Consider the following 57,550-nt stretch of genomic DNA (forward strand, 5'->3'; position numbering starts at 1 on the left):
AGGCATGGTAGATCAGCCAGCTTGGAAAACTCTCCTGCAAACAAACAAAATGTAATCATGATCGGTGGGGAAAATACTGTTCCGCTTCAGCTGTTTGCATTTCAGTTCTGTATTGAGTGACGTAATGTGTGCAGCTCACCCCAATCTTTGACAAGGTTGTTAGACATATAGAGAATCCTTAGTTTTTTCAGCAAATGAACACCCTTCATTTTCTCTATCAGGTTATAAGAGATCCACAACTCTTCTAATGTGTCACCAACTGCATCCTGCAGAATCCATACACACAAGACCATTTATCCAACATGAATGGTTTGCCTAATAACCAAGTAGAAAATATATATGAATCAAACATAAAAAAAACTACTTATGAAATGTAATTTAACGTGTATGCACTCACCAGTCCAGTAAAGGCCTTGATATTATTTCTACCCAATGACAAAATTTTCAAATTTTCTGGAAAACCAGAAAGGAAAGCAACAATTTTAATAATGTGTTTTGCGCGTCACTGCACATGTGTTTGTAATGAAGTCCTTACTGAGTTCTCCTAGATTGGTTATTTTGTCAATGCAATTTGTGGACATACTCAGCTTTCTGTGAATGATAAAGCACGCAGGGAATGAAAAAGAGACCAACAGACCGACCAACAAAACAACAGACATGCTAATAGACATATAGGCCTACTGTAGTTAGACACATCATTTGCACTTTGAGTATCGGTCTAAAAAAAATGGTTCATGTAAATTACTCACTCGCAATTGGGGATTTTGTTTAGTGTGTTATCCAACTTTTCAATTGGGGGAATCTGACCATAGAGCCTTACAACTGTTGCCTCGCCGCTCTTCTCCCCGGTCTTCTCCTCCTGAACACACAGAAAAACAAAATGCAGGTAGGCCTATAGGACAAATAAATCTGTTTTTAGTCCACATTTTACTAACTACAGTAGGTGGCCTATATTAAAACTCAGGTTAAAGTTTATAGCAAATTGTATAGTATTTCAAAAATCCTTGTCTCCATATGTCACTTACCCATTTGGTCAGGGCTTCTTTTATCGTTGTTCCTTTCCCCTGGAAACATGAAGAAAAAAAAGGAAAACAAATAGGCAAACAAATAAGCAAATAAATAAACAAAACGGTCATTCCTAGGATTTGGTTGAGTTTCTTACATTTGTTCCGTTTCCATTATAGGAATGAACAGAAACACTTTAAAGTTATTTATCCAAACACACAGTAACTATTAATATAGCGTGTGGATCTGATGTTTACATAGTTATTTGACCTCCACCAAGCAATTACATTTAGAAACGTTAATATATGATAAATAGAATATCAAAAACTCAGCGACAAACTACTCACCACCATTTTGATAGGCTGCTCAGGTTGCTATGATACTAGCAGCAAACAAATAATCTGCGCTTGCGCAGTGTCGCCTATCCCTGAGAAAATGAAGAACGCCTTCCAGTGTTCCAAAGCTTTATTATGTCACCCATGCAATATGTTCCGATGCAATAATGCTCGTGAAAGAGGCTCTTCGTGAAAAAAGACAAGAAAACTGCTCGAAAAGCACACGTTTTACACACGTCCAAATTTGAATGTGGAAAAATGTAGCACGTTTGTACCTTAACAGTCCGAATGTATTTTTCTGACACTGCAGGTGTCGTAGCGATGATGTTGGTGGATAACTTCGCACAAGAAAGAGGGGTTCAAATCCAGGTCACAGCGACAATCCCATCCAGTTGCGGCGTCAGGAAGGACATTCGGCGTAAAAAAAGAAAAAAGTGCGAGTTGATCGCTGTGGATCCTGATTGACTGGGACTAAGCAGGAAGTCAAATATGGAGGTAAATATGGTGCAAAACTAACTTATAAAAAAAAAAAATTACCTGTCGATAAAAGTCTAAATTTGTATCTGTAAAAGTCGTGATTTGTACCTGTAAAAAAAAATGTGTACCTGTAAAAAAAAATGTGTATCTGTAAAAAAATGTGTACCTGTAAAAAAAAATTGGATCTGTAAAAACAAATTTGTACCTGTACAATATTTTTTTTGTATCTGTACAAAAAGTGTAAATTTGTATCTGTAAAAGTTGTGATTTGTACCTGTAGAAATGACAACTTGTAATCAAAGAAGTCGCCACTAGGAGTCACAAGTGGTTTTTCTGCTGCTGTCCAGTCACGTGAGTTTTGCACCATATATCTCGCTACAAAAGGTGCAAAACTGATTCGTACTTGTAGAGCGCTGTGATTTGTACTCGTAGAAGAAGAGGGCGGGCTCTGAAGGATTTGGGCGGGCTAAAGCTCAACCTCATTGGTTGAGCGAACGACAGTGGGTTGAACTCAAATGATGCCCATGCACAAGTCCGCAATTCCGAACAGAGTAGCCACACTAGTTTACGCGTCATTTTGGAAGAAGAGGACGTCCCAGGCGTGAACATTTCAACATGGTTCAATATACAAACACCGTGTGGAACAGCGTAAACGTTGGTTGACATGCAGAGCACTCTAAGTGGGCAGAAAGAAAGAAGTTTTAGTATGAAGGTAAGATTTATTGTACGAACATAGCTCATAATCCGGTGCTAGCTAGCTAGCTCATCTCATGTTGTTGTCACGAAAACTGAACACATTGAAGTCACGATTTTTATTTTAAGATTTGAAGCCTACCAGTGTAAACATACGATCAATAGCTTGTACCTGTAAAAAAAAAAAAAATCTAAAAAAAAAAAACCTCATAAACTGCTGCTTAGTGCTTAGATGTGAAAATTACTATAAAGCTACAGAACCCTATTGAATGTTTTACAAGATAACCTAAACCTATAACCAAAAGTGGACAGTACTCAGCTACTTGTATTTGATTAACATTATATTTAAGCATCTGTACTCTTACTATCATAATAAAATGAAAACAAAACGTTTTTACTGCGAGTGGATCTTTAAGACGCTACAGGTATTTTAACCTCAAATCTTTATCCTCTGTATTTAATCATTTTATTTTAAACATTACAATTTATTGATAAATGTCAGTATTTTGCAATGTATGCTTTGCAAACAGTTAAAATAAAATAAAAATCTTTTACAGATACAATTTTTTTTTCTTTACAGGCACACATTTTTTTTACGGGTACAAATCACGACTTTTACAGATACAAATTTTGATTTTTTTCTACAGGTACACATTTTTCAAGTTAGTTTTGCACCATATTTACCTCCATACATTACCACCCGGTATAACTACATTCGTGAAGTTGTCCTTTGGGCATCTGTAGTGGCAAGATGCTTTTTTTCTTTTTAACATTTTTTGGGGGGAAATTTAAAAAAACAAAATGGTAATTTTTCAGTAGCTGGGGCGCCAGAAAAATACTGTACAATAACAGAAATTGTTGTTTACTGTTATTTCACAGTATTTTCCTGGCGCCCCAGCTGCAGGAAAATTACCGGATTTTTTTGTGGGTTTTTTTTAATTAAAAAAAGCTAAACTAATTTCAGAAATAACAGAAATGTTTTTTTTATTTTATTTTATTTTTTTTTTAACTTTATTTCAATTTACAAAACAAACATGGCAAGTTATTTGAACAGCAACATAGGGAGATTGCCAGAAAGAACATTGTGTTGGATCCATCAATACAAATATGATTTAACATCACAAAAGTGAAAGGATCGATCAATAATAGAATTACAAAAGCATCAATAATAAGGAATTACAGCAGTATGCAAACAACCCCCCCCAAAATATTATACAGTATTACACAATTCAGTAGGGAATTCTTTTAAATACCCATATTTTTTTTTTGTGGTTTTGTATCTTTTACTAATTTCAGAGATGAGCTTTTGTACATTACTGCTTCCTCTTCTGTTTGATAAAGCGTATATATATATATATATATATATATATATATATATATATATATATATATATATATATATATATATATATATATATATATATATACACATATATATATATCACATTATATTATATATTATATTTTCGAGAAACCAAAAACGTCCATAAGTGCCTGAGGTGAGGATGCATGTCCAGCTCGGCCCTGCTAAGTCACCACAGCATAGTGTTCGGAAACCACAAGTGGACAGAGTTTGATGAAGGCTTAATTCCTAATTTCCTGCACACTCACGTGGAATGTGTGGGTACAGTTGATCAGGAAGAGATGCCAACACAGGTAGTTTGTTTGAGCTTGATGGTTATTAATGTTTATCTTTTGTCATTTATTGTTGCTTCTCCATGTTCACCCCATTAATTTGACAAGTTGCACGGTTTCGTTCCACGTCTTCTTCACTCTGAATGAGGATGGACCTAGTACACTCAGTTTGGAGGGGGATGAGGGGCTTCCACCAGATGAGATGACTGATAATCCCTGTTTTTGGACCAAGTACAAGTATACTGATGCTTAAAAATTTCATTACTTGTTGCAACTGTGGAAAAAAAAAAAGAGAAAAGATTTTACTCATATTGTTCAATAAAAAATTTTTTTTGAACATAGCATGTTTTACACAAGTATAACACTTTTTAGAATAACCGCTTGTCATTACAAAATACTGTACATGTTCAATATTGCCTGTGCACAAAGCCATTTTAGTTATGTGATGTCTCAATTTGAACACCAGGAGGCGCCATATAAAAGGCGTTTGTTATGAGAAGAAGTTGAGTGTCAGACTTCAGACTCCTGGCATTTCGGAATCCCCTTCGGAAAGAATATTGCTTGGATGACTCTGCCATCCGTTTCATGTCAGTCCATCCATCCATTATCCGAACCGCTTATCTTCGTATTTATATAAAACAGCTTTTACAGTAAAAGGGCCTGCCCTAGCCTTCCTCGATTCTCTACTTCATTTTAGGGGATCGATAATCGGCAGATCCCTTAAAAATAAACTGATCTTTTCCATCAATCTCATCTCCCTCCTCAGAGGTCTGGAAAAAGGCAGCCATTGTCCTCTTCTGCTGAGATGACTAATATACTTTTCATTTTTATTTGAGAGAACTACTTCATGTGCAGTTAAAACAACCTGTTTGTATTATCTCACATATTGTTCAAGGTTTTCCAATAAAAGAAGATTGGAATTCTGAAGGCGTATGCTGCTTGTTATGAAAAAATCAGGATCGGCAAGTTTTTAAAAGATCGGGGATCGGTAATCAGACGGCTGGAAAATTGGGATCGGTGCACCCCTACAAAATGCTTTTTGAAGGTTCCTAAGTGTTGCTTTACAGTCATGTGATACACAAGGTCAACTAAACAAAAGGTCAAAGTTGACTAAAATACACCCTGATCTTGTAAATGATTGCAGATTTGGAATACTACTTTATTTTGCAACAATACCTATTTTGTGCAGATTGACCCAGTAATTCCTGAGATATAAGCCTTCAAAGAAAAGTGCCCATGCTCCTTTTTGTCGAAAATTTTACAATTTAGCGGGCCACAGCTCCCTCCCAATCCCCTGCTCCCATTGACCTAAAATTTGAGATGTAGTGTTGTGCCGTCAATATCACCAATTATACCAAGTTTCAATAATATGAAAGCCTGTTTGGTTAAAATGTTAAGATTATTTTTGGGTGATTTGGTATGGAACGACCCACAAAAAAACAGCTCTCATCAAACAGCCGAGGATCAGTTCCACAGACAAAACTAGTACAGTGGAACCTCTGTTCATAAACATTTTGGGTCGCAAACCGAGTCTAAGAAGTAAGAAAAATGTTTTCTCTTAAAAATTTATGGAAATAGAATCCATCCATTCTAACCCCAGATGAACCCTTTATCGCCTCTTTGTTGGTCAGATTAATACAGAGCCAACGCACCTATGCAAGCATGCACTCAGCAGGAGCTCCCAGTCAACCCACCGGATGACCCGCCTACAACGCAGCTCTAGTGGCAAGGCTTCTGCTGTGCCCCCAACAGATAGTCGATACCGCCAAATCAAACTACGTAACATCAGAAAGATGAATAGGCTATAAACCATAGCCAATATCACTATCACTTGTAACTGTCACTTTCTTGGACTAATTTGGAGCAAAGGACAAAACGATCGAGTACCTTAGCGTGACTCACAGAGCGAACAATGTTTTTTGCTATGCTCGAGAAAGCAGCAATGAGTGTTTTGCGGGATGCTGTGACATTCTTGTATGACATTCTTGCTGATAAATTGAATCATACTTTAAGGTCGTTTTTAAGGATTTGCACAGCTGTTTTCTGTAGTTGAGCCGTGATTGGTCATTCTCTGAGCTCTGGGCAAGTGTGATGTCATTTTCAGTCAAGTGACAAAATGGCCGCAACCTGAAATGGATAAAAATGGGTGGATTTCGCTGCTTAACTCATATTCCACTAACTCAGTATTAATTACAATGTCAATTTTAGACTAGTAGGGGCACATAGAACGTATTATTGTAAAGAAACTTTTTGGCTTGACTTCCCCTTTACCTATCAGGGTTTTTCTTGGGTCAAATTGAATCAGAGGTGGTATCAACCTATTATGGGTGAATACCGTTATCTGTACCGTTAGTCACCCATCATAGTCACCAGGTATCGGTATCGGTTCCAATACCAGTCTTATTTTAAAGTATTGGTACTCGCGGTGGTGACCGATGCCATTATGGCCGTCCCTCCTGCAGCCATTTTATGATCAAGGACTAGAAATGAGAAATTATATGAATACAAAGTTGCCATTCATTTTTGCCATTGTTTAACTACAATCATTAAAAATTCATCCACTAGTACATATTAAATTGTAAATATAGTTCAGCGTTGTTGTAAAACACAATTATGTTTATTGTATATACAGTGTTTTTATGACTGGCGATGGCTGGAACCAGGAAATGGGTGTGTGCAGCGGTTCCTTCATGATCGGTTTCTTCTTCGGTACATAAAAAAAAGAAAAGAAAGAAAGCTGTTTCTTCTTCGGTTGTTGCTTCAGGTCTTTCCGGTACAGTGCTGTTGATATAGCCTCCATAATGGCGCAACACTGGAACTGCAGTTAAAATGCGTTCCTGCCAAGCTCAATCAACACAGCTGGAGCGCTGTGTTGAGCGATATCAGTGGCTCAGGCTGGAGGTGGCGAGCAAATTAGGGGGAGGTGGCTACCTCAGAATTTTGTACACAGGAAAAACCCTGACTATCCTTCAATATACTTGTCTTGGTATATCGCTGATGTCAGGCTGGAACCTCCTATGTCACAATTTGGTAAATTTCATATTTTTTCCAACAAATCTATACTATTGCTCAATCCACTTGTGGGCAGGGGTCCAGACTAACTTTTTTATTTTTTATTTGACTAGGAACACAGTGGCCCTTAACCTGAAATTTTAGGGACGCGAATGGAAAATTTAGGGCCGCATGCTGTAAGACTACTTGAAAACTAACTACACACATTTTCACTACATTACTGATAAATTTGGAATTTGTCAATAGCAAAAAAAATAATTCAAAATGTTAATTTTTAAACTACAATTTTATTATTATTTTTTTTAAATCTGCCGTTATTGGTTGCAGATATGCGAGTTGGTGAAAAATGTACTTGCACTGTCTCAAATTTTAGAAGCAAATTGCCACCATTTAGAGCCCTGTGTGTCGTGTGGGTGTTATTTTTGACCAATCTTAAGCGTTGAAAATTGATTGCTTACTTTGACTATGATATACCGGTTGGTTGAACAAACATGCCATTTTGGGCGTCTCAGGAAAAGGGATGATTTTGGAGGTATGAGGATTCTGCCTGATACCAGCTATTGTCCTTTTGCACGTGACGTCACCGCCCTAATAGGAACGCCCCTCTCCGGTAAGCTGGATAGAAAAGAACCACTTGCCTGTATTGTAACCATTGAATCTCGTACGGCGTAAAGTCCTTCATCTAATCAATTATCTCATAAAATGTCATCTTGCTGTGTGGTCGGTTGTACAGATAGACAAGGGAGTAAACCAAATATTGTTTTTTTTAATCGCATTCCCCCTAATGAAGACAAAATACGTTGATGGAAAGCAGGAGCCTATCCCAGCTGGCTTCGGGCAGTAGGCGAGGTACCCTGAACTGGTTGCCAGCCAATCACAGGGCATACAAAGACGAACAACCATCCACACTCATAATCACACCTATGGAGAACTTGGAGAGTTCAATTAACCTGACATGCATGTCTTTGGAATGTGGGAGGAAACCGAAGTACCCGGAGAAAACCCACGCAAGCACGGGGAGAACATGCAAACTCCACCCAGTAAAGGCGAAACCCGGACTCGATCTCACGTCCTCCGTGACTGCATAGCTTGCCACTACGATAGTCTTTTCGGTCAGACACTGGCATTGACTACATAATGATATAGGTCGTGCGCTGTGAATTTCGGCAAAGTCGGTGATTTGATTAACTCGGTAAAAACAGCAGGCGACAGAAGGTAAGGGGCTGTTTTCAAACTACCGATCTCCAACTTAATCAAATATCACGCTCTATGAGTCCCGACTAAATGTGCAACTTCTACTGACAGGCAAACAAACTTTGGTTAAAGTAGTAGACTCCATGGCTCTATGGGCAATAATAACTTTTAATTTGTAAAATCACAGTCACGAAGTGGCTCCGGGTCACGTCCACTTCCATTCAACAATCATTTCCTTCCGCCGTCCGTCATAGGGCAGTCACGTGCTCACGTGACGTCGGTGCAAACGGTCAATATTAGCATAGTTACAGTCTGACTCTGATTAAAGAAATTTGCATACTTGTGAAAGAGTACCCTATTAATTTTAAAGGGCACATGCAGTATTCTAGAAAACTGACTTTTTCTTTGCTTGTGCTGTATACAAATATTTGGGTTTCTGATGTACCTGCCCACTCATCATTTGTGAAAATAAACAGCATGTGAATCTGCCTCCACAAGTGAAAATGCTATTATTGCCTGTGCTCAACCCTCCCTAAACTGGGTTCAAACAGGCTAATTTGAGCAAGATATTTGTTGCGTGTGACCTGTGCTGTAAAACTTGCTCCTTCATTTGGGATATTAGAAGAAAGTATGTCACATAGGCATAATATGAACACACCTGAACTTGGTACTACTTTAACTGCAAACTGGAAATTTCTATTTACTATTATTTGCTTGATAAAATAAATTACAGTACTTATTTTGAATATCTGTTGTACAACGTCTCCAATTTAATTAATATGCACTTGTTGATTTTGTAGGAGAAGAAAAAATAGGAATGCATGATAATGCTATTTTCAACCGATACAGATAAACCAATCATTTAAAAAGTGCAGATGTCGATAACCGATAAGTCAGCCGATAATTGTTTGCAAAATTAACTTGAATACAAATATACTTTTGAGTCTTACTATAACACTAACATGGACAAATACATGTAAACATTGTGTAAAGCACCATGAAGCTAAATTTTATTGATATGTCTGCTTCAAAGAAAACTAGTAACTCATTTTGAGTTTGGCAAAACAAAACAGCCATGTTTAAAAAATGCTAACATTTCTTTATTATCTGGTTTATCTGTAGGATGTCAAAGTGGTTGATAATTGCCGACAATTATTGGCGGATTATCTGGTTTATCTGTTTGACGTCAAATTAGTCGATAATTGACGATAATTATCAGCCACCGATATTATTGTGCATCCCTAGAAAAAAAGTTAGGATCTGGAACTCAAATGAGGTTTTGTTCCTGGGCAAAACGCCTGCAAATTTATACATTATGTGTATGGAGGTCAATTTGGTGCAAAACTAACTTGTGCAAAAAATGTGTACCTGTAGAAAAAAGTCTAAATTTGTATCTGTAAAAGTCGTGATTTGTATCTGTAAAAAAAATGTGTGCCTGTAAAAAAAATTTTTGTGTCTGTAAAAGAAATGTGTACCTGTAAAAAAAAAAATTGGGTCTGTAAAATAAATTTGTACCTGTAAAAAAAAAATTTGTGTCTGTAAAATAAATTTGTACCTGTAAAAAAAAAATGTGTATGTGTAAAACAAATTTGTATCTGTAAAAACAAATTTGTACCTGTAAAAGTCATGATTTGTATCTGTACAAAAAAAAATTTGTACCTGTACAAAAACTATAAATTTGTATCTGTAAAAGTTGTGATTTGTACCTGTAGAAATGACAACTTGTAGTCAAAGAAGTCGCCACTAGGAGTCACAAGTGGGTTTTCTGCTGCTGTTCTGTGACGTGAGTTTTGCCCCATTTGTTGCGCTACAAATGGAGCAAAACTAATTTGTACTTGTAGAGCGCCGTGATTTGTACTTGTAAAGAAGGGGGCGGGCTCTGGTGTAATGAAGGGTTGTTTTGACCAATCAAGTGAGAAGGATTTGAGCGGATTGGAGCGCAACCTCATTGGTTTAGCGAACGACGGTGGCGGGACTCGCGGAAGGATACAAGCAGGACACATCGTCGCCAACCAACATACATATTAAGAATACTTCTTAATATGTATGTTGAGGAAGAATACTTCAGTATTCTTAATATGTATGTTGAGGAAGAATACTTCAGTATTCTTAATATGTATGTTGAGGAAGAATACTTCAGTATTCTTAATATGTATGTTGAGGAAGAATACTTCAGTCGACTGAAGTATTCTTAATATGTATGTTGGTTGGCGACGATGTGTCCTGCTTGTATCCTTCCGCGAGTCCCGCCACCGTCGTTCGCTAAACCAATGAGGTTGCGCTCCAATCCGCTCAAATCCTTCTCACTTGATTGGTCAAAACAACCCTTCATTACACCAGAGCCCGCCCCCTTCTTTACAAGTACAAATCACGGCGCTCTACAAGTACAAATTAGTTTTGCTCCATTTGTAGCGCAACAAATGGGGCAAAACTCACGTCACAGAACAGCAGCAGAAAACCCACTTGTGACTCCTAGTGGCGACTTCTTTGACTACAAGTTGTCATTTCTACAGGTACAAATCACAACTTTTACAGATACAAATTTATAGTTTTTGTACAGGTACAAAAAATTTTTTGTACAGATACAAATCATGACTTTTACAGGTACAAATTTGTTTTTACAGATACAAATTTGTTTTACACATACACATTTTTTTTTTTTACAGGTACAAATTTATTTTACAGACACAATTTTTTTTTTTACAGGTACACATTTCTTTTACAGACACAATTTTTTTTTTTACAGGCACACATTTTTTTTACAGATACAAATCACGACTTTTACAGATACAAATTTAGACTTTTTTCTACAGGTACACATTTTTTGCACAAGTTAGTTTTGCACCAAATTTACCTCCATATATGTGTTCCTCTGTGAAGACTGTGCTTCGTGTGGCGAAAAATTGGTACGTTTTTAAATAGTACACCGTAGGTTGGTAACCTACACAACCTGTGATTTTTCGGATGGCACTTGATCTTATTTTTATTTCACCTAAAAATACAATTAGAGCAATTTTAAACCGAAGTGTACATACGCGCGCGTACATGCACACGCGCCAGCACGCGCAGGCAGGCAGTCGTCTTCCAGAGGTGCAGCGGCAGCTAACGCTTCACACCACTGTTTTTATATATGTGCTGTCACAGTGCAGACAGCGGTTGTAAACATGGCGACGGACGGGATGGTGCTCACCAACCACGACCATCAGACCCGAGTGGGAATTCTGACAGGTAAGAAAGTGTTTGACGAAACGTGATTAGGTGCCCCTAAATTGTACTGGCATGTGCCGTCTACCCGTCGTTTGCCGCTGCTCGACGGTGTCACGAAACTAGCTGTTTTCACTGCAGAGCTAGCCGTGGTTAGCCAGCATGCTAACCGGTTCCGTTTGCTGTCATTGGTCTAGGTTAGCAGCTAGCGGTTTGACAGGTCAGACAGATGTTGAATACGCTCTGAACGACGGTCGTGTTGTTCTGTATTTATGTTTGTAATGCATTTACTCGACGTGGAAGGTAAATACTTTGTACCACATCCAACACCATTTTAGATACATTCACGCTACTAGGGCGAGATATTTTAATCAGCGCCAAGCGACAGAAGAAAAGTAGACTTTTGGGAAATACTTTCACAATTAGGGGTTATCCCCCTCACTAGCCAGTCTTTCAATAAGCCTCAACGTAAATTAATGCTTTTATTTTGAAGATAAATGCTCCATTTCCTGTAGGGCTCTATTGTCGTTGCTATCTTGATGCTGGGAAGTGGTATAATTTCTAGCAGCGTAACGACTATGCAACCTACCAAGCCTATGAGCTGCATTATTCATGTATTATTATTATTTTAATTTGTTTGCAGATGTGTTGCCTGGTTTTACGGGTGTATTTCGTTCTCATTGCTACACTGTCACTTTGACAGACATTTCGTCTGTTCTGTCTTCCTGTGTAACCTTTCCTTAAAATAATTTAATATGTTAATCATAAATCGTGCGCTTGCAAATTTAATTAGCAGGCAAGAGCCGTCACCAGGGCAAAATGAATTCTCTTCTGCAGGTTGTTTAGCAGCTTCACTAATTCGTGTAGCCGATGTTTTCCTCAGAGTCGTGAAGAGGAGGAAAGGGACTAGCGGGGAGTCGTGTGGCAGTCACCAGTAGGCCTACTGCCTTCTCTCCAAGGCAGGAGGAGACGTGCTTAAAATGCTCAAAGAGGATGCAAGCCAGCAGCTGACTGAGAAAGCTGTTGTAGTGATTTTGACCAGGTAGCGTTTTGTATGCAAAACCCTGCTGACCGGACAGTTCAAGCTCACACTCTCGAGTCACGTCAGTTCAGTTAATGACCCAACCATGACATAAATTGCACAGACTTAAAAAACTCAACAATTTAATGTTTCAAGTTCTCAGGTAATTGGCCAGGGATTTGGGGCCTTTTGAAAATACTTTGCGCCCCAACACTTCAATTCTGCAAATATTACTGTATAGGGCTCCTGTTAGCGATGGTCACTTACAAATTTCTCCTTACAGAACCCATCCCCATCCTAGTTCTTGACCAATGTGTCTGACTTGTAATGAGAGCTGAAATACTTCGGCATCTCTGAATCTCATCCTCAATTTGCGACAGAGTTTCATTCCTATGGCGGCGACATGACCCAAATTTGTACGCAAGGTAGAACACGCAGTAGTTCATTGCTCTCCTATGGTAATGCATTAGTAAAGTCAATGTTACAGTAAATATTTTTATGAAAAACACTTCAAGGTCATAAATATAAAACAAAACGGAAATCAAGAGAACCACCAGCAGTGTGAAAAGGCCGTTATGGGTGATGTCAAACAAGATGATGTTTAGTCTGGTTCGATGTGACTGCCATTATCCTGGCACACACACAAACATGCAAACCAAGACTGCTGAAATAGGTGGTTCTCAATTCACCTGCAAGTGAACCACCATTGGATGATGTTACACAAGACATCAAGATATTCGGTATCTTTTTGCAACACTCCAAAGAACTACCAAATAATTACAAGGGGTGCTATTCTCATTGTTGTCACCCACTTGAGGGAAACCTGGTGGATTCATAGTAATCCGTCCACACCAAGGAGATTTATGTGTACACAACACAGATAACAGTTTTATTTGGCTCACATTAAATTGTTGCGTAGTCTGTAAGGTTTAGGGTTTGTGTGGTAGAGTGAAAAAGACCAGAGCCCAACGAAATCCACACCCATGTGAATGCTGGGATTCCACAATGCTGCTTGCCGTCAGGTCAGGTCTGGTCAGAAAATTCAAATATTGAAGAAAAGTCTCTTTGTCCAAAATTGTTTGCAAAAAGTGAAACACGCATGCTGCACCACAAAGTGAAACATTTCAAGCCTTTTTTTGTTTTAATTTTGATGCAAAAAAATAAAAAATCCAGTATTTCACAAAATTTTAATATTTCATATGACTACCAAAAAAACACATATATGTTAGCCTTCTGAAAAGTCATATGCCCTCAGTACTTTGTTAAGCTTCTGTTTATATTAAGGTCACGTGACGCGTGGTAATGGAGGCGATCAGCCTTTGGCACAGTTCAAGTGTTATTGTAGCCCAAGATGCCCAAGATATTGGCCTTTTTAGATCGTCTGCATTTCAGGGTTTCTGTTCTCTTGTCTTCCTCTTGACAATACAACAAACATTTTCAATGGGGTTCAAGTCAGGCGAGTTTGCTGGCCAATCTATGGCTGGGTTATTAACGCAGTTATTGGTAGTTTTGGCTTTGGGGGAAGATGCCAAATCCTGCTGGAAAATAAAATCATCGTCTCCAAAAAGCTCATCGGCAGCGGAAAGCATGTAGTGCTTTAAAGTTTCCTGGTCGAGAGCTGCGTTAACTATGTACTTGATCAAAGAGTGGCAACCAGTTCAGGGTGTACCCCGCCTACTGCTCAAAACTGGCTGGGATAGGCTCCAACACCCCGTGACCCTTGTGAGGAATAAGCGGTTAAGAAAATGGATGGATAATACATGAGGTAGTTTACAAGCTAGCTGCGTTGATGTCATGATCTACCTCTATGTTGGGGATGAATACAGCCAAAGTACTGTACAAAAATGACCTTAAGCAGAATACTTGTGTGCATCTATGTGACCAAACTTGCCAGACACTCCAAGGGTATGGTATGAGTGCTGGAGGTCCTCCAGTGAGACTTGTCTTCACAACCCATCACTGTGTAGCTTGATTGGCATGCAGTGCCAAGAGCACCGCAAACTAAGTTGACAGTTTAGCCATCGTGCCCGGTTCTCTTCACAGATTAGAGCAGGTTTACACTGAGCACATGTGACAGTTGTGAGACTTGGGGATGACATGTTGTTTCGCTGCCTGCAAATCATCCAATCAGAACAGTTTTAGTGGAGGATTTGTGTTGTTACCCATATACCACAATGACCTCTATGTGTACATGTAAATGGAGTGCCTAACGTTTACATTAGTTTCTCTTCATCCAGCGTGCATTAAAAATATTAAGTCCAAATTGTAATATTTTTTTTAAACAAAACTATCCCATCATGACACCTCTAATATGGCTATAGGGGCAGTGATTTAAATCAAGTAAAACATTTAACTCTTTTACCGCCAAAAACGTTTAATGACGTATTCTAAAATCCAAATAAATGCCGCCAAAAAATGTTAATTGACGTTCACTACATTTTATTTTTTTTCAATGGGCAATGGAAGTTGTTGCGCAGTGCTGTCTACTCAATGGATTTGTGAAATCCCGTAACACCCACTAACTAAACACCCGATAGTATGGAATAACACTGAAACAAATGCCGAATCTGATGAAATAGAACGTTTTCAAGGGTGACATGAATGATCAAAGCCTTTGTCACATTAAATCTAATTCACAGAGCATCACTAAACAAAAAATATTAGTGTCAAAGTCACTGTTGTGCAGAAAATGTATCTTTTCACAAGAAGCTTGTTTTCTCCTTATCTTTTCAATTTTCGCTCAATGTCACTCAAATTATCTATTTTCAAATGGTGATTACTAAAGAACAGAATAAGGTAGAAATTTACTTTTTTTTTCCTAATGAAAGAATGGAACGCAATCTTTCATGTGGTACCTACTACCCACCATGTTTATGTAGACACAGCACACAATATTCTGTTTGCCTTGAATTTGATTTCTTTAAAAGAGGACAGTGCAATATAATAAAACACATAGAAATTCATGAGTTAAAAAAGCCAAAATTAGCCAGAAGGCTATTTTCCATCAGTAGTCCCCTGGCCATGATGTTAAAAAAGCAATAAAATACAAAAACATAAGTACAGCATAGGCACACAATTAGTAAAAACATACAATTGGACTAAACAGGTCCTGACACACTAAAAAGTCAACACAACTTTGTTGTTAAGGATAGAAACAATACAGTACATTACAAATGCACATAACACAACAGATTCAGTTTATTTTAGTGTCAGTGAGTTCCATTCCCTTGCCCCTCTCACAGACCAGGCGGATTGACTGAAGATGCTCTTACGCGGAGGGTTAACAAAGTCTCCTCTCGCAGGTCCTCTCATCACATGCTCACTGTTATTTCTCTGAATGATAAACTTAGATAATGGAGCTGGGGCAAAATTGTGAGTAACCTTATAAATCAAGCATAAGTCTGCAAACTTACGAAGGTCAGTCCAGTTTAGAAAACCATATTTGTCTTAATATATTACAGTGGTGGTAGTGACTTGTTTTTTAGTTTTTTATCCAAAACATTGATGACTTGCTTATACAATATTTCAACTGGTCTCATTGTATTACTTGAGGTCTGAGACCAACTCGTTAAACAATAATTAAGGTGGCTAAAAATCATAGAGGGTAAAAAGATTTTTGCCGCCTCAGCAAACATTCCATTCCTGATTGAATGAAAATTTGCCAGATTTAACTTGATTTATTTTAAAAAAAATTCATAATTTGTCAACATGAGCTTTGAAGGAAATGTTAGTCAATCAATAGTCAAATATATTTATATTGATTAACAGTCTGTAGTTGTTAAAAAAAATATATATATTTATATATATTTTTTTGATATATATATATATATATATATATATATATATATATACCTGAAACCCATATATCAGGATGATGGGATTTTTTATTGTTTTTTTACTAAAAAGCATGCTGACTGTTTTGGAGACATTCAGCTGTAGACAGCACTCTTGCAGCCACATAGTAACATTATCGATTGCTTTAGTGAGTTTGGCTGCAACAATGTTTTTTGAACAAAGGTGAGCAAATGCAACTGTATCATCTGCATACATGATACATTCGACATCTGGGAGCAGAACGGAATGCAAATAATTAATATATAGACTAAATAATAAGGGGCCTATAACTGATCCATGAGGAACACTTGTTGATAATTTGAGAAGCTCAGATTTATAGTTGTTAATTGAAACACACTGAGAGCGATTGCTTAAGTAGGATTCAAACCATTTCACTGCAGAGATGGAAAAGTTAAAATGTGAAAACTTAGTGAGAAGGACTGACTTACCGTATCAAACGCTTTCCTAAGATCCAAAAATACTGCACCTACCTACTACACCACCCAAATCTAGAGATACTTTTATTTTCTCTACAAACAGACGAATGTTTGGCCCAAAAGCCAAATTGCATTGGGTGGAAAGAAGAGCTGTTGTCTAAATGATGGACAATTTGATCAGTGATCCATTTTTCTGCTACTTTTGAAATAGTTGGAAGAATACTTATTGGTCTGTAATTATTTGAAAGATGCTTGTAAGATGAGTTAAAATGCTCGAAATCGGCTGGCACTGTCTGAGTTGTTTTTTGGATAACGTGTGGGAGTAAAACATTTAAATATTTGTTTTCAATTTTCCAGGTGTCTTATTAAATTAGTTGTGTTAAACGCAGCTCTACTATCCATTCCACCACGCGAATAGCTCAATTTGCACTCATTGCAAGTTGTCGTTGCACTCTCTCCGCTTTCCACATTCAAATATTTTCATACTGCAGAGTGCACAGTGCAGACTTCATCATTGTTACATGTTTCACATTAGCTTCCTGAGACCTCTACCAGAACGTTCCCTCATTGGCTGTGTTATAAAGCGTGTCTATATTTGTTTCTTTTGGCAATTTCACTGTAGCTGTAGATTATTTTGTTGCTTTGTAGCCCTTACAAAAAAAAAATCCAATCTGTTTCTCCCGATTCCGATCAGCTGAAAATAACGTGATCGTGCCCAATTTCCGATCACGTTATCGGGACATCCCTAAAAAAGCTCGGAAGCTGTGCAAGACATTTTTAAATGCTACGGGACCTTGTCATGTGTAAGGAGACAAAACAAATGTACAAATAAAGTGCTCTGAGAAAACCAAAGCCTTGTAACAAATGGCTCACTGTTACCTCTGAAGTCGTGTGCAGCAGTGAAGTTTAGTGTGGTGCTTGTTGACTAATTCCCTATGGAACTCATAGTTGAGGGATATGTTCAGGGCCGAGTTGATTTGTATGCTGGGCTTCTGGTCAACTTCTTGTTTACTTGGGAAGTAAGGCTGAAAAAAAGAAGTTTTTTACAACATACCTCCTCCTGCGTCTCCTTTTCTTTGGCACCACAAGTGGAAATAAAAATAAAAAATCATGTTCAGCGGCGCCATATTACCTCCTACATCATGCAACAGAGAATAAGAGTAGTTTTGAGTGGTAGTTTTTTCCCCCTCATAAATACGTTTCTGAAATCAGTGAATAATAGTTATTATTTAATGATCGTAACTTCAATATGTATCAAAATAATCGTAGTTATTATTTTTTTTCATAATTTCCCAGCCCGAGTGGGCATTAAATATGACAACAAAAACTGTTAAACGACACAGTAGCGGAATCGGAGGTCAAGTATTGGCTTATGGTCTGTCTACATCAGTTGTGTCCAAACTCAGTCCTCGAGGACCGGAGTCCTGCAGGTTTTGGATGTTTCCCTACTCCAATGCACCTTGTTCCAGTGAACAGGATCATTATCAGGCTTATGCAGAGCTTGCTGATGAGCATCAGGTGTGTTGGAGAAGAGAAACATCCAACACTAGGAATCCAGCTCAGTGGTCTAGTGGTAGAGTGTCTGCCCTGAGACTGGAGGTTGTGGGTTCAATCCCTGGCTGGGTCATACCAAAGACTATAAAAAAATGAGACCCATTGACACTCAGCATTAAGGGTTGGAATTGGGGGGTTAGGTCACCAAATGATTCCCAAGCGCGGCCCCTGCTGCTGCTCACTGCTCCCTCTGGGGATGGGTCAAATGCGGAGAACAAATTCCAACTCACTTAGGTGGGTGTGACAATCAGTGGTACTTTAACTTTTGAGGATCGAGTTTGGACATCACTGGTAAGAAATGCCCCTCGTCAATGAAGCTGTTTTGCAATAGTATGGATCAAGTGTTCCAAATCTCAGTTGAGCAGGATGTCTTAATAGTTAGAATCTAAAATGTATGCTTTGTTGTGGACTTTATTTCAATTTCACTTTTAGTTTGGGTTGTTGACATGGTATATACAGGATTTTTTTTTCCAATCCAACTTTTTTTTCAAATTTATATAATTAGCACACGTACTTTGGGTAGTTCTGTACATTTCTGTTTGATTTGTCATAAAATGTGGCCTTCTTCTCAGTCAGTGACAGTTGTTTCAAGAACTTGGCTGAGGACAGGAGTGGGGTCAACTTGAAGGACCTGGTCCATGATCCATCACTGTAAGTCTGCTTACGCACTAGCACAGACATTTACTTCTACAGATTCCTCTAATTCCTTCTGTCACAATCTGCAGGTTAGGTGGTGTCATCGCAGCCTATAAAATTGTTCCAGATGAGATTGATGAAATCAAGGTACCCGACTTGACTTTGGTGCACATGAAGCCATAGCAGTCACACGAGGAACATTTTGTTGCATTTAGAATATTCCGATTTTTTCCCCCCACAAAATTTTTATTGAATTTTTCGAATGCAAAATTGTGAAAACTATAAATAGAATTAACAAAAATAACTGAAAATGTCTTTGAAAAAAACCTGAAAACATCTTGCAAGGGCTACCACATGTCCTTCAAAGGTCGCAACACAGTCCAATGTCATTGTGTCTAACATAGTCCAGAAATCGTCCCCAAACTCCTTGAACAATACCCCAAAAGGCCAAAAGTTCGGACGAACCTACTCATGCAATGCATTTTCTTTATTTTCATGACTATTTACATTGTAGATTCTCATTGAAGGCATCAAAACTAAGAACGAACACATGTGAAGTTATGTACTTTAAAAAAAGGTGAAATAATTGAAAACATGTTTTATATTCTAGTTTCTTCAAAATAGTCACTCTTTGCTCTGGTGATTTTTTTTGGGGCACATTCTTGGCATTCCCTCGATGAGCTTTAAGAGTAGTTGCCTGAAATGGTTTTGCTTGAGGTGAAAATGCCAAGAGTGTGTAAAGCAGTAAGCAGAGCAATGGGTGGCTATTTTGAAGAAACTAGAATCTAAAACTTTATTTCACCTTTTTTTGTTCAAACGTCACTTCAGAATTCCTGTAGTGTAGGATAACCCCTTATGCAGTGAAACAATGTACCCTTATCCTCACCCAACCTAGTGCATGTATCCGGTGTATTCGAATCAAACCTGTTTCTTTTTTCAGGAGTGTCTGTATATACACTGTCATTATCTAATGATATGTTTACATTGCAAGTTTGCGAGCTTTCTGTATAGGATTTGGCTAGCATGTTATAGATTTTAGAAACAATGACTCTTCTAAAAAAGATCTTTAACTAGTCCTTCCTCCAGTATTGACAGAGGTGGAATGTGTGTGATTTCCCCCGTGTTCAGCCGCGAAAAAACTTCTGATTTACAAGAATTAAAAAAGGGGAAAAATAAGTTTCTGATTGAGTAATTTCAAATTTAGAAACAAGATCCTGAAATGAAAAGGATTTTAATTTTGGTTATCAAAACATTTATCTTATCTGTGCCGCACCCTTATCAGCCCAGATTTTAAAGCCAGCACCAGCTCTGCCTGGAGCAAATACTTATTTCCCCAAAAAGTTCTGAAGCGGTAAAAAGAACAGGATTCTTTCATATACAGTATTTCCCGACCATTAGCCATACAATTATCATGTTTTCCACTATAGGATTACATTACATTATTTTTGAAGGTTTTTAGGATCATCAGAATAGACGTAAGAGAGCAAAGAGTCCTTCCACATCGGTGTTTCGTTCTCTGTGTAATAAAACATTAAAGTTCTCAATTGATTAGCCCAGTAGTACCACAACATGTTGGGATATTGGAGACCTCCCCTGTCATAGGGTAAATACAGAAGAGACAAGTGGAGCCTGGACCTTCTACTTTTCCGTATAAAAATGCTGAACATCGTTTCCATCTTGGAAAATAAGTCATTTGGCGGTGGCAGAGGGATATTTTGAAACAAATATATAGGTGTGGGGAGCACATTCAATTAAAAAAATTTAATTTTGCCCCTCAAGGAAATGGGCAGGGCTGTCCGTCTATCTCTCGAGAGACTTGAATATGGATGTTATTATGGGGTATAATGTGGTTACATTATCTTACAACAAAAGAAAAATTGCAACGACCAAATAAGTACGTTTATTCACTAATTGAAAGTGACCAGCACATTCTGTTGGGTCCAATCTTTCTTTAATGTTTAAAACTCATTCACTGCCAGCCATTTTAGAAAATGTCAACATTTTCAATACCTACATGATATTATGTCAAATGACAGAATAGACTTTCTCCTTTCTGCCTTGTCGCATTCTTTTATAATCGACAGTAGAAAAATGTAGGTTGCACAAAATGCAGCCATTATTCCCATGGACTCTCAAACTGTGTTTATTGCATATAAATGAGACAATGATGTCATCTACTGGTGGTTGTGCATCAGTAAAGTTGTTTCCAAGTTTGACGTTTTCAGTGGAGCATAATCAGATTCTCCCCCATCTAGCCCCGTAGCAAAAAAAATGAATTGACAAGTATACTTGTCAAAGGCAGCAAATTAGTTTTAAAAACAGTAAATCAGACTTCTTTTATAACCAGAAATACTTCGAAATTTAGTAAAATTGTCATATATTTTATCTTCATTTTTATAGCGCTCAATGACTGACATTCATTGTTGTGTCTTCTCATCAAGTTACTAGTCTAAGTTACAGTTGTTAATTCTGCGAATGTGTTTTGTACAGGAAACTCTTTTGGAATGGTGCGATGACCTGGAGCTTAATCTTATTCTCACTACAGGAGGAACAGGATTTGCACCACGAGATGTTACGCCAGAGGTACTCACATTTTGTCTCTGAAAAAACTGAAAGTGTTGAACTAATGTCCAGAAACGTATTTTGATTTAACGTCTCAGTTAATTCAGGCTTTGACTGATTTCCTTTGAAATTCCATGACTAACTCAGTCCATTGCCTTAAGTTCTATTATCTTAATATATAATTGAATCAATTGCCAACTATCAATCCGTGTAGGCCACCAGAGAAGTGATTGAGAGAGAGGCTCCAGGCATGGCTCTGGCAATGTTGATGGGATCCCTTAACGTTACACCGCTGGGCATGCTGTCCAGGTGAAGATTTGATCTCACTTCTTCTCAGCCACATTACTCATCTTTTCACAAAAATCTCTTTGACTCTAGACTCTTTCACGTGAGCTCGTTTTATCTTTTTGATTCCAGGCCGGTGTGCGGTATCCGTGGTAAAACTCTGATCATCAACCTGCCAGGGAGCAAGAAGGGCTCTCAGGTAATATTGTATGACTGTGTTCACTCAGATTTTCTGCTACATTAAACTGATCCTTAAAGGGTATATTCAATTACACTGGTTATGAAAAGTCTGTACAGCCCCTGCTCAACTGCTACATTTTTTTAAATGAGATGAAAATATAAACAATTTCAGAACTTTTCCCACAAATGTGATCTATTACATGTGCAACTCAATAGATAAAAAAAATCAAAAAATGGGAAAGGAACAATAAAAACGTTTCACTTTCCACGCATGGTTCATTGATTTACAGTCAATACAATGGTTACGCTAGTTTAAATTTTTGGTTATTCATGGTCTGATTGGTCATGACCGGAGAGGGATGGAGGGGATGACTTTTTTTCCCCCAACTATTTTTTGTCATACGTTACACAACAGCAAGCATTTTAATGGATGAGAGATACTAGTAGCTCATGTACAAATCTCTGTTATTTAGCTCACAACCGCTGACCTCCAAGTCGATTCTCTTAAGCCTTTTTCACACTGCACTTAGCACCGTGCAGCCCACTGTTGTCAAACCCATTCATTGTGTATGAGATGAGGGGCGGGGACTATGGAATGAATTGTTGCTAGGCGGCACGGTGTAGCAAGAGGAGAGTCTGCCGTAATGGCAAGGCAGCTCAAATTTAAAAAAATTCTATTTGAGAGTGGCATCACCGTGATTTCAGACAACTTCCTCCAATAGGAGAGGGGCTGATGGAAAGATTTAGTGCTGTTTTGGCTGCATGAGGACGATGGAGGAAGCCTTAATAAATGTGGTGTAGTGTCCCAAGCTTTGGGAGAATGAGAGATGACATACGACGTTTTTAACTCATTTAAACCCCAAAACGCATTTATTTTTTATTTTTTTATTATGTACTTTTATGCTAGAGCATACAGAATACTTTGATGCAGCTTCTGACCTGAAGAGGCCGTTTAAAGCAATGGTAGTTATTACAATAAACGGCCAGCAGGTGTTAGCAGAGTATTAGAGATCAGCCAGGGCCATGTTGCAACAAGCTCTTTTTCCCAGTGTTTTCAACAGATTTGTGAATAATGATGAAACTTAGCTATGTTCTAATGCTAATTGCTGCAAAACGGAAATAACAAACAAATATACTTTTTTTTCCTGATGGAAGAAGAGACTCTAATCATTCTTTTTATAGCAATACAACACAATATTCTGTGGGACTTGCAAAATCAGTCAAAATCCAGTAAAACAGAGTTAAGGAGTTAAGAAGACCTGTTCAGCCCAAAATATACAAACCCCATTTACAATTAAGTTTGGACCTTATGTAAAATATGAATAAAAGGTCTTCTAACTGAAGACTCGAAATTGACCATCGGTGTAAATATGAGTATGAATTGTCATTGTTCTTTGTCTACACTGTGTGTGCCCTGTGATTGACTGCCGGCCAGTCCAGGCCAGGGTGTCCCCTGCCTCTTGCCCAAAGTTGACTCCAGCTCACCTGTGAAAGTGGAATAAGTCGATGCAATGGAAAGTTAAAAGGTCAACTCCTAATTCCATCCATTCATCATTTTTCTATACAGCTTATCCTCACTTTGGTTGTGGGTAGGATGTTGAGGTACACTGCAAAAAGAAAAACATATAGTAAAATCTGAAAATGATTACTTCAAATAAGCAAAATTATCTGCCAACAGAACAAGAAAATTGTACTTAAATTTACCTGTAAGATTTTGAAAAATAAGAAAAATAATATTAGGCCGATATCAACCACTGCAATCTTGAAAATAGTACTTTTAAACTAAAAACAAGTAATGTCGACTTTTTTCAAACTGTAATAAATAGAACAATTTTCTTAAAATACATGAGTTTTTTTTTTTTTTACACTTGGATAACTTAGCCTGAGTGTCAAGCGGGGAGGTAACATGTCCCATTTTCTTTGTCGTGACCTAACCAGGAATTTAACCCACAATCATCATGTCTGAGGGCAGGCACTCTACCACTAGACCACTGAGCTGGTACTGAAAGAAGGAAAAAATGAGCTTAGTAAATATAACGAAATTAACCATATTGCACATGTCTGTTTTCATACTTGTATTTTTTTCCCCATTTATCTTATTACTAGATTATGCAAAATCTTAAAATAAGAAAACTAATTTAAACCCCTGTTCAGGGCCTTTGATGTTGGTTAGTTGTCATCTTAAAATGTGGGAAATGCTTGTTTTAATCCTCACAGTACTTAAAACTGTCCGTTAACACTCAATGCCAAGACTGCTTGATCAAATAAGGTAATTAAGTAATAAGTATCTTAAAATAAGCAAAATGATCTTGCCTGACAATTTCATTTTAAGTAAAAATAACTTGTCAAATAAAAAAAAAAGGAAATTTAGGTTAAATTTAAGAAATTATATTTTACTCAAGATTTTAGTTGTTGCAGTGTACTCATCAAATGTCTGGATACGTTTGCCTATATAGTTTATCTTTTCAAAATGTATGCTGCAGCACATATTGTGTTGTGGGTGGTATCATTTGCTCTTTTCTTACAAGTATTTGACAGGTGTACAAGGCAGTAGAAGGGCTGGGGAAGAACCAGCAGCGTCATGAAATTGTCACATGGATGCCTGTTTGTTGCCAGAGTTATGAATCCCATTCAGCTCAGCTGTCATGTGCTCAAAGCACATCAGAATATGTTAACTCCTGAACTGAAGTTCTAGGCTCAGACATATCGGTCAAGACTAGACAGACCCGTAGGAAACAAAAAATATATATATATATATCCTGAGGAGTTCCTTATTTACGTATTTTCAGGTCCTAACTAAATGAGTTGCATGAAGAGTATGTCAATGTTAACTCATTCACTCCCAGCCATTTTCACTTCGCTTCTGGCCGTTTTACTGGATTTTGACTGATTTTTGCAAGGCCTACAGAATATTCTGTTCTATTGCTATGAAAACATGGAACCTACCAAACGAAAGATTAGAGTGTCTTCTTTCATCAGGAGAAAAATATATTTGTATCTGTTTCTGTTTTGCAGCAATTAGCATTAGAATATAGCTAAGTTTCATCATTATTCACAAACCTGTTTGACGCACTGGGGAAAAGCTTTTTTTTGCAACATGGCCCTGGCTGATCTCTTTTACCCTGCTGCCACCTGCTGGCCTTTTGTGTAATAACTACCATTGCTTTAAGCGACCTGTTCAGGTCAGAGGCCGCATCAAAGCCTTCTGTATGCTCTAGCATAAAAAAATATATAAATAAGAAAACATATAAATACGTTTTTGGGACCATGGCAATATTTAAAATAGAACGTTTTTATACGTTTTTGGGAGCAAATGAATTAATCAGTTATCAACAGATTGGGACTATGGAATGTGCAACATGGCTGCTGTGGATATGACGAATTGTTTGATGCCTGACATGATTTTTTTTTTCTTCCTGAAAACACACAATTTAGCTGCTTCAGCTAATTAACACCCATGCACATTCGTACATACTGTTACTTTGTTGATGGCTAGGAATAAAACTGCATGCATTAGCTGTTTTTATTACGGCAAAACTTATAGATGCAATTACAGTACTTTCTGGACTATAAACCGCGCTAGTTAAATTTGGGGACTACTCGAGTGTGTGACACATATAAGCCGCACCTGACTGTAAGCCGCAGGTGTTTTAAGGTGTTGTAATGAGGACGCAAATTGTCTCTCCTACTGTATTTGGGCTCACTTGGTTTGGTTTGCTCTGCTTGACGCTTCTTTTATTGTGCGCCCCATTGTGATCTGATGGATAAGTCGCACCTTTGTATTAGCCACAGCTTGTATTCCAGAAATGACTGTACCTAACTTCAGGTCATCCTTTTCTTTGTATGCATTCTGCTGTTTTTCCAGGAGTGTTTTCAATTCATCCTTCCTGCTCTACCCCATGCCATCGACCTGCTGCGAGAGGCCATGGTCAGGGTTAAATCTGTACATGCCGCACTAGAGCAGCTGCCTTCTCCACTGTCCAACGCACACACCAACGCGCATGATTACTCACACACTATGGAGCGCGGCACCCAGTGCGAGGAGGAGGACGATGAGGAGGAAGACAGGCGGAGAGGTCGACATGCGCACCACCACCATCATCACCATCACCAGCATGGCTCCTCCCACATCACCGCAGCTGCTATTGCTGCAAAGGTAACACTGACAGACTGGCAGGAATTACTTGCTGTTGCAAACTTTATCAGTGAAACTTTTCGAATCATTGTAGGTAATTGGAGCATACAGTAGATAACAAGGCTATTGAGACAATTTGAGGAAATGGCATCCGTTGGATTTGTGGGTCTTTTGTGTTAATAGCTTGTACAGCATATTTTACCAGGTATGTCACCATTTTTGTGTCCTATTTACGCTGTAAATGGTTGAAAATGTGAATCTTGAGAAGACAGGGTGTCCTTGATTTACAACTGAGTTACGTTTCTGTGGAACCAGCCTATCATGGCCTATGCTAGCGTAGAAGGAAAGTCATAATTACAGTACATATTTGTATGACGAACACTATTTGGCCATGAATATAAAAAAATCAAATGATAATCGGTATGTACTGCGGCAAACGTTGTGTGCCTTCTTGTGCTGCTTGATGATGTTGTTTTAACCTCGGAAACAACTAGTCTAAAAACTGAGGACCTCCTGTACAAAAAAACTATAGTTTCAAGGAAAGAAACTGCAAATCTTATCTGTATGGAATGGAGCCATAATTAATGTCATCACTGTATCTAGTCTGTAAGTTTACAGTTGTTCTATGTCAAAACGACTATGGGAAAAGATAATTGAAACAACAAAGCTTGTTGTGGCCTGAGAGATTGGCGCAGTACTGTACTCTATATGCAAATTAGTTTGTCCTCCATATATTATAACTATACTACTCCACTCATCTGAATTTTTATTATAAAAGAGAAGAGTGCCACTGACTGTCTGTCATGATAACTTATTGTATATCTCATTTTGTTTAGACAGCAAAGTACTGTAATTTAGATTTAATCAACAGTCATCTGTACTGATTGCTGCCACATGGTTTATTCCATTTTGCTGCTTCAAATTGTAGCTTTTACACATTGCTAATATGGACACTTGGCAAACTCCACACATTTAACATATAACAAATGTCATTTAGTTTTAAGCCCCTCCTAGTTTCCCCAGTACTTCTTTGGCTGATGTTCGCTAATAAAAGAACATACAGACAAAAACACTAGAGAAATTGAGAAAAACACACACACAAGCATTGGAGTGTGCGGATGGACATCAGCTGATGCTAAGCTGCCTTGTCCTTCACTGTACTTCATCTCTTCCTGTTTTTCTTTGGGTTCTGTTCTCTCCCCCCCATTCGGATCACATTTTCCTTTTCCTATGAATTGTAAGTTGTTTGACTGCTGAACTGTTGAAGTTCCCTGGTGTCCAATGTACCTGATATGGATGAATGTTTTATACCCCTGATTCATTCATGTAAAATGTGCATGGTTTGAAAATATGCCCACATCATGTCATTCACCTGTTCACTTCTGCCAACATGTGTCTGTGTGTGACCCATGCATGCATTTTCGTGTCCATCAGACCAGCCATGCTGTGGTCATGGCTAAGGGAGGCCCCTATCTGCCCGGCAACACGCCTGCCCCTCCCACTCATTTCACCTGCTCCTGTACCCATGACCAGCAGGTGAGGCACCCTCCACTCCCTCTTCTGTCATTGATCAGCTCATCATGTCTGTCTGTCAGAACCTGCCAATTCATACTTTAATTGACATACATTGTTGATGTTTGTAGAATGCTACACTACACACAAAGCAGTAGTTATTATTATTTTAAGTAGAACCAACCAGTGGATGGAAGGATACATATCTGTTCACAATAAATAGTAAATACCTTCTTAAATTCTAGGCATTTAGTGGAATGTTATATTGCTTTGAAAATTTAATTGAATTTAAAAAGGAAACTTCAATTAAACATTCCAAAACCTTCCTAAAAATTTTCCTGAGCGCATGCTTATTTACCTATAGGTCAACTTGCAATTTCACTGGTTTGAACCCAAGGCTCCATGCATCCTTAGTGTTTACATTCCTTTTCACAGATAACATTTTAAACAATAGTTCCAGTCATGTGTGGCAGTTAATTAGCATTTGCCAGGCAAGTGTTTGGTGTCCTCTTGTTATGTGTGTTAACAGCAGGTATTGTGTGTTATGTAATTATCCTACCAACCTCACTTCGTTCCCCATCGAACCAAAAATATTTTTTTGTTTGTTTGTACTTTGAAAATCAAGAGACCATTGTAAGCTCTTTTGGAGGAAATACCAGCAACCACAGAGAATCCTTTGGTCTGGGTTCATGAGGATTGAGGAAAGTCTGACAATGCTTCGACTGTATGAACTGGTCAGGGTGAAGGTGAATTACTACATCACATGAGATCCGCAAGGAAAGACTGTTATGGTAGCACAAACCTCAGTATATCTAAGGGAAGAATGAAATATGAATACAGTGTTCCCTCACTTTTAGTGGGTGATACGGTCCACGCCAGGCACGTGCACACGGGAGTGGAGGCCGGGGGGCTGGGGCAAAGGGTGCCGGGCTATGGGTGCCGGGGCACATGCCCTTTTGGCATTAATGCCCAAAGTGCCCGTTTGTTCATTTATTTATTTATTTTATAATAAAAAATAGTTTGTGAAAGTAGTTTTGTTGCCTTTCAAAGCTAAAATTCAACAACATCATTTACATAAAACAAATTATTATTATTATTACGTTTTCCTTGGATAACGTCATTCTAGGAGACGTGCCCCATTTTGCCACTACACTTGTAAGTTGGTCGCTCCGTTTGTATTTACGTAGTCTCACTCACAGTAAACAAAAGCCAAGGTCATAGAATGCAGAAAACTCAAGCAAAACGAATGCCTTTATGTGATAGATCTTGTCGACATGATCACAGAGCATTCTGTGCTAGCCTAGCTTCACTTGAAATGTAGTGACACAAGTTGTAATCAGCCTACGATGAAGTCTGACATTTGGGCGCAGTTGGTTCTGAGGACGTTTCATAAATACCACAATCCTTCCCATCCACTTTCGCCTCGGCAAAAAAATCTCCGGTAAAAGTAACGTTCTTCTTCCATTGGGACGGGGCATGGAGCTTCTGCTTCAACTACTGATCGTTTAAGGTACACAGAATATGTCAGAATTTGTAACTATCGCTAAAAATTTTAATAAAACCTTCTTGAAGACTCCAACTTGTAGCATGTACTCAATGATAGCTGAATTGACATATACTTTCAAATATATGTTGAAATTGCTACATGATCTTTGTTTTTATTTTAACTAACAGCTCGTTTTAGGGGATTTGCGGTCAGAGTAAGGTCCTAATAAGAAACAGGTAGCAGTGTGTTCAGAAATTAGGGGGACAATAAAGAACTAAAAAAGAAAGAAGAAAAAACAACAATAATCACTGCGTTTTATAAAACAAACAAACAATGTAGCGTGTTAAGATGTGGCAGTTACAGTAATTGTTGGGTGTACAGTCCCAATAATAAAATATTAACCTCTACACCTGCAAAATAATAATAAAAGGCATTTTCTCGTACCAGAATCAAGCTAAATGTAAAGTAAGACATTTTTTATGCTATTTACACAATTGGAAAATCCTAATTGTGTCATCTAAAATTTAAATTTCATGTACATTTTACAGAATCATTTTTATTTATGTAAATTTGTTAGTAAATGATTCTTCATACACAAATGTCAAAACGCTTTTATGGGCGCGAGTACCGATACCATGAAAAGTTTCTGGTATCGGTATAAATAAATAAATATATATTTTTTAAATTGATATTTTTTGTTCGCTTTTAACTCTTTGACCGCCATAAACGTTATATAACGTTTAGTAAAAGCCTACGGAGGGGCGCCGAGGACGTTAAAAGACGTTCACTATGTTTTTTTGTTTTGTTTTTTGGAAACGCGTGGAGGAAAGCCTTGGGCAGCTGTGCTGAAAGTATCAAGCAGATCTAGTTAGTATAATGACTCGTTTTGGCCCCTAGATGGCAGCGATGACTCTCTTTGGACAAGATTGGGTGGGCCGCCCACCGTGGGCGTCAGTAGAAGACGTGAGGCGGAGCTAGAGTGTTGAGGGGACAATGGCTGATGATGCAACAATGGCTGATGAAGCAACAATGGCGACCGGTTGCAAGCAGCTCACGCTTGAGCATTTTTTTCAAAGACGGAAAGCATCGATCAATACTTAAAAGCGCATTGATGTCGACGATGATGATGACTCCGAGCTTGACGCCAAAGTTGGAAGCCTTGACGCGACCGTTATGATCACGTAGTAAGCCTCACCGGCTAGCGCTGCTAACGCCGGAAAACGCGGAGCTGCACAAGCGGACATTCGATCGGGCGATGGATGCATATTCATCGGAGGAGCGGGTACAGTCTGATCACGGAGAAGACACTGGTTCTGGACTACGATGCCACCATGAATGGAGTGGATAAGATGGATCAGAACATCTCTTACTACCCGGTATAGGAACCGAAGGACATGAGGAAGCCAGACGTAACACCACCGTAAAGTAACCGTAGCATGATCCTGATAGTAGACTTGATGGCAACACACACTGCAGTATATACTTGCTATTCCCCGGAAAAAACGGCCGGCAAGAAAGTGTAGCTTCTGCACGCGAAGAGGCAATCGCAGTGAAACTAATCTGTTGTGCAAATCCTGTTGCGTCTCCTTGCACGCAGGGGAGTGTTACACAAAAAGAAAAACTGTCATTGAAACATCCACATAATTGTAAATAGTACCACAGTTGCACACATTTGTAAATAGTTTGCCAAATTGTTACACTGTTGAATGTAAATAAACGTATTTTGCTATCAAAAAACACTTTTTCATTCTTGGTGGTAGTGTTTTATAGAAGTAAAGCACTATTTAGGTGTTTGTGGCATCATTCATGGACAAAAAGAAGTGTAAAATTCACTAGAGTGCATGAAATAATGTTGTTTCACTAAAAGCTTGATTTCTCCGTATTTTGGTCCAAAACAAGCGCATTTGGGTGAAACTAACCATTTTCTATTGTTTATTACTAAAGAACGGAATAAGGTAGAAACAAACTTTTTTTTTCTGATGAAAGATGAAAGTTCAATCTTTCATTTGGTAGTATGTGTGTTTCCATAGTCCAAACAGAAAATTGTCTGTGGACCTTGAAAGATCAGTCAAAATGCTTAAATCGGCTGGCACTCACAGCATCCCTTTTCTGAAAACGTCTGGCAGTCAAAGAGTTAAAGGCAAGTATACATCTACTGAGCCATAATGAACCCACCTCTCAGTTCAAACAAATTTAATAATAAATTTAAAAAAAGCTGTACTATACAGTACGCCAGTTGTGTTGCCTTTAAGGCTGTTTCTTTATGAATGAGTTCATGGCTTTAAATAATAAGATTAAAAATCTTTCTTTGTCATTGAAAAAGGTTTACCTATTGTTTGGATGGATAATTAATAATTGTATTTATGTTTAAAGCCCCGCTTATGATCTTTTACACTTTCAATTCATATTTTCATTATTCGACTCACAGCTAGATTAATGGAACCTTTGTCATGGCCTGAGTTGGCCTGTATCATTTTTACTTGCACTAAGCAATTTTCAGGTTGGTGGTAGGAACACCGCCACACAAAAAAACTGTAAATGTGCAGACTGCTTTACGGCATATGTCACGTCCCCCTTGCCCTATTCGTTCTAAAGACGGAAGTTGAGTTGAACGTCTACGCACAATTTCTGTTATCATGGAGAAGCTGCAAAACAACCCTAGAAGAAATAAAGATTTTTGTCTGAGGAGACAATAAATAAATAAAAAGGGAGCTTACGTGGATAAAAGTACAGTACAGGATTAATATTGGCCCAGCTTCCATTCGCTGGCGTGAGGCCAAAGACTGTTCCAACCAACGCTGCCTTTGTGAGGCTCGGCTCTTTTCTTCCCGGACTAGTACGTAGCTTTCCATGCTCAAATCAAATTTATTATGCTAATGTTAGCTATCGGAAATTTGTGTGGTGGCAATAAATAGCCATCAGCTTGATAGTTCGCCACACTGACCTGACCAGCCACGCAACACTCAAAAGTACTGTAACGAACAAGGCTGTGTTTTGTGCTTTCTTGTTCACGAGTGCTTGTGAATGCATCGCGGTAAGGGAGCGAGGGTGAGCGCGGCCGTTTGTATGTTTACAATAAAGAAGGTAAGCTTAGGTCACCAACCAATGTCTTTTGTTAACATACTTGAGAAACGTTACAAAAGATAGATAATAGATAATTGACCTCATTGCTATACATTCTTCACACAGCCACTGCAAACAGAAATGTATTTCAAACCAAAGTTCAGGCTACCGGGAGATGAGAATTTCACAACACTATGCGCTGATCCGCAAGAGAAATATGGTCTTTGTTCAAGGCAAAACACTACCGCTTTCGTCCATATGGTGCCGCCATAATCAACAAAAACTGAAAAGTCCTTTGTGTTGCTTTAAGGAACAGTTTTATCGCTTAAACGTACTTCCGGTTTTTGATGACGTATTTCCGGTTTCCGCCGACGTACTTCCTGTTTGCGAGTGTTCGCGACGATCCATGTCCGCCTTCACCGAGCAGTATGGAAATGCTATCCACTGCCATCCATATTGAATTATCAGGCAGGAATGCTCTGCGTTTCATTTTATTATATTTTATACATATGAGTGTGAATACTAATGCTTCTTTTCATCAAAATGTTATAATTCAATGCACTTTCGTTTGCAATGGCGCGACAGTGTATGTGGCGATTAACTTATGTCCAGGACCCAAATGAAAATCCGCAATAAAGTGAATCTGCAATAAGTGAACCACAAAGTAGCGAGGGACCACTGTATGCAGTACATTCTGAGCAGGTTTTATTTTACATATCGGTAATCAAAATATATATTCCCCTTTCTCAGAAAAGTACTGTAGGCAAGTTTCCTTGGGGTTTGTACTGTATACTGTATGTTAGTCAGTTCACAAGTGACTAGATTATGACCATCCCAGGCATTTAGTTGTATAATCTCTTCTGTGACTCTGGAGGTGCTATGTCAGTCTGATGAAATTACTCAAGTGCTTAAGACATCTCAACTTGCTGTAGACACTAACAGTTTTTGCATGTTTTACATCAAATTATTAGCAACCAGAGAGGGCTTAAGATTGGCATTGCAGCTACAACTTTTTTTTATTATTTTTTATTATTTTATCTGATCAATACATTTCCAGAAGTGTTGACATCTCTATTATTTTTGCTATCTTGTCTTTACACACCGCTATGATTTGAAATATAACAATCCAAGTGTGATGTTTTTCCCCATCTAAGGGTCCAGGATACAAATGGTATCACCTGCACAGACCTCACGACCTCAGTCGTAACAATGGTTTGAGTGTAGACTTTGAGGTTGAGTTTGACTTTTGGGAATTTTCATTTTCAGGGTGTCAATAGCATTTTGACGCAATTATAATTGCTGTTGTGCTTGAAAGTGTACATACCCTTGAGGGTTATGTAAATTTATGAGCACAACTGTAAATATACAACAGCTAAATGTCTCTTAATGACACAAAAATGCTATGAATCATCACCAAAATGCATATGCACATCTCTACTCACGTGAACTTCTACCTCTGAAAATATCAAAACAATATTGCCACAATATTTTGAGTATTAAGCTTTTTTCTCACCCTACTTACATTTTATCTCCAGTTAGTGAAAAGTTCACTCTTTTAGGTTGCACTGACAGGCCAAGACTTTTGTACTCTGTGGTTCCTTAACCAGCTGCAAAGTAATTCTTAGTCCTGTCAGCTTTTGTAGCATTATTTTGACTGTGTGAGTGTTAGTATAGCCACAGTTCAGCATTCCTCTTGTTACATAGGTTAGCAGTCCTATCATCAATAAATAGCAGTAAGCCGTGGTGGTATGCTTTGTATCACGACGAGTTGTTCCTTTCCTTCTCCGCACTTTCACCAATATTTCCATGCAAGGAGACCTTGGTTTCATCACTTCAATAATGTAAAAGAATAATAATTTGGCTTTACTTTTCTTGAATATTACCACTGTTTGTGCCTTTGTAAAGCTTATTTATTTGCATTTATCAGGTACTTTATTTTAAATTCTGTTATTGATATGCATACTTTACTTCTTCACAGTATTCTTTATTGATGTTGTGACAAAAGGGAATTCAGTCTGTTGTGCTGATGGGCTGAGCCGGTCGATCTACGTTCCAACCTTCACCTATGACCATGATCTAGGTCTTAAACGAAAGAATAAGAACCCGCCAGCAATCAGCCAAAATAAAATTTCTGGGCTCTCAGTAGAAGCTAGTGTGAAAGGTTGGTTATCCGGGTGGTGCTCATAGTCGAGCTGCTACTCCTCTGCTTTGAGAGGAGCCACATGAGGTGGCTCGGGCATTTGGTTAGGATGCCTCCTGGGCGCCTTGCTGGTGAGGGTTTCCAGACACGTCCCACTAGGAGGAGGCCCCGGGGACGACTCAGGACACACTGGAAAGACCATGTCTCGCAGCCTGCCTAGAAACGTCTCAGGGTTCTCCCAAAAGAGGTGTGGATATAGTGGCTAGGGAGAGTGACTTCCCTGCTTTAGCTGCTGCCCCCACAGCCTGACCCCGGATTAACGGAAGAAGATGGATGGATACATGCCATATTTTTGTGCAACTTTTAAAATTAAAGCTGAATGTCTACACTCAAGTCACACCTTGATTATTTGATGTCAAATCTAATATGGCGCTATGTAATGGCAAAATCACAAAACCACTTTCAAAATCTAAATACAGTACTTCCAGATGTAAATTAACACACCATATATAACAACAAACAACAAAATTGGACCTACAGTATGATACAATGTACCGGTTTTGTGGCTGGTACTGTTTATGTTTTTAATGCTTTATTGATTTTATTATATATTTTCACAGTTCTTACCTTGTTTGTACCTCATTATAAGAGGATCGTTTTACTACTACTAGGATACTTCTAAACAAAACGGGACTGGCTTTCCTTGGGGACTGTAAAACTAATTAATGTGAAATTAGTCATTTGCTTCTTACATTATTTAAAAAAAATGATATGTATGCTATGTCAGGCATTGCTGCTAAACTGTGATGTAACTATTTCTGTAATATAATAGGTGTCATTGCTTTGGAAATCAGTTTAATCTCCTTCACAAGTTAACATGACAACATTTAAATTAATTGAAGGAATGATGTAATATGTTTATTTTGTTACTGTTTCAACATAGGTTACGTATCAACTTGGTCCAAATAAAAATACATATTTGCTCAATTGTACATTTAAATATAGATATCATTTTTAGGGCCAAATGTTTACTGATGCATGTAACCCTCTAATTTTCTTTACCATCTTTTTATTTATTTATTTATCTATCATTCAGTATATTAAACTCATTTACATTTTACTTAGTGTTGTTGATGTCTCTGTTAACTATAGACTAAATCTTTGATGCATAGTTTTCTTTTTAATGTTTCAAGAATATGTTACTGTGCAGCAAGGTCAAAGATTTTAAGGGAGACATGGATAAACGTAATGTCTATGCTCTCTTAACCTGTAGATTCCGGACTCGATCATTTCTCGAGGTGTTCAGGTGCTTCCTCGAGATTCTGCCTCTTTGAGCTCCACCCCTTCTGAGTCACCACGGGCAACACAGGCAACTTCCCGCCTTTCTACTGCATCATGCCCAACACCTAAGGTACACACATACAGTCATGTTAAAATATGAATGGAGACACTAGAAAACTAAAACCCAAAACAAGATCTTTGCAAGTGGCAAAAAGCAGCTTTTTTTCCAACTATGTAAAAAGAAACCGTTCCTGCATTTTTGCTCATATCTTGCTGCGTCTGCCCCCTCTCTCAAAGTTTTTCAATGTCTTTCCAAGCAAGCATAATACAAATATTCTAAGATGTGCTTTACAAAGACAAATAATGCACATTCTAAACCGGAAAAACATGCAAAAACTTCATGCTAGAATTGTTTTAAAGGTCACATTTGCAAGTTGCCGTTTCGGAACTTCTCTCACTGGTAGAAAGCATGTGCCTACTGTTTGAGCCAGCACACATTTGTGTTTTTTCTAAAGATTCTTGACTAAATTTTTGATGAGGGACGTGCTGATAATGATGCTCATGAAACACATTACTGTATTCCATCAAGGTCTGAAACATAGACAAAATTGTTGGTACTCCCCTATTAACGAAAGAAAAATAACAACAATAAAAGAAAAAAAATTGTGATAAATAATTAAATGAACCAGTGAAAATCAGAAATTGCTTTTGAATTGTGGTTCAGCAGGATTATTTTCAAAAACAAACTTGTGAAACCGGCCTGGGAAAAAAAGATGATACCACTATCAAAGTTTGAAAATGATTTGACCATATTTTTGATCAATGTTCAACCAAGGTATGTCCTCTAATTAGTATCACAGGTGTCTTCGAACTTGTAAGCAGTCATTTGGCCCATTTAAAGGTTAACAAGTCGTCAACTATGCTGTTTGGTGACATATTGTGCAAACACGGAACATGAGCAGAAGAAGCGAAGGGGAGAATTGTCTCAGGAGTGTAGAAAGAACATTTTTGACAAGCACGTTCAAGGTAAAGCCTACATGACCATCAATTTGATGTTTCTGTGACTGCAGTTGCACATAGAACTTTAGTTAACCTCCCTGGATGTGGTCGCAGGAGGGAAATTTATGACAACTTGGACAGACGGCTATTACAAATTGTAACAAAAGAGGCCAGAAACACCCTCCAACGAAATTAAAGTTGAACTCCAAGGACAACAAGGTACATCTGTGTCAGATCGCACCATCCGTCGATGTTTGAGCAAAGTGGACTTCATAGAAGAAGCCCAAGGAGGACACCACTAGTGGAAATAAATCATTTAAAATGTAGAATTGACAAACTGCATGTTGACAAGCTTCTGGGAAAATGTCAAAAGGGAACTTTTTAACAAGGCACATCAGCCCTATGTGCACAGACACAAAAATGAGGCATACCAAGAAAAGAACGCTGTCCGGACTGTGAAACACAGAGGAGGCTCTGTTATGCACTGGGGCTGCTTTGCTTCATCTGGCCCAGCGTGTCTTGAATCAATGCATAATACAATGTCATCTCAAGACTTTCAGGTATTGTAGAGAGAAATGTGCTGCACAGTGTCACAAAGCTTGGCCTCAGTTGCAGTTCATGGTTCTTGCAATAGGATAATTCCTCAAAACACACATCTAAGAACACCCAAGAATGGCTAAGAGCAAAACATTGGACTATTGTTTGTTTGTTGAACATATAAAACAGCAATACTGCAATTAAAATTTAAAAAAATTAAAATAAAAGGGTTTTTTTTACATACACAATCATCATTAAGCACAGCTTACATGTTCAAAAGGAGTAAAAAAAAACGTATCGAGTCCTACCCCCTTACAAAAGAAAAAACAAACTTACACATAAACAGCTGCACTTATACGTGCATAGATATGCCAACAGTATTGCACATTTAGTTGATAAGCAAACATTTTTACAGATATATAAATCAGCACAAAGTCTTATACATACATTTTTAATTGCACTCTATTTTCTACATTTGTATTGACTTATACCTGATTTAAATATTGTTCTACTTTGTTTTTATACATCCATTTAAACACAACCAGTGATTCACATCTTTTCAGGTCATTCCAAAATTATTCCACAAATTTACACCTAGAATTGTAACACACCTTTGCTTATTTATTATTTGTTTTGACATTTTTATAGACACTTATACCCCTCAAATCATAGTCACTGTCTCTGATTTCAAACAGCTTCTGAATATTGTGGCAAAGTAGGTTGTTGTGTGTTTAAAAAGAGGGTAAGTATTTGTTTTGTAAGCGTTTCCCCACATTTCCACACAATTGGTTAGATATGGTAATAATAATAATGAGCAATATAATGTATATAAGGACTTCTTATTCAAAACTTCCTTTGTTTTTTAAAGGATCCCTATAATTTTGGACACTTTCCTTTTAACATTGTCTATGTGGGACTTCCAGCTTAATCTTTCATCAATAACTACACCAATAAAAAAAAATTCATACACTTTTTTTATTTCATTAGAATCTACTCTAATTGTGACTTGGTGCTTGACCTGTCTCGTGCCAAAAACTATAAACTTGGATTTGTTTAAATTTAGAGATAATTTGTTGGTGTCAAACCAATTTTTTAATACTTTTAATTCATTTTCTACAGTAATCAAAAGCTGTTTCAGATTTTCTCCAGAACAATAAAGAGTTGTGTCATCAGCAAACAAAACACTTGTAAGTAGCAGATATCGTTTATATATAATATAAATAACTTGGGGCCAAGCATTGACCCTTGGGAAAAGCCGTGAGAGATCATCAATTGTTTTGAATGTGCAGTATGTTGTTGAACTACATATACTGATATCTGTTATCTAGGTAACTTTTAATCCATTTATATGCTAAGCCTCTTATGCCGTATCTCAAATTTATTCAATAATATACTATGACCTTTAACACTGGTGGGCAAACTCGGCCCTGAAGGGCCGGAGTCCTGCAGGTTTTGGAGGTTTCCCTGCTGCAACGCAGCTGATTCCAATCAACAGGATCATTACCATGCTTATGCAAAGCTTGCTAATGAGCTGATCATATATCAGCTGTGTTGGAGAAAGGAGACATCCAAAACCTGCAGGACTCCGACCCTCGAGGACCGAGTGTGCCCACCCCTGATATTGTATCAAATGCTTTTTTTAAATCTATAAAAAATCCCAATAGTAAATTACTACCATCGAGGTTGATGGTTTTTCTCTAAATCCATATTGATTTTCACTTAAGAGCTTGTGTTTCTTGATGAAAGTGTCCAGTCTATGTGAAAAAAGTTTCTCTAAAATTTTTGAGAACTATGGCAAAAGTGATTGGTCTATAGGTAGTGAATAAATGTCTATCTCCGTCTTTATAAATAGGAATGACTTTAACGGTTTTCATTTTTGATGGAAAGATACCAGCTTTAAATGACAAATTACAGATATATGTGAATGGTTGTACAACAGGTTCTATGATGCTTTTGACTAATGTCATGTCAATATTAAAGCAATCAGTGGACATTTTTTCTGTTTTTTAGGGTTTTTACAACATTTAAAACTTCAGTATTATTTACTGCACTAAGAAACATAGTGTATGAGTTATTTATCTACTTCATATTTATTTCTTGGCTCAGGAATTTCTTTCAGTACGTCATTACCAACATTGACAAAGAACTATTTCAGTGCTTATTCTCTGTTACTTCCTCTTAGGAAGATGAAAACATTTCGCCCCACCCCCAGCTCTCCGCCACAACTATAAATAGTCTCATTTATCTATAAAATTGTTACACCTCTGCACATCATTTTATCTTTGCTAACATGAAAGAAAACAAAAAATAAATTGAGATCAACTTACAACAAATAATAACTTCATTAACATTGTGTTTTAGAATAACAACATCCATTTGATGTAGCCTACATAAATTTGCCTGATATTCAAACAAAAATTGAGAGCACCACTGCTACCTACTGTAGAGGATGCACAATTACACTTTATTCTCATATGGCAAAAAGAAAGAAAGAAAAATGGGCCCGTCCCACTATTTGAGAAGGACTGGACTATTCTGAAGTGGCCTTTCATGAGCCCTTATCTAAAATCCTATTGAACATCTGTGGAAGGAGCTGAAACATGCCTGTCTGGAGAAAGAATGCACCCTTCAAAGTTCAAACCTGAGGCAACTGAAGCAGTTTGCTCATGAAGAGTGGAACAAAATACCTCCAGAGCAGTGCTTAAGTCTCATTGACAGTTTTGATAGTTACAAAAGTCCATTTGATTGCAGTGATTGTTTCAAAAGGTTGTGCAATAAAATGTTAAGAATTCCATCATTTTTGTCCAAGCCAGTTTTATAACTTCCCAGCCATTTTCACTGAAGCAACCCCCTTCGTTCACAGCTGTTTTACTGGATTTTGACTGATTTTGCAAGGCCCACAGAATATTGTGTTCTATTGCTATAAAAACATGGAACCTTTATATATTATTATAATATTTCTATCTATTTCAGTTTTGCAGCAATTAGCATTAGAATAAAGCCAAGTTTCATCATTATTCACAAATCTGTTTAGAAGTGTGGGTAAATCAACTTGTTTGCAACATGGCCCTGGCTGATGTCTTATAGTCTGCTGGCTATTTTTGTAATTACTACCATTGCTTCAACCGTTCTCTGCAGTTCAGAGGCTGCAGCAAAGCCTTCTGTACGCGCTAGCATAAAAATAAAAAAAACATAAATACGTCTTTGGGACACTTAAAACATTTAAAATAAAAATAAAATCTACATTTTTGGGAGCAAATGGGTTAAGTACTTCTGTTGAACCACAATTAAAAAGAAATGCCTATTTTCATTCGCTAATTTTCATTATATTTTTGCTACTATAATTTTTTTCTTTCTTTTCTTTTTTTTCTTTTATCAATTTTGCTCATATGTGTAATAGCAAGTTAAACTTATCAGTGCTGCAGAGGTTATAATAGATAGGTTGCTCTGGTTTTTACAAGTCAAAGTCGAATGAAGGCTGTGCCAAAGGTAACCAAACTCATCATGATTTTCAAGCAATTTTACGTAAGATTTCTTACTTTCAATCATCCACTCCTAATCCTTTGTGAGGAGTCAATTAAGTTGAACTGTCCTGTAAAGAAGTAAAGTGTTTGAGTTTGTTCCATGCGAGTGAAACGACGACTAAAACAGGAAAATTATTGTCCACCCCCAGGTCCAGTCTCGCTGTGGCAGTAATGAGAACATCCTGAGGGCCAGTAAGTTATTTACACATCACTCTTGAAAATCTGCATTACTGTGCAAACTATAACTTTTGTTGTGTGTGCGTGTATTCGTTGTGTGTGCGTGTGTGCAGGCCACAGTGCGGTAGACATCAGCAAAGTGGCACGACGTCATCGAATGTCCCCGTTTCCACTGACATCAATGGACAAAGCCTTCATCACTGTCTTAGAGATGACTCCTATTCTGGGAATTGAAGTCATTAACTACAGAGGTCAGTCTCCAGCATAGATTGTGTGCTGAGTGCACTGATCCGTTTTTGCATCGTATAAAGTGGTTATATTTTGACTACTATGTGCGCAGTTAAGTTCATTTTAATGTCTAACTGTACTTGTTGTGATGGTTGTAATGTTCTTGAAATGGTTTTAGAAATGTTATTCTTTCTAGACGGATTGGGTCGAGTGCTTGCTCAGGACATCTATGCCAAAGACAACCTTCCTCCATTTCCCGCCTCAGTTAAAGATGGCTATGCTGTAAGAGGTAGGCAGTTTGGTTCAAGCTGATGGTTTTTGCATTCAATGAGATTTTTGATGAGGATGAGATTTTTCACAGTATATTCGGCATTGAAATCAATCTTAAATCACCATTCAAGAGAGATGCTCTAGTTTTCAGTCAACTCATTGTCTCCCAACCATTTTCACTGAAGCAACCCCCTTCTCTCCCTGCTGTTTTACTGGATTTTGACTGATTTTGCAAGGCCCACATAATATTGTGTTCTATTGCTATAAAAACATGGAACCTATCAAAAGAAAGACTAGAGTATCTTCTTTCATCAGGGAAAAAAAGTAAATTTGTATCCGTTTCCGTTTGGCAGCAATTCGCATTAGAATATAGCTAAGTTTCATCATTATTCACAAATCTGTTTAGAACTGTGGGTAAATGAGCTTGTTTGCAACATTGCCCTGGTTGATCTCTTATACTCTTCTGTCACCTGCTGGCCGTTTTTGTAATTACTACCATTGCTTCACCTGTTCTCTGCCGTTCAGAGGCTGCATCAAAGCCCTCTGTATGCTCTAGCATAAATAACGTATAGATATATCTTTGGGGCACTTAAAACATTTAAAATAAAACATAGAGAGCAAATGAGTTGATTGTATTTATGTAATTCTTTGTCCTGCAGCTGCTGATGGCCCAGGAGATCGCTTCATCATGGGAGAATCACAGGCTGGACAACAGGTCAGCCCTTATTCATTAATCAGTACGATCAATATGAGGAGTTTAGCTCATTTCCATTTTCAAAAGTAATGAAGATGACAAATAATTATACGTAGCATACTTTTTTGGCAGTCTCCTATTGGGGTATGACCTGCAATGGTACAGAACTTAAAGGGGAGAGTTGTACACTTTAAAATAAAGACTATTAACTTTATAGATGTATTTGAATTAAGTATTTGTTTTGCTTACATTTCCTAAATTTTTAGTCTTCCTCTGCACTATATCTGTGATCTTATTAAGTTAATTCTGGGTATGGTCAGGGCCGGAATGGGACTCATTTTCAGCCCTGGAGTTTCAAGGCTCAGACCAGCCCACTTTAGTTTACGCCGGTGTTTTAATGAAGTTATATAATTTTATATGTAGTAATGTATCAATCTAAAATAGCTTAACATTCCAACCAATGCCAATAGTTACGTTGTATATGATCAGAAATTAAAATAACTTACTAGATCACAATCAGGATGTCTGAACAATTATGAAAACATAAAGTCAAGAGTGCTAAATAAATTGATTTGACCACAAATATCACAACATTAAATTAGTCTACTAGTTAGCCTACTACAGAGAGCAGCTTTAACACTGTATGACTTAGAATTCATTTTAGAATGAAATTACAAGTACTACACAATGAGCATTGGAAGAAGCACATCAAGATGCTACAACCTTTGCTAACCATGTAAGGTATCATGTTTTAAACATTCACAACACACAAAATGTTTGCAACTTGTCATGTGTTGTTACAAGGTATTACACATACTGAATAAACTAGCCAGCAATGTTTAAACAGTGCTCTATCAATGACAAATCCAACAGTAGCTCATTCATAACACAACAAGGCATCGCACACACATTCTGTGGTCATCCCAGATTGACTTTTTTGGTACAACAGCTCATATTGCCTGAAGGCTCACTAAAGTAGAACATGGATGGAGGGTGTGCTTGTAAAAATATTCACAGCCACATTACTCATTACTTACTGTCGTAGGTCTGAACTGCAGGAATGAGTAACAAGTCAACAAAAGAAAGATGCTCCCATGGGAAATTATATATATATTTGTATTTATTTTTGAAGCAGTTACTGGTAAGAAACATAAGTAACAATTACAAGCTTGAGGCAAAGTATGCACCATAGTTCAAAGTTGACAGTTGTAATATGACTGTGCATCAATGCAGCCCACCCACACAGTGATGCCAGGCCAAGTGATGAGGGTGACCACCGGTGCTCCCATTCCTTGCGGCGCTGACGCAGTAGTCCAAGTGGAAGATACAGAACTCTTGCGGGAGTCTGAAGATGTAAGCAACCAACAAGTTGTTGGCGGGGAGTACATGGATCTCATCAAGAGTAGTTACATTATCTCTGGTATATTTCAGGGCACAGAAGAGTTAGAAGTGAGGATTATGGTGCAGGCTCGGCCTGGACAAGACATCAGGTAGAAAGAACAACAGTCAGCACACACACACACGCACAGTCGGGCCTAAAGGTACTTCAGAATTTGACCTGTAGTTGAAGCCAACTGTTCTTGCCTGTTCAGGCCTATAGGTCATGACATCAGACGAGGAGAGTGTGTGTTAGCCAAAGGGACACACATGGGCCCATCGGAGATTGGTCTGCTGGCTACAGTGGGAGTGACTGATGTCAGCGTGCACAAGTTCCCAGTGGTGGCTGTCATGTCTACTGGAAATGAGGTGTGTGCCCTCAGATAATCAAAACAAGATTATTCCCACTGTGTCCTCTATTAATAAACCCACTGATTTATTGTATTCAAGCTGTTGAATCCAGAGGATGACCTTCACCCAGGAAAGATCAGAGACTCCAATCGCTCGACTCTGCTAGCGACCATCCAGGAACATGGATACCCCACCATCAACCTGGGCATTGTTGGAGACAAGTAAATCATTGCAAACTATGCTATATATAACTAGACTAAGTATAGTTTCTGAGAAATTGCGTGAAAATGCTGAAAGCTGAATGCTTATGAAGTAAATTGAAAGATAAATTATGTGTAAATTACTCATTGTTAATTGTAGTTGAAAGGTAAATGAAAAAAAGAGAAGTTGAGCTGCAACCAGTCTAAGGTGGGATTCAAACCATCGAATGTACTAAAATGTGGTCCAAGCAGGGATTGAACCCAGGTTCTCCGTCCAAGCAGTTCATTCTGTCCCTTTAAACTTTGTGCAAATATTTCATCATAGTGTACGAGTAAATAATTACAAGTCATTATTAGAATACATTATACGCAACTATAGTAACTAATATTCTTATATAACATGTAATACATTTTTTAGAAAGTTCAAAACTAAATAGAGATAAATCTGTATAGAAACTTCACTATTATCGTAACCAAAATAGATCATTAAATTTTTTGCCAAAATAAATATAAATAAAAGAAAGCACTGCAATGTGCAATATTTTATTTTGAATATAAAAAATATATAAAATCTGCAACCCTATGTACCTTTTGACATTAGACATCTTAAACTATAATGAGTTTTCATAGTTTGCATGCTCAACCTCACTAAGGCAACAGTTATTATTTGTTATTTTTGATAGTGTTAGGATTCTGTTAGAACATTGTTTTTGAGTCTGTCATGTAACTGTGTATGCATATTTTCCAGTTTTAGTTTAGACCAGGCCCAAAACAACAACAACCAACCATTTGCTTTTCTAACTCATAGTGGAGTGTTTTTGATTTTCCATTTAAAGTCGTACCGCAGCATATCAATTGGATTTAAATCTGGCCTTTGACATCCTTTGAAATCTTAAAACAATTTTCTGCTTTTGTTTTGGACCGAAGCAGACTTGCCTGTGTGTTGTGGGTTGTTGTCCTGCTGCATAATCCAAGAGTTTTTATGATTAAGGGCACAAACGGATGGCTGTTGTAGGATTTTCTAATACAGTGTTTCAACAAATCTGTCGACCATCAGGCCTGGGTGTGGCCAGTGAAATTATACTCAGCTTTCAAAAACGTGTGCTTAATCACACTTAACTTTTGTTCTAAATGTAACAGATTCACTCAATTCATTAAGGTGACATTTTTTTACCTGTATGTGCAGCCCTGATGATCTGCTCTCAGCTCTCCATGAGGGAAACAGTCGTGCTGATGTCATCATCACCTCAGGGGGTGTGTCCATGGGAGAGAAGGTAAGCTCCACCCTCTGACGCATCCATGATGAATCATCCAATTTTATTCAGCTGGCAAAATTTGATGAACTACATCTGGCACAGTCAGCTGACCGTAACTTACTGCGTGTCCAATCAGGACTTCCTAAAGCAGGTGCTGGACATTGACCTTCATGCTCAGATTCACTTTGGGCGCGTGTTCATGAAGCCAGGGTGAGTAGACCTAAAGGTTGATGTCATCATTTTTCTTTATTACCCTTTCATCTTCATTTAACTACTTTGCTCCCAAAAACGTATAAGTATGTTCTGTGTTAAATATTGCCATGCTCCCAAAGACATATTTATACGTTTTTTAATGTTTGTATATGCAAGAGCACGCAGAAGGCTTCGATGCAGCCTCTGAACTGAAGAGAATGCTTGAAGCAATGGTAGTTATTACAAAAATGGCCAGCAGAGTATAAGAGATCTACCAAGGCCATGTTGCAACAAGCTCTTTCCCCCACTGTTTTAAACAGATTTGTGAATAATGATGAAACTTAGCTATATTCTAATGCTAATTGCTGCAAAACGGAAACAGATAGAAATACAGTGGTCCCTCGTTTTCCGTTAGGGTTAGGTTCCAAAAAATGCCCGCAATAAATGAAATCCGCTAAGTAGTTAGCTTTATCTTTTACATTTATTATAAATGTTTTAAGGCTGTTAAACCCCTCACCACACAATTGATACACTTTTCTCATTGAGGCATTTACATTTTCTCACATTTCTCTCTTGTTTAAACATTCTGAATGTTCAAACTTTCATAAATTTTATAAAATAGGTACATTACTGTAATAAAAAAAAAAGCATGCAGTTGCACTAAATAAAATCTGCGATTCAGCGAGGCTGTGAAAAGTGTTAGAGAGAGAACACTGTATAATAATAAAAAAAATCCTGATGAAAGAAGAGACTAATCTTTCTTTTGGTAGGTTCCCTGTTTTTTATAGCAATAGAACTGAATATTCTGTGGGCCTTACAATATCAGTAAAAATCCAGTAAAACAGCCGGGAGCGAAGGGGGTCACTTCAGTGAAAATGGCTGGGAGTGAATGAGTTAATTACTTCTCTCCTTACCTTAACTAGAATCCCACATCACATTGTAGACTTGTTGTTGAAAGTGAAACCAAGTTGCCATAACTACCATTTTTTTTCGTTGTCATCTTAAGAAGTAGTCATCTCCTCCTGAGTATGAACGCAATGAATTTTGAACCAGGTTTTGCTGTGTTGCTCAGAAAATCGTAACACACTAACCTTAGAAGTTATACCGCCTTCTAATCAACTTTTGCTTTTAAAGCTATGCTTAAAAAAAGTGGTCTGTGTTTATTTTCAGTCTTCCTACTACCTTTGCCACTGTTGACATTGATGGAGCACGGAAACTCATCTTTGCTCTGCCAGGTACAAAACTTGTGTCTTCATGTTTGTGTTGTGGTCAGTGAGAGATTTTGTTGGTAGCGTTGAATTGGTATCTAACATTCTATTATAGCACTCATCTTGTCTTCTTTTTTTATTAGGGATGAGTGCATACTGATACTGATATGTCAAGGTATCGGTACTCGCATCGGCGGCTCTTTACCTCTTGTGGTTGTTTTACCATCAGGAACTAGAAATCAGCTGAACAGAAAATTTTAAGAAAAAATGCTACATTGGGTAATTGGGATACACAAGTATTTCTTTATAATTATCTGTCATCGTTGTTTTTGGGAAATGTTATGTATTAAAAGCAGTAGTGGTATTAGTATCGGTGACTACTCAAGAATTGAGTATCATACGGGTATCAGCCTACTTTTTATAGTAGGTTTTAGTTTTTGTTCAGACAAAAAAAACTAATCTTCTCCCTCTCGGTAAAGAGAACCATCTCTGTCACCACTTCCAGCTATGATGTGTCTAAAAATAGTTGATTGGGTTGTAAAACTTTCAAAATAAAGTTCCCCGACCCGACTGAGTCCACTCAACATCCGACCGATGATTTTTTTTTTCTTCAAAATAATAGATACAGTTTATATTTATGATACAGTACAATTCTCTACCAAAGCAAACTATAACTACAATAATAAAGACATTCTTATCTTAGTTGAATACCTCTATGACGGTTTCAGTCAGAACTGAGAAAATTACCTTTGCAAAAATGAAATCTTAGCTCAGCCCATGTACTGAATATCATTACATATTGCAAGTGTGTCTGTTCACTCCACTGAATGGTCAAGTCAGGTGTTCGTGTTCTCCTTATTTTTCTGTTCTCTCCATACTTTTTAATGGGGTAGATGCCACGGACTTCCGGGTTTCACACATCAGCGTCGTTTGCGGCCACTGATGGCCGCGTTCCAACACTCGCACCCCCACCCCTGCATCCCCTAACCGCACGCTCCAATTATAGGCAGAGTAGGGCGGGTCACAAAGAGAGTAAATGATCCTTCAAATATTGACCTGAGTGCTGATGGCATTCCACACTTTTAGCTCAACCGGAGCGCATTGCGCTCATACACCAGAGAGGACTTGCTGTGTGGTTCCGATCCCCGGAGAGAGCGCCGCCGGTTACACACTTACCTACATGATCGAGTTTTTGTTTTAGTAGCAGACTGGTAGTGGATTTTAAAGTAAGTTAAAAAACAAGAATGGAGACATGTACGTTAAGATTCGGCCTTAAACAATATTGAGATCTTATAGTGACTGTTTATTCACAATTGTTGTTCCTTGTTAACTAATTATTGTTTAACAACATTATTTATACAATGACAAACTCATTCCACATTAATTCAGAAAGGGACGACTTAAAAAAAAAAAAAAAAGTGGAATTTTACAGTATACCCAATCCTCAAAGGGCCACTACACCACTGCCTGTGATAACTTGTTTTTGCAGGTAACCCAGTGTCTGCAGTGGTCACATGTAATCTCTTCGTGATTCCTGCACTGAGGAAGATGCAAGGCATTCTGGATCCTAGACCCACGATTATTAAAGCGAGGGTAACCTTCTTACTCACTCTCTCACACACATTGACAAAGAATGGCAAAAAAAAAAAAACTTTTTTCTTAAGACAACTGAAGGAAAAATATTTTTGATTCACCTGTCAGTCTGTTTGTCAAAGGTATCCAATGCATAATAGACTGAATATGACAAACAGACTAATATGAGCATTTGTCTCTGTTCTCATCGTCTACTCTAAAGTGAAAACCACCAATCTTCTAATATAATTGAATAACTAGATTTGATTTGTAAAAATTAATGCATTCAAGTGGACAACTTCTGAGATGTTTGTCATAAAATGAGTTTGATTATAAAATAATTCACTACATCAATGTAAATGCATTTATTGTACAATGAATAATTGTTTAAACCACGGATGAAATGATGTAAAAAATTCACAATTTCACACCAAAATTATTATGGCTCTCACTCTCAGTATTATGATATTGCTAAAGGAAATGTAAATGAAAAACATACACATACAAGCACTGAAAGCATTGAAACGAGTCATATTTTTAATTTAAAAAAAAATAGAAACTGTACACATTATGATCTGATCAATGGCAGCAACCAATATGAACTTCCAAGCATGCAAGACCATGCGGAAACTACAATGGCAGCAATACTTGTTTTCTGCATTCATCTTAACGATCAAGTCTTTAAAAAAAGAAAAACTGAATTGACAAAAAAAATTGTCACGCAATAACATGCTTCTCATGTACTGCTTGAGTCTTGTGTTTGTGCTTTGCTTATTGAGAGATTTTTTTTTTTTGTACAGAATAGTAAATTTACTCATCCACATGTTCATGTGAAAGTAAACAACATTAGCAAATTGAATATACAGCCTACCACCACTGGTTATAATTAATTCTAAACCATAACGGGTGGTATACGTGGTGGTATAGAGGAAGGACGGAAACAGTTGCTGGTGCTCGTTCAATCACTTTATTAAACAAACGCTAACAAAATGCAGTAATCAAAAGCATTCTTGACGCACCTGCCGTTAGCCTCAACTGGCAACGTCACTGTACGCTACAGTGACTGATGCGAGAGCTAGGAAATTGCAGGCCTATATACTCATACTGTATGTTCACGTCGCGTCTCTCTCAACATTAGTTGTTTTTATGTTTTAGCTTTCGTGTGATGTGAAGCTGGATCCTCGACCAGAGTACCATCGCTGCATTCTCACCTGGCATCACCAAGAGCCGCTGCCCTGGGCTCAAAGCACAGGTGCAAACCTGCATGCACACAAGTATTGACCTCTATGACCAAGGAACGCACGTTTTCTATCAACCAAAAGTCAGCTGACCTTTAATTTCTGTTTAAAAAAAAAATAATCCAGATAAACATTCAATATTTGTTGGTTATATTCCAATTTACAGTTCCAGCTAATCTAACAGGTTGATGACAATAGAAAGTAGGTGGTTTACATACTGAGGCTGTGTGTCTAATCGGTAATCGAAAGCCTTCATACTAATTTGTAGTCTTACTTATTTATTCATTTATTATTCTTTATGTAGTGGTAAATATGGGATTTAAAAAAAGAGAGTATGTGTTATTGGTACTTGTAATTAATGGCTAACTCTAATTATTAATCACCTGAAATAGCAATTTGAAAAGTAAATTTTAGACACTTTTTGGCAGACCGGGGTGGTGGTCCCCCTTTTTAAGGAGGGGGACCGGAGGGTGTGTTCCAACTATAGAGGGAACCCAGTCCTCAGGATACCTGGTGAGGTCTATTCAGGGGTGCTGGAGAGTATGGTACGTCGGGAAGTCGAATCTCGGATTTAGGAGGAGCATTGTGGTTTTCGTCCCGGCCGTGGAACAGTGGACCAGCTCTACATCCTCTGCAGGGTCCTCGAGGGTGCGTGGGAGTTCACCCATCCAGTTTACATGTGTTTTGTGGGTTTGGAGAAGGCGTTTGACCGTGTCCTTCGGGAGTCCTGTGTTGGGTACTTCGGGAGTATGGGGTACTGAACCCCTTGATACCTGCTGTGCGGTCCCTGTACGACCGGTGCCAGAGCTTGGTCCGCATTGCCGGCAGTAAGTCTGATTCGTTTCCAGTGAGGGTTGGACTCCGCCAAGGCTGCCCTTTGTCACCGATTCTGTTCATAACTTTTATGGACAGAATTTCTAGGCGCAGCCAAGGGGTTGAGGGGGTCCGGTTTGGTGGCCTCAGTATTGCATTTCTGCTTTTTGCAGATGATGTTTAAGCATATTAACAAAGCAATTAGACCATACATTATTTTAAAAGAAAATTTTTTGGGGTGAAACACCTCTTCATATTAAGCAGTGCATTTCTGTATAAGAACACTCAAAGGTAAGACATATTAAGTATATAGAATTCATACGACTAATTGAAAAAAAAAAAAATTGACCTGTATGTATTAGATTTGGAGGTGTCTGTGTAAGTCTGACCTGTGCTTTGCAGCAAATTTGTGAACACATTAGATTTGCTTCATATTTGAGATGATCAACAAATGTTCTGAAGACGTCATCTTTTCCAATATGTTGGCCCCACCCTTCAGGTAACCAAGTGTCCAGCAGGCTCATGTCGATGCGCAGCGCCAACGGCCTGCTGATGTTGCCTCCTAAAACCGAGCAGTATGTGGAACTGCACAAGGGAGAAGTTGTGGACGTCATGGTTATCGGACGGCTATGATGCAGGTGCTTTCTCTCGTTTTGCTTCATCATCACCATCTTGAACGTGGCCCAAGACTGATAATGTATCAACCAACACAGATATTTCTCTCCCCAGATTTCAGTCCCTCGAGACAAATACATTGACGGTGCTGGGACTTCCTGCCTGGACAGGAGGGGGGGAAAAATGGGCGGGGGCATCTATTAGCTGGGATGTCATATGCAACAGCCAATTAGAGCCAGCACAGGCTGAAAAAATCCTCATAGGTCTGCATTGAGAAGATTAAAAAAAAATGTGCAGAAATATATAAAAATGAGTTTTATTCTGTAATATTATATAATTCTCCTGATTATAATGATTATTATCGTACTTCATATGATATTATTATGGTTCTGATTGAATATCATCATCATTATGGTAGTAATCACATTCTTGTCTCTCAAGTTCATTTGCTTTGTGCGTTCAGCCTTTTTCCTTGGTCGTGATATAGAAAGACTTTCCTCTGCTTCTGCCTTCATTTCTGCTCTTCCATCCTCCATTCCTCTCAAAACAGCCTTTTGTAGAATCCGTCTGCAATTGGTGGAAAACCCTTCTTTTGACTTTGATTGACCTCCCCCAAAAATCAAATGGTGCATTGTATTACACCATAAAACTGCTGACTTGCTGAAAGCGGTGGATCGTTGGCAAAGTCGTACTTGAATGACACCTGACAACCACCAACGCAGCAAATATAGACCTAAAACAAACTTTGTGAAGTTGGCTGTGTAAGCGGCTTCACTTGTGTATTCAAGAGCGATTGAGTCCAAGGCCCCATTTGTAGCCTGTGGTATATTCTCCCACTGTGGACGGAGGTGCGGCGTTGCAAGTACGTAGTCCAGTTCCCATGTGGAGATGCGTTTACATCATATTACCCGATAAAACTCGTGAATCTTCAAGTTGGTGTTATTGTTACTTTGCAAGAATCTCTTCCTTGCATTTTTGGTATATTGTTGTGGTTTTTCTGTTTGTTTGTTTGTTTGTTTGTTTTTAACTCATGGGGCAGAGCAGGCAAATAACAAACAGAATTCTGGCCTGTTGTAAAATATGGACCATAGCTGCCAAAATAAAAAACAAAAAAATTATTTAATGAATAAATAAAATAAATAAATAAAAACATAAAAGTGAAAATAAAAATGAATATAAAAAAAAGGAATAATTCAAAAATTAAATATAAAAAATGAATATAAACGGAAATAAAAAAAACAAAAATATATATCCATAAATAAAAGTAAAAATAAATCCAAAAATAAAAAACACGATGAAAAAATACAATTAAATGTCAAAATAAATACAAAAATAAATATATAAATATAATTAAATATCAACCAATAAATAAAAACGCTCTGCTCTCACATTTATTTCATGCTGCAGACCCTCTTGTCAGGTCAAAATGTTATTCAAATGAGGGGGCGGTCCTAAGCATTCTTATGTTGGGCTCCGCTGTTGCAAACTGCCTTTCATTGGTCGTTTTAGTGGGTCGGCAAACAAGGAAGCCTCTCCGGCTTGCATACAGCAAGTTGTGGTGACAGTGGACAAGATAGTTGTCCAATGCTGGAGCTCTCCATCCAAGCCGGCGAAACTAAACACGCATAGGACCGCCCCCTTATTTGAATAACATTTCTACCTGAAAGAGCGTCTGCAGCATGAAATAAATAAATATGAGAGCAGCGAGTTTATATTTATATATTTATTTATTTATTTATTTTGACATTTAATTTTATATTTATTTTAATTTTTTCAATCTCGTTTTATTTTTTTATTTTTACGAATATATATATATATATATATATATATATATATATATATATATATATATATATATATATATATATTGTATTTAATTTTTGAATTATATTTTTTATATCAGTTTTTATTTTTACTTTTATTTATTTATTTAGTCATTTATATTTTTTTATTTTGGCAATTTTGGTCCTCCATAGCAAAATGCCGCTGCTCCATTTTCATGACATTATGGGGAATGCGGCTTACAGGATTTCAAAGGACAAACCTGAATGACTTACTTTTTATTTGACCATCCCTTTTTAATATTTCACTTTCAAACATTTGAACTTTGTAGCGGTCAGATGCTCGAAAGGTTGTTAAGACTTCTGAAGCAAACATACTTGCGAGAAACAAATGTCTTATTGGATATTTTTTATTAGACTTTTTTAAAATTCGAGATGTCAAAAACTTAATGGTATTGCACCCCTCTGCATTTAGAGGATTTGGTGCCTTCTCAAAGACAATGCTCAGGAAGCAGACAACTACCAGTCCCTCTAAAAAAAAAAAGATTCTGAGGAATTGGAACCTGGCAGCCTCCAAACGGCAACGTCCGCTCTTATCATTTAGTTTGTCGTTTGACTTTTTCATTTATTTATACAACACTTCAGCTGAGGCTCAACTTTTCAGCATTCACTTACACTTTCTGACACGGCAACCATTTTAACTCATTTGCTCCCAAAAACGTATGAATACATTATATTGTAAATATTGCCATGGTCCCAAAAACGTATTCATAAGTTTTTGATGTTGTTTTTTTATGCTAGAGCATACAGAAGGCTTTGATGCAGCCTCTGAACTGAAGAGAATGCTAAATTTGAAGCAATGCTAGTTATTGCAAAAACGGCCAGCAGGTGGCAGTAGAGTATAAGAGGGCAGGGCCATGTTGCAACAAGCTCTTTTTCCCAGTGCTTTAAACAGGTTTGTGAATAATGATGAAACTTGGCTATATTCTAATGCTAATTGCTGCAAAACGGAAACAGATAGAAATATAAGTCTTTCCTGATGGAAGAAGAGACTCTAATATTTCTTTTGGTAGGTTCCATGTTTTGATAGCAATAGAAAACAATATTTTGCGGGCCTTGCAAAATCTGTCAAAATCCAGTTAAAAAAAAAAAAGGTCTTGCTGAAATCTGGACCGTCTGAAGTTCTGTTATATAAATGGCAACAGGTTGTACGCAGGTTATTGCACCATCTGCCAGCTCATGGATGAGTATTTCATTGTTCTGCCAGTCACTAATCATCGCTGGCATAGACACATGAAAAAATATATATTTAAAAAAAAAAAAAAACAATTGGATAATTTCTCACAGCACACAAGTGGAAATCATAGCTCTAGTTGTTCCATAATGTTCCCTCTGACCTGGCATTGATTTACCACGCCATCATTCAGTTGTATTGAAAAGTAAAAAAAACAACAAACATGGTAATGCTTTAACAAGCTCACTGTACTGTATGCAGCCCAACAAATGTGAAACTAATCGTATTTTATCTGATGTTTCATTTAACCGATTCCAACATCACTTTCTCTACAAACTTGACCAGTTGACTACGATGTTATCATCATTGGAAACTGACCTTCAAAAATTTGCCAAATAAGTGCACTGTGAGCAATCTATTCCCGCCCTTTTGCCATAACTTTGCTCCAAAAGTTTGTGATTCTTCTCAGTGCCAAATAAAGCAGTCCAAAAGCTTTCATGCTGCATTCAGATCGTATGAGAAAAGCAAGTTTACTGCACTGATACTTTTCATCAGATGAATATAGTGACAGCACTTGTTGATATTTTTAATGAATGGATGCTGCTAGTTATAATTTTTCTTCACTTGCCCAAAGTTAGATGATGAAAGTTATTTTTATTTTTTAAAGTTCATATTAGCATCGTTATTTGTGACATGAATGCAGCACGAGCACTCGTGTTTTGGAGCTTTGACCTGTTTCCTGACTGACTCCAGACTTTTGCTCCTACCTCCCCTCCCAGCTCTCGTGAGGGGCGTGGCTTATGCTTTGGGCAGGTTGCTATTGGTGGGCAGGATTTCTAACTAATGTTAATGCTTCATTTGTGCTTGTGTTTATTTTGGTTGTGTTGTATGTAGTGTGTATATCAGAAATGTCCCTGATACCTCAAATGCATCATATTTATATTGGGGGCTCATGCTGCGTTCATATCATAGATGGCAAAATGGAGGAAGGTGAAGAGAATGTCATCTAATTTAAGCTTGGTCTATGGTTGTGTGCGATAAGTTAAATAGAAGTCTACACATTAGAATAAAAAAGTTCAGTCAAAAGACTCGCCACATTTTGTGCAATTTCTATTTCCGGTAGCTCCATTATGACCTGAACACAGCATACGAGCTCTTCCAGGCACCTGCCCAAAGAGGCGGAATCAAACCCTAACAGATTCATTTGAGTAAGAAGAAGCAGGTTATTACTGCCTTTGTATGAGTGATTCTTAACACTTGACTGAAATCAGTCTCACATTGCACACACTATCAACTATGACCAGCACTTGAAGCAATTACACAGCATTCTACTATTACTGTATAAAAGATCATGTAAATTGTTTTTCTGTAATGATATTATTGAAACTGAAAATGAATTAATAAAATTAATCCTGATTATTCTGTATCACGTTTTGGTCCTCTTCTATTTAGTCTGAAATGCAGGGGTGGCAAATCCAGGTCCAGAAAGTAAAAACCCTGCCACAGTTTGGCTTTAGCCCCTGGTGCTAGCTAGCTAGCTAGCTAGCGCCCTAGCAGGTAAATGAGCACCATAAGAGCTAGCTAGCTAGCACGACAACTGAAACAAATGGCGATAAGGGCTAAAGTCAAACTGGCAGAGTTTTTACTTTCTGGACCTGGATTTGCCACCTTTGCTGAAATATATTGTGTGTATTAGTGCTCCATGGTTGTTTTTTTAAATAGATATATAACAGTGCATACTCTCTAGTGTTGGTAAGACAGATGTAGTGTTACACCTGGAGGGCGCTACAGTAGACAGATTCAACATTCTCTTTGTTGAAACCTGCGTTCTGAGTTGACTTCCCTATTCAGAAAATCCCATCATTTTCTTGCATTTTACTCTGTCCACACAATGCCCGATGTTGACGTGATGACTGAGCCCAATCAAGAGCACGTTCACTTCTCATTGACAATAAAACTCTTATGGACAAGCCTAAGCTTTTATACAATCACATGTGTGCAACACATATTATGTAGGTCTAAATAGAAAAAAAAAGAGATGAGCCTTACATTTGTTTTGTACAAAAAGATATTTGTGTCCAATCCACAGCACCTCACTTGACATCTAATTAGACTGTGCAGGGTACGCAAACTTTTGGGGCTCAAGGCCTCATTGGATTATGAATAAATGGACAGATGGGCCAGGTCATTAGTAGAAGAGCTAATCAAAAAAATTGTCAGTGTGTATCAAAGAATAGTTTATCTAAAAGTAAAATATGAAATTGTTTAATATGATTGTATTGTATTCATAATTAATTATTTAATTAGATAACAAAAAACTTAAATAAAATGAATAAAAATTTAATTAATTTTACAAATTATTTCATAATTACTAATCATTAAATTATAAATGATTAACCAATTATTTATTAAGACTAATAAAACATTGTTAAATGTATATGTATTTCATTTTAATAAAATTAAACAAATTATTAATTTGAGAGAAATGTATGTGAACCAAATAGAATGAAAAAAACAAAACGATTTAATAAACCCATTTTTGAAACTTGGCCAAAAAAAACGAGTTAATAATAATTTAAAAACAAAATTGTGATTCTTTATTTGCTCGTTGGGCAAATAAGCAGGCCCCTATGCATACTTTGAAGACCCCTGAATTAGACTTGGTGTATCAATGAAAATGTAATAAAATAAGTTGTGATAAATGATTTATACATCAATCACTTGCAATCCTGTGGAATTATTTTTCTTAAAACAGTCGTTTCATTGCGAGGCTGACTTTTCACACCGGAGGACAATAAAATAAAATGGTGTGATGCACAAAATTAGCCCTGCTGTCAGCGTAGTCCATGTTGTAAGATTAGCACTATATGGCCGAAAGACGTTATGAAGATGAATGTTTGATCAGAAATTAATATTGGAATTCCAGTTTAGAAGAGGTGCAACGATTAATCAAATATTAATTGATGATCAAATTAATCAACAATTATTTTGATGATCAATAAATCATTTAGAATTTTTAATATTCTCAGACTGTGTGTGTGTGTGTGTTATGAAGATGAATGTTTGATCAGAAATTAATATTGGAATTCCAGTTTAGTAGAGGTGCAACGATTAATAGAATATTAATCGATGATCAAATTAATCAACAATTATTTTGATAATCAATTAATCATATAAAATTGTAAATATTCTCTGAGTGTGCGTGTGTGTTAAAAGGCATTGACAAACATCGGCTTTTAGTTTGGAAAACAATAATCAACACGTGTCGATTTCCTGACGGATGGACCAAACCCTTAATTTAATCATTATTAATTTACATTATGCATTTGGTGCGGTGCCAATCTGAAATAATTTTACCTTCTGTCTTTCAATAAAGGGACGTCAATTAAAAGGTTTTGTTGTTGTTTTTTGATGTAGCACAGCTTGCGTCAGGTGGGAGGAGACCGCAAAAAATGAAGGATTTTGCATCCAAAACCTGTTAGCGAACAGGTTAAATTCACTGAGTCTGTTGCTATGGAGATTAAATCTGAGTCTCTTTGCCGGGTCTTTGAAACTCATTGATCAGGCTTTCCCTTATCTCGGGGTCAACTTCCTCCAAGTTTT

At 37.6% G+C, this 57,550-nt stretch overlaps 2 protein-coding genes across 5 annotated transcripts in view; one reads left to right on the forward strand and one right to left on the reverse strand.

Annotated features, from left to right (window-relative positions):
• The window catches only part of dnal1 (dynein, axonemal, light chain 1), a 2,879-nt gene extending 1,451 nt beyond the window's left edge, over window positions 1-1,428 (reverse strand). The window contains exons 1-7 of the mRNA XM_086094339.1: window positions 1,353-1,428; window positions 1,026-1,064; window positions 750-859; window positions 536-591; window positions 398-453; window positions 140-266; window positions 1-34 (exon numbers count right to left, since the gene is read on the reverse strand). The exon at window positions 1-34 is cut by the window's left edge and continues 107 nt beyond it. Coding sequence (XP_085950465.1) covers window positions 1-34; window positions 140-266; window positions 398-453; window positions 536-591; window positions 750-859; window positions 1,026-1,064; window positions 1,353-1,358 — 428 coding nt within the window. The 5' untranslated portion in view covers window positions 1,359-1,428. The remainder of the gene's footprint in view (window positions 35-139; window positions 267-397; window positions 454-535; window positions 592-749; window positions 860-1,025; window positions 1,065-1,352) is intronic.
• A 9,873-nt stretch (window positions 1,429-11,301) lies between these two features.
• Window positions 11,302-55,373, forward strand: gphna (gephyrin a). Of its 4 annotated transcripts, XM_086094319.1 has the most exons (24): window positions 11,305-11,579; window positions 18,974-19,052; window positions 19,127-19,184; window positions 21,528-21,620; window positions 21,814-21,908; window positions 22,017-22,083; window positions 25,930-26,220; window positions 27,634-27,735; window positions 35,674-35,811; window positions 40,891-40,933; window positions 41,032-41,169; window positions 41,343-41,435; window positions 42,076-42,131; window positions 43,344-43,463; window positions 43,542-43,600; window positions 43,703-43,856; window positions 43,938-44,059; window positions 45,225-45,312; window positions 45,431-45,504; window positions 46,657-46,721; window positions 48,184-48,287; window positions 49,422-49,518; window positions 50,817-50,955; window positions 51,047-55,373. In XM_086094319.1, the coding sequence occupies exons 1-23, from the start codon at window positions 11,516-11,518 to the stop codon at window positions 50,948-50,950; spliced, it is 2,334 nt and encodes a 777-aa protein (XP_085950445.1). In that variant the 5' UTR covers window positions 11,305-11,515; the 3' UTR covers window positions 50,951-50,955; window positions 51,047-55,373. The 4 variants fall into 4 exon arrangements, with proteins under 4 accessions (XP_085950444.1, XP_085950446.1, XP_085950445.1 ...); XM_086094318.1 differs by having other exon boundaries at window positions 11,302-11,579; window positions 43,344-43,600; XM_086094321.1 differs by lacking the exon at window positions 27,634-27,735 and having other exon boundaries at window positions 11,306-11,579.
• Window positions 55,374-57,550: the final 2,177 nt, after the last annotated feature.

This window comes from Leptonotus elevatus, chromosome 14, assembly GCF_054856555.1.
Source record: "Leptonotus elevatus isolate MCC_2025b chromosome 14, RoL_Lele_1.0, whole genome shotgun sequence".
Classification (NCBI taxonomy): domain Eukaryota; kingdom Metazoa; phylum Chordata; class Actinopteri; order Syngnathiformes; family Syngnathidae; genus Leptonotus; species Leptonotus elevatus.

Excerpts from the sequence above, each read along its gene's own strand:
- gphna (XM_086094318.1), top strand. The coding sequence starts at position 11,516 with ATGGCGACGGACGGGATGGTGCTCACCAACCACGACCATCAGACCCGA. Across the intron at positions 41,170-41,342 it reads TGAAGTCATTAACTACAGAG|ACGGATTGGGTCGAGTGCTT; the intron begins GTCAGTCTCCAG and ends TATTCTTTCTAG. Across the intron at positions 48,288-49,421 it reads CCACGATTATTAAAGCGAGG|CTTTCGTGTGATGTGAAGCT; the intron begins GTAACCTTCTTA and ends TTTATGTTTTAG.